The sequence below is a fragment of the Amblyomma maculatum genome, chromosome 2 (genome assembly GCF_055883805.1).
Source record: "Amblyomma maculatum isolate TAMU_Amacu chromosome 2, ASM5588380v1, whole genome shotgun sequence".
NCBI lineage: Eukaryota > Metazoa > Arthropoda > Arachnida > Ixodida > Ixodidae > Amblyomma > Amblyomma maculatum.
Window position 1 is genome coordinate 58583316 of NC_139345.1, and position 60948 is coordinate 58644263.

At 45.4% G+C, this 60948-nt stretch overlaps 2 protein-coding genes across 2 annotated transcripts; both read left to right on the plus strand.

The window, feature by feature from the left end:
* The first annotated feature begins 12976 nt into the window (after positions 1-12976).
* On the plus strand, positions 12977-17406 carry LOC146198746 (uncharacterized). The gene is made up of 2 exons (XM_084591971.1): positions 12977-14683; positions 16996-17406. The coding sequence occupies exons 1-2, from the start codon at positions 12977-12979 to the stop codon at positions 17404-17406; spliced, it is 2118 nt and encodes a 705-aa protein (XP_084448097.1).
* A 7534-nt stretch (positions 17407-24940) lies between these two features.
* On the plus strand, positions 24941-57096 carry LOC146198747 (glucose dehydrogenase [FAD, quinone]-like). Its single transcript, XM_084594248.1, has 12 exons — positions 24941-25263; positions 29523-29614; positions 34947-35057; positions 38137-38323; positions 40229-40360; positions 40777-40901; positions 41330-41497; positions 46792-46939; positions 48516-48676; positions 49948-50125; positions 52493-52715; positions 56675-57096. The coding sequence occupies exons 1-12, from the start codon at positions 25110-25112 to the stop codon at positions 56811-56813; spliced, it is 1818 nt and encodes a 605-aa protein (XP_084450374.1). The 5' UTR covers positions 24941-25109; the 3' UTR covers positions 56814-57096.
* Positions 57097-60948: the final 3852 nt, after the last annotated feature.

The following is a 60948-nucleotide window of genomic DNA, read 5'->3' on the forward strand; positions in this document are numbered from 1 at the left end:
CGTCTACTTCGTGAGTGTGTCTTAACCCTGACCGAAAAGCGTTAACGGCTTCATGGAACACACTTTGTGTTCTGGGATAGAAAAACCTCAGTTCCCACCCCCAATTTTGGCGCTTGTCTTTCTTCTTATTATTTCTTTCTTACGCTTTTACCGGCCTCTCTTCTGTTCACGTTCAGCAGAATTTATTGCGACCACGTGTTGCTATTTTCCCGACTGCGGCCTTTAGTTGCGGCGCTGCCGCTGCACCCAGAAATCTCCCGGTTCCCTCCTTTTGGGATCTTTCTTAGTTAGCTGACCCTCGGTTTGCTGTGTACGATCCCTGCCATCCACCCTCCTTTTCTCCTCCTCCTCCTCCCTTGCTTTCCGCTCTTGCGCCCCCCCCCCCCCCCCCCTCCCCTCCTAAAACGACGACACGCCCGCTTTGGTTCTTTCCAACTCCAGAGGACTCGTTCAGGCATCCGACCGTATCGGCTGTCGCATAGGTTCCCGGCCTGCGCACCCTTCTTTAACTTGCGTTCGGACTTCCCTGTTTTTTTTCAAACGATGTCCATATTAACGAGACAAAAATACATGGGCCGAATAGGCTGTGTGCATTCATCCCCTGTCCATTGTTCAGAGAGCGAGTTTCTATATTAACCAGGCATAAATACATTGAAAAATCTTCGCCCCAGAAAACTGTCCAAAATTCGGGTCCTCCATATTAACGGATGTCATATTAACGGGCAGAGGTGGGCAACCTCATGAGGTTTCGACCTCATGAGGTCGACCTCAACCTCAAAATGACCTCAACCTCACGGAGTGAGGTGAGGTTGAGGTGAGGTCGGCGATAGCTCAAAATATTTTGAGTGAGGTCACGAAATTGGACCTCAACCTCACGCATGAGTTTGAGGTTGAGTGAGGTCGTAATTGTGTGAGGTCGAAATTGTGAGGTCCAGGCTTTTTGCTGTTGCCGCGGGTTACTTCGAAGAGCGCCCCTTTTGACGCGGAGTTCGAGCGTACTGCCGCGGTGTGCCCGTCGACTCTTGGTGTTCGGTTACCCCCCGTTCGGACGACCGGATGCCGTAGCCCCTGCCCAGGCTTCCCTCTGGTCTTGTTGGAAGATTTTTTTTTTTTTTTTTACGACACGAACTCCTCGTGCCCCCCGCCCGGCACCCCCGTTTTCTCTGACTTGTTTGTGCCGATGCTTGCCGCCGGCTCAAACACCCAGGAGCGCGCCAAGCACATAACTCACTCTGACCCGCGATGCTTTTGTCGGATGCCGCAAACAAACAAGCAAACTAAAAAGCGAAGCAAATTGTCTTTTGCGCAGACGGCGCAAAGCAGAACTGTTTGTCGTGTGCATGCCCGTTCCCAGGCGCTGACGTCACGGCTGCTGCTTTACATTCGATGAAGGATCCCGCTGTACATTAGACGGAACCTTAACAGAAAATGGTGCAGCGAAATTGCATGGGATGAAGGTGCTAGCGTTTCTTACATAACCAATATAGCGGTAAGACATGCAGGATGATGAGACGGACGGCACAGCTTATAAGACGCAACTGGTATACAGGAAAAAAGCCTGCGCATGTTAACCATTTGCCTAGGTAGAAGAGGCAAAAAAATTATATGGGGCTTATATACAGTAAAGCCCAATAAAACAAAAATCTTTTTGCTCCGCTAAGGCCCTTTGTTTCTCTCTCAAATTCTCGTGAAACCAAGCAATGCAGGAGGAAGGATGATGGTAAGAGATTCTTAACTCCATAATATCAGGTCTATCTTGAAATCTCTTTAGGCGCAGGAAAAAAAAAAAAAAGAGAAAAGCGTTCTCCTACATGTTTTTATAAGTTAAAAACTATTGAGATGTTGTCTGACTCAACATTTTGGTGTCTAGACAGACGAATTAGTGTGGCAAACTGAGCGTGTCTCGTTTGTGCTGCCGTCTGCTCGAGACGGACAGATCAATCGGATGAAAATTTGTGTTGTCAGATATCGGAGTAATATATTCAGACATTCGTTTTTTCTTTAAACATCCATTGAAATATATGTGAATGAAACCAATTACATGCAAGCACTGAGGAATGCAGTACTAAGTCGATGTCTCAAGCCTTCTGTACCCTCTGGGAAGCGCAGTTATCTTCATTTTTAGTGTGCGAAATTTCGTATACTTTCGTCAGCATAGTATTTCTTTATATATATTTTCTTGTATGAAACTTACGTTCGTGTACTGGCGAACAGAGAACAGGCTTCTTCCCTGCCTGACATTTGGCTCTTTCTTTGGCATCTTTCCAGAGGCCCATAGCACAACCCTCCTTTCCACTTACCGGAGCGGTCATTTGGTTTCTCTTTTTATTTTTTTGCAAGTATTGCAAAGCGCGATGTAGTCTCTGAAAACGAAGCTGACACATTCGCTGCTGCCTTTGGTGTGTATTGGTTACAGTTCGGCATTCACTGCATGAGCAAACCTAGAGCTTAGAGACGGACGGCGAAGGGAGGAACGCGTGCACAGCAGGGAGCGCGGTCCCTCCAGGCTGCTTGATCGCCTCCTTTCTGTTCTTGTCTTTATTTTACGTTTATGTGCTGTAACTACACGACACTAACGGGGAAACGGTTTCTCTGGATGCACGTGTAGTGCATGCGACGAAGCAGCTTCGAAGACACCACCGTGTAATCTATTAGTTCAGTCTTTAAAGGAAAACAAGTGAATAGCAGAAAGAAGCTCGTCTCAGACTTGTTGGAGAAATGGTATCCAGTATTCTGTTCGGATGTACAAGTATTTGTATCGTTTTTTTCTTTTTTTTTTTTTTTTGGGGGGGGGGGGGAGTTGGACATTTTGGTCCGGTGAAATTTGACTGCAAAGTGGTTCACGTTTAACCCTCTTTCCTAGCAGTTCCGAACCCTGTAATTTTTTAATGTAAGCATGGTGTTTGAAGAAGCAATTTCGCCAATTCTTGCAATACGCCACGGGATCACAGAATTATAGACAAGCACCTAGGAGTGACCGGTTGGGACCTCGTAACATCCACAGCGTTCCTCTGAAATTTTCTGAAGGTACATTTGTTTACTCGGCGTTGGCCGAGTTTTGTGATTATTTGGTGTGTTGCTGTCTTTCCTCTTTTGTTTGTTTTGTTGGGGATTTAGTCATCACGACAGACCGTTTCATGAGTAGCTTTTATAGAAAATCCGTGCCCCGTTAATATGGACGACCCGAATTATGAACAGTTTTTCTGGGGACGAAATGTTTTCAATGTATTTAGGCCTCGTTAATGTAAAAACTCGCTGTTTGAACAATGGACAGGGGAAGAATGCATAGAGCCCACTTGGGCCCATGTATTTTTGTCTCGTTAATATGGACATCGTTTGAAAAAAGCAGGGGAGTCCGAACGCAAGTTAAAGAAGGGCGCGCAGGCCGGGAACCTATGCGACAGCCGATGCGGCCGGATGCCTGAACGAGTCCTGTGGAGTTGGAAAGAACAAAAGCGGGCGTGTGGTCGTTCTACGAAGGGGAGGGACGCATAAGCGGAAAGGAACGTACACAGAAAACCGAGGGTCAGCTAAGTAAGAAAGACCCTGAATGAAGGGAACCGGGAGATTTCTGGGTGCAGCGGCAGCGCCGCAACGAGAGGCCGCAGTCGGGAAAACAGCAACATGTGGTCGCAATAAATTCTGCTGAACGTGAACAGAGAGGCCGGTAAAAGCGTAGGAAGGAAATAATAGGAAGAAAGACAAGCGCCAAAAAGTGGGGGTGGGAACTGAAGTTTTTCTTTCCCAAAACACCAAGTGTGTTCCATGAAGCCGTTAACGCTTTTCGGTCAGAGTTAAAACACACTCACGAAGTAGAGCGACAAAAGAAAGGCGGCGAGCACGCAACCAGGACCGGCCGTCCCGTCCTGGACGCCCTTCCTTGTCATGCTCCTGGTTTTCGTCACTGTTGGGGTACCGAACTGCCACATTTCGCGCCCCGGGCGGTCCGCATGTCGGTTTCGCCTTGAGTCAACGATGCGGCCTTGACAAGGTCCGAGCTCTTCGTAGTCGGCTCGCCGTCGTTCTAAACTGTACTTCAGCTTGCAGTGTTTGTTTCATAGGAACACATACAAACGGCACAGGAAAGGGCTGTTCGATAGCCCTCAGCAGCCTGCCAACTTGACTCCCTCGCTTCCTCACATAAACAGTAGAAGGCAGAAAAAAGAGAATCAGAAGAACGGAAAGGCGGGGAGGTTAACTAGGCAAAAAGAGTGCAAAGAATCAGGAGCCTGTAACCCTCAGCTTTAGTCTGACTTTTGGCGTGGCGGGAGTTGAAAGCAAAAAAAAAAAAAAAAAAAAAAAAAAAAAAAAAAAAAAAAAAAAAAAAAACGTAACTGAACGTAGGCGCGAAGCGGGATATCTGTGAATACAAGCGGCAAATACCCTCTCAGTTAATCCAAGCCGTGAGGGACTGGACCCCAGTTCAACTAGGTCTCAGCCTCGCCAGGTCGACGGTAGCATCGATACTATAGGGCTCTGATAAATGGCTCAACGTCGGCATCGCTCATCGCAGCGTCAGCTACAGTCCGACAGCGCCCAGCACAGTTCGAAGAAATGGAGTCAGCCTTGTTAATGTGGTTCGGAAATGTGTGCGCGAATGGTGCTGTCGTGAGCGACGAAATGCTTCAACAGAAGGCTCGCTGCCTCGGTAACATTATGGGTGCGCACCCTTCCTTCTCCTCCGTCTTGATAGGTTTTACCTGTGATGACTTACGGAATTTTTGTTCAGTAAAACAGGGATGTTTACTGAGAAAAATTATTCTACGTTATGTATAGGCATTACTAACTTCAGCTACTCCTGAGGATAGCTGACAAGATTTAAGAACAGACATGACATTTTTGGGTCGACGGATTCATGGAGAAGGGGGTAACATCGACAGCTTGGCTGTTTTTAATTAGAAATTTAATTTAAAAAGCTGTCATTAATTATACAGTTTTTATAAAAAAAATACTTTTCATTTTTATCATGACTCGTTATTATGGATGACTCGCGTTATGGACAGTTTTGGTCGGAAACCAAAGTGTCCATACTAACGAGGCACGACTGTATTCCTATTTTTTCCCCAATTTGATGTGTACGGTCGCAAGACAATGTACAGTGTATTAAAAAACAATGCTTGGCAATCATCAATTTGTTTTTTTTTTTTTGAATTAAGAAAAAAAGCATATCGTCATTGTTGCCATCGTCACTAGGGTCAACAGCATTTGTCTTTTCAGTATATAGTAAGAACTGGCTTGTTTTATTTCTAATACGGATTTTATTCATGTTGGTCGGATGGGATAAACTCTTTGTATTGCATTATGGGCCTATGCGTAGTAATGTGGTACCCATGTAGGCCTTAGAATAAAACGGACCAAAAAATGGTAGGCGAAGAGGGGGAGAGGATTGCTACTTTAGTGCAGGATTGGACATGGAGTCTCCGGAGTTTTTCGTTTATCCGGGATATTAATTGTTGTATAAAATTAAGAGTAAAATACAGCCTTCATACGACAAAATTCTGGCTTGCCTATATATGCTAGGATTACCGGGAAATGTAATTTTCGTTAAGTTACGGTTTAATTTGATGATTCTTTTTTTTTTTTTTGAGGTCGAGCGGCCGACCTCAACCTCACATTTTGAGTTTGAGGTGAGGTTGAGTGAGGTCGCCAATGGTCACCTGAAAAGTGAGGTGAGGTCGCCTGGGGGACCTCAACCTCAATTTATGAGGTTGAGGTTGAGTGAGGTCGCCAAATATTTTTTGAGTTTGAGGTGAGGTCGAAGTTTTTGAGGTCAAATGCCCACCTTTGTAACGGGGCACAAATTTTCCATAATAGCCCCTCATGAAACGACTTGTGAAGACTAAATCCCCAACAAAACAAACAAAAGAGGAAAAGACAGCAAAACACCAATTAATCATAAAACTCGGCCAACGCCGAATGAACCTTCAGAAAATTTCCAAGAGGAATGCTGTTTATCTTATGAGGTCCCAACCGGCCACTCCTGGACGTTTGTTTATAATTCTGTGATCCCGTGGTGTATTGCAAGAATTGGCGAAATTGCTTCTTCGAACACCACGCTTCATTAAAAAATTACAAGGGTCGGAACTGCTAAGAAAAAGGGTTAAACGTGAACCACTTTGCTGTCGCGAACATCGACTCACCCGTCAAATTTCGGGAGCAAAATGTCCAACTCCCACCCGCCTAAAAAAAAAAAAAAAAACAACAACATCATGATATAAATACTTGTACGGCTGAACTGAATACTGGATGCCATTTCGCCAACAATTCTGAGACGAGCTTCTTTCTAGTATTCACCTGTTTTCCTTTGAAGACTAAACTAATAAATTGCACGGTGGTGTCTCCGAAGCTGCTTCGCCGCATGCACCGTACGTGAATCTAGAGAAACCGTTTCCCCGTTAGTGTCGTATAGTTACAGCACATAAACGTAAAATAAAGACAAGAACAACATAAAGGAGGCGAGCAAGCAGCTCGGAGGGACCGCGCCCCCTGCTGTGCACGCGCTCCTCCCTTCGCCGTCCGTCTCCATGGCATCTGGTTTTGCTCATGCAGTGAATGCCGAACTGTCACCAATACACACCAAAGGCAGTGGGGTATGTGTGTCAGCTCCGCTTCCAGAGACTGCATCACGCTTTTCAATACTTGCAAAAAGAGAAAATCTAAATGACCGCGCCGGTAAGTGGAAAGGAGGGTTGTGCTATGGGCCTCTGAAAAGATGCCAAAGAAAGAGCCTAATGTGAGGGAAGAAGCCTGTTCTCTTTTCGGCAGTGTACGAACTTAATTGACATACAAGAAAATATATATGACGAAATACCATGTTGACGAAAGTAATAACAAATGTCGCACACTAAAAACAGAAGAGAACTGCGCTTCCCAGAGCGTATAGAAGGTTTGAGACATCGACTTAGTACTGCATTCCTCAGTGCTAGCATGTAATTGGCTTCATTCACGTATATCTAAATTGATTTTTAAAGAAAAAGACAAATGTCTGAAAAAATTATTCCGACATCTGGCCACAAAAATTTTCACCCGATTGATTTGTCCGTCTGGAGCAGACGGGAGCACAAAAGAGACACGCTCAGTTCGCTACACCAATTCGTCCGTCTAGACACCAAAATGTCGAGCCGGAAACCATCTCAGTACTTTCTAGCTCATAAAAACCTGTAGGAGAACGCTTTTCTTTTTTTTTTTTCTGCGCCTGAATAAGAGATTTCAAGAGAAACCTGATATTATGAAGTTAAGAATCCCTTACTCTCCTCCTTTCTCCCGCATTGCTTGATTTCACTAGAATTTGAGAGAGAAACAAGGGGCCTTAGCGGAGCGAAATCATTCTTTTATTGGGCTTCACTGTATGCAAGCCCCATATATTTTTTTTTGTCTCTTCTATCTCGGCAAATAGTTAACATGTGCAGGCTTCTTTCCTGTATACCACTGCGTCTTATAAACTGTGCCGTCCGTTTCATCCTCTTGCATGTTTTACCGCTATATTGGTTATATACGGAACGCTAGCACCTTCATCCCATTGCAGTTGTTCGGGGCCACCTGTGAATCTGTTAGAAGGAACAAGCAGCACAAGACCAAAGAGAGGTTGTTTTGGAGAATACAAGAATATAAATTTACAGGACCGGAATACAGAACGATGACGTACAATTCGAACTTCGATAAAATGCTCAGATGGTATTGTGCCGGTTTTCCTGGTTTGTTCATGTTTTCCTTTTTTTTTATCTGTCAGTATCACGTCCTCTAACAGTTTCGCTGCACCATTTTCTGTTAAGTTTCCGTGTAATGTACAGCGGGGTCCTTTTTCGAATGCAAGGCAGCAGCCGTGACGTTAGCGCCTGGAAACGGGCATGCACAAGACACAGTTCTGCTCCGCGCCGTGTGCGCAGACAATTTGCTTCGCTTTTTAGTTTCTTTGCGGCATCCGACAAAAGCACCGCAGGTCAACGTGAGTTATATGCTTTGCGAGCTCCTGGGTGTTTGAGCCTGCGGCAAGCACCGGCACAAACAAGTCAGAGGAAACGGGGGGGGGGGGGGGGGGGGGGCGGGGGGCATGAGGAGTTCGTGAAGTAAAAAAAAAAATATATCTCCTTCCAAGAAGACCAGAGGGAAGCGTCCTCGGGCTGCGGACATTACGGTGGAATGTCGAAAGCTGGGCGGGGGTTGCGGCATCCGGTCGTCCGAACGGGGGGTAACCAAACACCGAGAGCCGGCGGGCACACCGCGGCAGTACGCTCGAGCTCCGCGTCAAAAGGGGCGCTCTTCGAAGAAACCCGCGGCAACAGCAAAAAGCCTGGACCTCACAATTTCGACCTCACACAATGACGACCTCACTCAACCTCAAACTCACGCGTGAGGTTGAGGTCCAATTTCGTGACCTCACTCAAAAAATTTTGAGCTGTCACCGACCTCACCTCAACCTCACCTCACTCCGTGAGTTTGAGGTCATTTTGAGGTTGAGGTCGACCTCATGAGGTCGAAACCTCACGAGGTTGCCCACCTCTGCTTCCCGCTGCCCGCACACGACAGCAAGCATTGCGATGTGAGCACCTCGTTTCGGCACATATCTTATTAATGCAGCAAAGCACCTAGTTTTGTAGCTTGTCGTGAAGCGGCGCTTCCAACTTTTGGCCTCCCCCACACAAACTGGGTACATTAGATTTTCCAGCCTCGGACTACTTGCTGACAGACCTTGGCTTCCGCTCTGAGAGGAAGCAGCGTGATGGTCACGTGACCTTGTAAGCTCCTTCCGACGTTTGCTTTCAGCGGACGATCATGTCACCTGGACTCAGTTCTTTCGCAGTAACGCCGCACGCACGTTTATCTTTTGGCGTGTATGTAACACTAAAAATAGATAACAGAGGCGCCAGTCAATCGGTGATTTTTGCAAACGAAGTGTGACATGCCTGAATGCGAAGCGTTTTACAGAAATCTGTGCAGGGTTGGCTTGTCGTTGCTATTAGCGAAGTTCCTCCAAGGACCCATCTCACTGTATTCGAAAGCTAACGAAAGCGTTTTAAAAGACATTTACAATAAGCGTTAGCTGCTTTAATACACAGCGGTTGCATTGCGACGCTTTCAGACCTGCGCGTTGAAAAGATTGCGAAACAGCTGTGAGGAACTTGACAGCACGAACAAAAATTAGTGTTAGGGGCTCTGGACGCTTCCAGCTGTAAAGAACATAAGACACGGAAGTTAAGATGCAAAGCTGGAGCTTGTGTCATTATTTAGCGCATGATATCGTCTGCAGGAACACGAAAAGTACTCAGAATGCGCTCGGAGTCTAACACAATAAGGCAGCGGGCTCAGGAGCTTTACTTGTGGGCGGGGATTCTGGGCTGCCCGAGGAAAAGCGAACGCCGGACAGCTGTCAGCAAGTAATCCCAAACAATCAGGGACTGATAATCGAAAATACCCACTAAGTCTGCTTTAGGTATGTACAGTGAAGGCGATCCGACAGAGCCATGAGGCGCAGCCATTTAGTGTAGCATTTACGAATCGTGACCGCCAGAGGCAGCACCATTCCTAGAGGCATTTTTTTGTCGCTTTTTTCGCAGCCGTTTCTAGGGTGCTCCTCGCACACGCATTTTATTTCGATGCGTACATGATGCTCGCGTGCTTGAAAATATTATTTTTGGCTGGAGGAGCATTCCTTTATAGACCTGCGCTTCGAAGCTCGTATTTAGGAGCGCCGTATAGTGATACCTTCTCCCTCCAAGGCGCTTATCCATGGATGCAGCAATGCAGAAACATTTCTAGTCAGCGTATAGTTATTCTCTTTTTGTCATGCCCAAATTCATTAAATATTCAATACAACCTATTTAGACACTAGTATGGAGGTAAAGTAGGAATGAATGCGGAAGTTGTTCCCTGCACATCGCCATTCTTCAGTTAGCTGAGCTGTCGATCCTACAACCAGGAATCGGTGTTGGCGACAAGAAGTTATTGAACGGCGCATTGTCAAACGAGGCTACCTACCACAGGATGCCTCTGCGTTTCCGTTTCCGTAGCTGCTCGAGCATGCAACGCGTGTCTCTGCGTTCAAAAATTAGGCGATTTGGGCAGTAAGTGACATGAAAGTTTCTAACTGCGTCTCGATAGGCATTTAAATAAATATACAACAGGCATACCTGTATGTTGCATAGTTTTGTTGCTGACAGAGGCCGCGAAATCTCATGCCGTGTGCGACTGCTCTATAGGAACGACAGCAGAATTGGCTGGAAGCATAGCGCACTAAAAATGTGCTGCCACTAGCGGCGCACACTTGTGGCCGTTATCTCATCGCAGCGCGGGCGCGCTGACGGAGAACACTTTCTCTTCACCGCTACCTTGAACCGCAGCGACGGTCGGCATCCTTTGACCTCGGCGTTCGTGACCGGGCATTAATAATATAGGAGGCTATGCCCTGTATTGTAGAGTTCACCAACACATCGTTGTATATATTATGTAGCTTGTTACTGTGCGTAGGAAGTGTATTTCATGATTTCATGTTACTAAGCCCGCTTTCCATGCATACGCGAAGCGGTTAACTGGTACAACTTCGCAAAATATGCAAATTCGTTCCAAGTGAGCTACTCATAGAACTTAAGCACGTAGCATGCTTTAAGATCTAGTCATGGACATTATAGAGGAACGTAAAGGGAGAGGCTGCCTCCCTGCCACAAGGAATTCTGAAAACCTTTTTCTTATCCGCTAGCAAAAAGCTATGCACTCAAATTTGCGCGCTCTCAAGTGCTGCATAATCGTACAAAACTTCCTTCAGGACTGCGAGCTAATTTTGCACACGTTACACACATGGCTATATTCTTGGCGCTCATTTCAGGAGCGTGAAGGAAAGACTGGCTGAGCAAGGCTTTGAAGATAGAGAACGGTTCACGATTAACTCTTAGTGTCAAGGTTTGAAGTTAACTTTTTCTGAATTCAAAGAGAGCTATGCACTTATATCGCGAAAATTTGAGTTCTGGCATAAACTACTCGCTAAATTTAGCAGAAAATCTTGACTGATACACATAGTAGAGAGTGTAACACCTTCCCGTGGCATTACATCTCCTTTGTAGATCGTCCTTACCACCCCCCTTCCTCTTCAATGACTGACCAAATTTCGACCACATCGTGCCCCAAATCCGCCCCTAAAAATCTTGTGTTGCATTGAGAGTTAGAGAGAGGCTAGTAGTATTCTTATTATGCGAGCCATTTCAATAGGTTTAAGATAACACTGCATAGTTGCTTTTTTCTCAGAAAATGAAGTCTAAAGCAAATTTCGTGCGCGGATGCCTGTCTCAGTAGCGTAGGTAATTAAAACGCCTTTTTATTAGTGAAACAGTTTTATGCTTAACATTGTGTGCCTTGCTTCGTTTCTTGTTTGAGAACGAGTGTCAAGAGCTTCAGACCAACGCAAACAACCAGGTAGCCGCAACATCACCCACATGGTTGCGGAGCTTCTGTACTGCTTGCTACCGTACCCCCTTCCCCATTCCCCGCTAAAAGTTCTGCTGATACCCTTGCGCCTAGCTGGCGTCCTCTTCCAATACACGTGTGTCAGTATGGACACGGGGATTGCAGTTTGGGTGGGTTATCTTGTTGTCTGCATAGGATGGTCCTGTTGTACGCCTTGTATCCTGTTGACTATATGGGTGCAGCTTAGGTGCCTATAATCAAGTGATCAACTGCATGGAGTTAGTGGGAGGCTGTTTGTAAGGAACTGATGGGATACTCTCGCCCTGCCGATTGTGACAGCACTGACGGTAGTAACACAAAAAAACTGCCTCAACACAAGCGTCAGTATCTTGCGTGCAAGCGTCGAGTGATTTGGAGGTACTAGTACATACACATTATCGTCGGGCTTTTGTGAATGGAGCAAGTCAGGTATCATGGTTGTGACAAGTGTTGGGGACACCACGGAGGGCACAAGACGATTGAATTTACGCAGTTGGTCTGAAAACTAGGCGGATGTCTTACAGACATCTCTGCAGGATTGGCGTAGACGTGTTTATAATGCCGTTTTAGGACTGGAAACGCTCAAGCAAGCGAGAAACAAGTAAATACCACGGAACAGCAGACAATTCTAACCAAATGAGCGAAAAGTACCAGCGGGAAGCAACTAGGTATGATTTACACTGCTAGTTTTTTATTGTTCTTTGGTGCGCTACAGGAAAATAGGCAGACACTGCTTGGACCCATAGCCAGCGGCTAGTAAAGGGTCCAACGGAAAAAGTACACAAGTTGCAGGCACCCATTCGTCAAATTTCCTAAGGATTTGTAATAATGGCATCCACCCAAGCGCAGCCGTACGACTACTAAATATGCTCTATAGCTTTCTGAGAAACTTTGTAGTTGAAGTAAAACTTCGTCCTGGTTGGGGTTCGAACCCAGGACCACCATATTGCGGCGAAACCTTCAAAACTGTATTTGTTGTTTTTTAACAGCCGCCGCCATACGGCCTCATCACGCTGATTCTGGATCGCGTATCAGTTCTGTATTCTTTGTTCGACGACCGACGAGCACGTTTGTTGCTATCGCCGCCGCCGAGTTGCTTAGTTCTTTTGCGGGCGCAAGTCAGCCCCAATAGTTATTTCAGTACCATCACGCCTGTGTCTTCTTTTGGCGCGTACGGCCTTGTCACCACTACGTGACAATATATATACTGGAAGTGGCTGTACAAACTGGGATAACCAGGGCGACTAGCAGATTAGATGGTAGTTAGTGGTAGGGCGATTGCAAATCGGTTAACTTGAATTGGGATCAGTGTTGGCCCCAGTATAGTGGAACTCACCAAGGTTGAGTGGATCTGCATTAAGAGAGCATTTAATGACCGAGCTTCTGTTTCTGGGACAACTGTGTAGCATTTCCCTTCTAGGCGTATGGCTGCGCCTGAGTATATTCTAACGAGAAATTGCCGTCTTATTGCTCGCTTATTGAATTCTAAAGAAGGGAAATAACTCACTATAACATGCTCGGCGCTCGTATCAACGCCTTGAAAATGGCGTCGCCCGCGTGTGCAGTCGGCGGCACCACCATCCGCGAAATCTCTCATCTGACCGCGTCCCTCATAGAGCACCACTGGCAGCTGATGGCGCTGTACGTGCTCGCGTTTCTGTGCGTGCTCATCTCTGCCGGAAGCGTGCTGCTCTTCTTGGTGCTGCGGCCTGGCTCCGCGCCTTACCTGGCCGCTTGTTCCACGCTGAGCTGCAGGCGCGCACTGCGGGACCTGGAGCGTCTCATCGACGTGTCCATCGACCCGTGCCACGACTTCTACGGTCACGTATGCCGCCGCTGGCTGAGACGCTCCGATGCCGGGTTCCTAGAAACAGCCGCATGGGACCTATTGCAGGACCTCAACAGCAGCCTGAATGATGTGGACGAGCCCCACCGTGTGTCGCCCCGCTTGTTCAGTCTGGCACGGTTCTATCAATTGTGCCACCGGTTTCTCGGCTCGCGTGGTTTACAGTTCTCCGACATGCTGAGACCGTTTAGTCAATATCAGGACCTGCTGGCCCTCCCTACTTTTCCAGAAGTCATTAAACGCGTGGTCAACCTATCGCTGGCACGAGGCGTACACACGCTGCTCAACATACAACTTGTGCGCATCTCCAACACTACCACCAGGCTTCGCATTGAGCGCGGCCGCTCGCTAGCGTACAAATGCTGCGAGAACTCGACGTCCGAGCTGCTCATCTACCTGAGGAGTCTGCTGAGCGGCGTCTCTGCGACGCTGCTGGAAGAGCACGGCGACCAAAAACTCGCTCTCAGCGCGACCGACATCGCGGAGAAAGACCGCTTCGTCCATAAACTGCTGACAGAGCCGATGAGCCAGCAGAACTACAACACCTCGATTTTTGATTCGTTGAGCAAGCATGTCAGTAGGGAGCAGTGGCTGGAGGCCCTTAATGCCGCTCTTCCATCCGGCACCAATCTGAAGAGGCATTCTAGGGTACTCGTAGACAACGCGGTCGTTATCGCACAGCTACTGGAGTTCTTTGGAAGTAGCGAGGACTACGGCGTGGCCTACATTTACGTCCAGGTGCTAATGGAGGCGATGCGCTTCGATTACCTACGTCGCCGCAGATCCACCGGTCCAGATGGGCCTGTGAGGACGTGCCTGCGTGCTACCTGGAGCGCACTAAGTGGTGCCAGAGACCTGATGATGTCCACGTTTATGGGTGCGCACGAGAAAGTGGCAAGAACAATATTCGAACGCGTGCTGTCTTCCGTGCTGCTGGATGCTGAGGGCTCTGCCTGGATGGGCGACCTTTTCAGGCGAAACGCCAAGGTCATGCTCGGGAGCATATCCTTTCAGAGCTTCGCTGCCGCCTCTTTCAACGCGAGCGCGGCCGACGATGGTGGCGTGTCGAACCTGAGTACGTCGTCAGCATTAAGCCTTTTCCCGGGACTATTCATGGAACTGAGAGAGGCGCGCCAGAGAGGCCTTCTGGAGGACCCACCTCGCCAGTTTTCCGGCACTGAGGGACAGCACAGCGAAGAGTTCTTCTTCGGGAGCAACGTGATGTACGACGTTTCCTCCAATTCGTTAAAGGTACCAGGGGCCGTACGACATGAGCCTGTCCTGTATGAGGAGGGTGTACCTCTCGAATTCGCCCTGGGAACCTTGGGCATGCTTATGGCACGAGAGCTGCTCCGTGCTGTGGTTCCCAGCAACATGCCGACACTGTGGACGAGTCAAGAACAGGTGAGTTTTGTCCCTAAGGCATGGTATTGTGCTTGGTCCACTCGAGGAATTACAGCGTTGTAGGAGCCAATAAAATTTGTTATTATTGTTAGTGCATGTGAATAATACTCTTAGAAATAGCATATATGTTGTTAAATTGCTACAAGAAATAGTAGCTTATAAAGGAAGTGGTACTACAAAAATAGCTTATTCAAGGAGCGGGAACACATTTTTGCATACGCTTATTTTCCTCTTTACAGCGACGCATAACACAGTATAACAGTTCAGTTGCAACGTAGAATTCACCTGCTGTTAGGAGAATAATAATATTATAATTGGCTCACAGGAAGGGAAAGACGCAGTATCTGTCACACTTGCTCTGTGGGAACCTGAACCGCGCCGTAAGGGAAGGAAAGAAGGTGGGAGTGAAAGTAGAAAGAGAGAAAGGGGAGCCGGTAGTGGAGAGCTACGGAGTAATTTGACCACCTGGGGATCTTTACCGGGCGCTGACATCGCAAAGCACACGGATGCCACTTCGTTTCGATGGACGCGAAACGGTGTCCGTGTGCTGTGCCTAATTGAATCTATTAGTGCCATTTAGGTTTTGGTTTGAACAACCTGGTTAGTATATAATAGACGATTTTAAGCTGCAGGAGGCATGCAAAACCGCGATATATAAAGTTGTGTAGGTTTGCGTAAGAATTACTGCGAATTAAAACAAGGAAATACGCGACCATATTTTATGACTTATGTGACCGTATTGTAGTTTTGCGTCTCACGTTACCGTAAATCAGAGGCATCAGGGGCATCATACGGCTTTTAAAACGGAAATAGAGACAGCGTGAAAAAAAATTATGGGCAACTTAAGCCCCACATTTAAGGATATGATGCGATTACATAGTCTACCCAGACTTTTCCCAGGACGTATGTACTTTCCTGCTTGACCTATAGGCGTAGCGTACCTGACTCGGTATCCAAAATTATTTTTCTACCTTGCTACCTTATAAAAGCAATCCGAGTTGGCAGCTTCTAAAAACTCCCTGATATCATGTGGCATCGTTGAGTCGCATAAACCATCGAAGAATCATTTCTCGGTCATGTCAGCTTCCAGCTACGACGTGCCACCGCAGTGCCCGTGATTTTTCACTCACAACACCGCCGCTGCCGGTACCGACACCAGATTATCTGCGTAACGTGCCCTTTAACGCAATTTGCAAACTACCCGTCGCTTGTTGGCACAAAATCTACTGTTCACCCGCCGCGGTGGTGTAATGGATAGGGACCTTGAATGTTGTTCCCAAAAATAAGGGATCGAACCCCGGTCACGGCGGCCGGTTTTTGATGGAGGCGAAAAGAAAAGCGCCCGTGTGCTGAGCCACGCCAGTGCACGTTAAACAACCCCAGCCGTTCAACATTTTTGAACCCCTCCACTACGGCTCATAGCCAGAGTTTCTTTGGGACGTTAAGCCCTATAAGTATACCAAACCAAACGGAAACAAAACCATTTTGGCAGTTCACACTTTTTTTAAAATCTGGCATGCGTTATTCTGAATCAAGAACACGCTACAAATATCTGACGTGTCTACCGTTGTATATTTCTTACGGTCATATGTGGTAAGTATTTTTCTGTTAAACAAATCAATTGGGAAGTTCTAGCCACTCGTCTGCGTGGTATTTTGCGATGCACTCGTTCTGAAACACAAGAAAACAGATATGCGTGCGTGAAACAGCAGGCGTAGAATTTGAGCAATTTGTGCGTAAGAATGTATACGATGTCAGGAATACTAGGCTCTTTCGGAAGACAGCAGCTCAGCTCACATTCAAAGATTTAAGGATTTATGCCAGATGCATTTGGGTGAGTGCTAAGTACGCAAGAGTAGTGCTAAGTAAGAGTAAGAGGATTGCTAGGTACATGCGCTAGACTTTCAGTTTCAGGGTGTGCATACCAATTATCATACACTGGTAATCTACCGCAATATGGGGAATATCACTCAGCTACAGCTTGGTTAAAGCCCTGCTATAACCAAACCGAACGGACATGCCAGCATGGCCAAAGAGCTAACATGTCTTTGTTTGGATCTAAGGGTCACGGTGGGTAAGATTCCTACATCGAGATTGCTGCTCAGTTTCACAGTTTCTGCCAAACCAGTGTTCTCGCGACTTCACAAAAACCACCGACCAATTAGTTCCTGGCCATTTCACCTGCCAGCGATACCTGCTAGAGGCACGTTTGTTTGGAGGGTCGACCAGACAGGCAGACATCTGCATTATTTTGAAGCGGGGGTTTCAGTGCTATAGATCAATATAATCTGCGCGGTCCCTGCATGGCGCAGGTGGCTTTTCTCCGGTACGACCAGTGTGTGGACTCCCTTGCGCGGCGAGCGATGAACGTAAGCCTGGACCGACCACCCGACAACCAAGCGCCCGAGTACTTCTTCTGGCTGCAGGGAGCGCGCACCGCGTACGACGTCCTGAGCGCTTCGTACGGGGATGTGGATCGCAGATCGTCTAACTGGGACAGCTACTGGCGGGAGGCGCAGCGCACTTTCTTTCGGCGCCTGTGCCTGCTTTCTTGCCGACCGCACCAAGACCTGTCCTCCGCGCCGGTCGACCAGTCTGACACAGTCAGAAAGCAGTCGGTCGTGCCCGCGCGGGTCTCCTGCTTGCTGCCCCTGCTTAACATGCCCGAGTTTGCCGCGGCATTCGAGTGCGCTCACAAGCCGCCAGTGTGCACGCTTGCGTGACCCCTGGCGAATGCCCGTCTCGGTCTCTGCGGGTACGAGACAGCACCTCGCAGCGCTTGGAAGCCGTTCGCCGTTAGACAAGGACGTATGGCTCGCGTGCAAGGGGCGGATCGAGAGTCGACCCTATTGCTTCGCTGAGATCGACGGTGACCTGGTGTCGATATTTCAGGCATGATCGAGCGGCACACGTTGAGCTACTGGCGGCACTATCTGGTCTTTTGCGAAGAACATGTAGTTTTGGACGTCGCTCGCGAATAGTCCACGTTCGTCCCAAGCGTGCGCTGCATGAACTTTGCCCTGCGCACTCGCAGAGACCGAGATTTTATAGTAAGTTATGTTTTTTAGTCACTGAACTGATGCGTGTCGGTGAACATTCATAATTTGTTGTTATGATTTGTGCAAATGACAGCTGAACATAGCGTGTTCGTGCGTGTTGTACTCCTCAACACTGCATAATCTTTTCTGTCCACAAATTAATCTAGTCGCTCGTCTGTGACGCAGATTTGTGCCGTAGATTTTATGCAGGTTCATAGTGAACGCGTTTGTCTTGTTTTCGTTTTTTGTTTCGATCGTGTGACGCTTTACTGGCCTTATGTTTAGTGCAGATAGACGGAAGCGTGTTTTTCACTTTGCATAGCAAGCGCATAGTCTGAGGCGTTGAGTTGTTGATTATGTTGCTGTCGAACTGCGATGGCAGCGCTTGATAATGTGTGACATTTAACTGCGCTAGTTCTTAATATGCTACCTTTCTCTAGTAAGCCATACGGGCAGATACAGAAACCAAAATGTGCCCACAGCGTTTTGTGATTGAATTATCAACTTTCCTACCATCTGGTTTAACATTTTTTTTATCAAGTTTCCGGAACAATCATTACAATATTATGGTGGCTTGTCAATGATAGTTTCACGATCATTTCTACGCGCTTTAAGCCATTCTTTGTGCTTTTCCTTGGCCGTCTTTCAGCTTTGGTTATACTCAAGACAATGCAAAATATTTACGTGGTCATTCACCTTCCTGTGTTAGTCATTCCCCAGACAACCAGGATTGCAAACACGAAAACCTAATTCTCACCCTATAGGCACCATGCAACCTATGGGTTAGCGCCGAGCTAACCCATTTGAGTGAGCTGCATATAGGCCGCAAAGCAGAACGCCTTCAATTTGAGTGATGTGTCAATAAAATCAGGAGCATTCGCTTTAAGAGCAGATGTGATGGAGCCTTTAGCACAGCCTTTTCACGAAGAGATTTTCTTCAATTTTTAGTTTTACGTAATTTAAGAGCTTAAAATACATCAGGACACTTCCAAGCACGTTAGCAAGTCCTACGGGTCACAAAGCCTATGCTCTAGATGCCTGGCTTGGTGCAAGGCTTGGTAATTTCGACGGTTCGTGACCTATGCGTTTCGTGCCCTCCTCTCATGCAGAGGGCCTGCGTTCGAACACCGATAAGGACGTTTGTGTCACTGAATTATATTATTTTTGCTAAACTGTTCTTAATTTTTGAGTACGGCGGTCAGCGCAAGAAGCACACAGTACGCTACGCGTTATATGTTGCACTGAGTCTAGACTTGTACACGTTACAAAAAGTAAGTAACCAATTGCAATTACACCATTTGAAATCTAACTATTTTGCAGCGGTGAATTACATTGTTAGAAATATAACTATTATTAAAAAACAGCATAATATTAAAAGTGCGTCACTTTATTTTGATTTATTGCCATAGCACAAACTTGACACATGAAGCTACATCGCCAGAAATCTTTGCACTGGCACTACGTGAATCCTTGGCTTTTCTACCTGACGAATTACGCATTGATTCTTCACGTTTTAGAGCTCGTTTACTGTCCCCGTCACGAGAATCGGAATCTTTCTCTGCATACTGCGATAACGCATCTTCCATCAGATGGTATGCTGTTGATACCGGAGAAGAGCTGTTCGTATTTTATCCTATAGTCGTTTGCTGCGGCAGTGTCGATGAAACAGAGAATGCAGATGCCAAACTATCAATACAAAGCGATGAGAGCGAAAGTTCGGCTGCCACGTCCATTTAGTGAGGGCTCTGTTCATTCGATTTAGGTTTCATCGTTTGAAGTGTGTTAACTACGGCGTCGTTTGGTCCTCACAAGTCCTGTGCCTTTTCTACGTATTGTTTCATGCCAGAGAACGAGTTGCTGAAAGGAATGAAGCTACATAGTCACAAACGTATTCATATATTTGAAGTCGACACATGAAGCTACATCGCCAGAAATCTCTATTTTGGTACTAAGTGAACGCTATATATTTTTGGCTTCTTACCTGAGGAATTATGCATTGATTGTTCATGTTTTCGAGCTAGTTTACTTTACTCGTCACGAGAATCGGAATCCTTCTCTGCATAGTGCGATAACATGCGATAACTGATCTTCAATCAGATGGTTTGCTGTTGGTACCGGAGACGAGCTCGTATTTTATCGTGGGGTCCTTGCTGCGGCAGTGTCGATGAAACAGAGAATGTATAGATCCCAAACTGGAAAATCAAATGAGATGAGACCAAACTTTCGACGACCACGCACTCCATTTCGTGAGAGTTCTTTTCATTCAGTTTGGGTTTTCATCATTTGAAGTGTGTCAAAGGCGACGTAGTTTGGTCCTCACAAGTCCTGTGCCTTTGCTAGGTATCGTGGCATGCCAGAGAACGAGTTGCTGAAAGGAATCCCTCTACATAGGCACAAACGTACTCATATATTTCAAGTCGACACATGAAGCTACATCGCCAGAAATCTTTGGACTGGCACTACGTGAACGCAGCAGATCCTTGGCTTTTCTACCCAACCAACTATGCATTGATTCTTCACGTTTTAGAGCTCGTTTACTTCCTTCGTCACGCGAATCGGAATTCTTCTCTGCATACTGCGATAACATGCGATAACGCATCTTCAGTCGGATGGTATGCTGTTGATACTGGAGAACAGCTCTTCGTATTTTATCCGGGTGTCCTATGCTGCAGCAGTGTCGATGAAACGGAGAATGCAAAGATCCCAAACGGGAAATTCAAGGAGATGAGACCAAACGTTCGACGACCACTCCATTTCGTGAGGGTTGTTTTGATTCGGATTGTGTTTTCAACATTTGAAGTGTGTCAACGGCGGCGTCGTTTGGTCCTCACAAGTCCTGTGTATTTTTCTACGTATCGTTTTACGCCAGTGAACGAGTTGCGGGAAGGAATGCCGCTAGATAGTCATAAACGTATTCATACATTTCAAGTCTCCACATGAAGCTACATTATCAGACATCTTTGGACTCGCACTACGGGAACGCAGCAGATCTTTGGCTTTTCTACGTGACGAATTATGCATTGATTGTTCATGTTTTCGAACTTCTTTACTTTACTCGTCATGAAAATCGGAATCCTTCTCTGCATATACCGCGATAACATGCGATAACGCTTCTTCAATCAGATGGTATGCTGTTGATACCGGGGAAGAGCTCTTCGTATTTTAGCCTGGAGTCCTATGCTGCGGCAGTGTCGATGAAACGGAGAATGCAAAGATCCCAAACTGAAATTCAAGGCGATGATATCAGACGTTCGACGACCACGTACTCCATTTCTTGAGAGTTCTTTTCATTCGTTTTGTGTTTTCAACATTTGAAGTCTGTTAACGGCGGCGTCGTTTGGTCCTCACAAGTCCTGTGCCTTTTCTACGTATCGTTTCATGCCAGAGAACAAGTTGCTGAAAGGATATGCCGCTATATAGTCACAAACGTATTCATATATTCCAAGTCGACATATGAAGCTACATCACCAGAAATCTTTGGACTCGCACTACGAGAACGCAGCAAATCTTCGGCTTTTCTACCTGACAAATTATGCATTGATTCTTCATGTTTTCGAGCTCTTTTACTTTACTCGTCATGAGAATCGGAATCCTTCTCTGCATACCGCGATAACATGCGATAACGCTTCTTCGATTAGATGGTATGCTGTTCATACCGGGGAAGAGCTCTTCGTATATATGCATCTATATATCGTGAACTTTGAAGCTACTGAGCCTGTGTTTTTCAAGAAAAATGTAAAAACTTGTTATGAGTAGTCAAAGTCCGAAAGTCCTCAGGGAGACTTCGTGTTACTTTTTATGTCAGATGTCTCAAAATAAAGCGATTCATGATCTGATATGCCAGGCAAAAGCAATGGGGAGATTTTATTTGAAGATCATAGTGACATGTGTTGTTATTTCAACTATATATATATCTCTGAGAATAAAAGAAAAATCGATATCGAGTAGTAGCTCACAGTGCCAACAGGAGCGTAGAGCGCAAAGTTCGTCCCAGTTTTTCATGGGTAGGTTAAAGTCGCCTTAAAAAATCAGTGATCCCATTGGGTGACGCTTTTTGCGCTCACGAAAAAAAATCAGCAGTGGTTCCAGAATCGAAAAGGCAGCATTCGGTGGCCTGCATTCTACCCAGATAAAGTTGCGCTGGTATAATGGCTCGTGAATCCAACAATATGGATATGTGGGTTGTGAGGATTTAATGTGTAGTTAACGCCTTTCCAGACCATGGTCGCAACGCCACCAGCCCTTGAACCATCATCCTGTAGAATAATGTTGGGTGAGCTAGGTATAACGTCAGTAATAGGGAGGGTGTCACGTTTCCAATAGAAGGGTAACTTCAGGGCAAGAACCAAGAAGGCTTTCAAGGTCATCAGTATTGCTAACGACGCTCCCATAGCATTGTCATTGAGTGCAGATAGCGGGGTTCTTTCAGATGAGGTCCCGTTGACTGGAAGAATTATTTTTGCGAGATGTATGGGAAGTGCGTCCTTGCGATTTGATTTATGCGAAGTGTCTCACCTGAATTAAGAGTAATAATAAGTTCCTTCAGGCGCACGTTTCCAAGGCCCCCACCGTGTCCATTGGTCGATTGCCGTTGTGGCTTTGACTTTATACAGCCCGTGAACAGTGACGTAGCGGATGAAGGCGTCTGGTGCCCGTCAAAGTACACCGTCTAAGTTCGCATGCCTGATGTGTTGCCAGGCAGGACTTTCCGTCGCAGCGTTTACGTGGTGCCTGTTCAAAGCTGTCAGTGCTACCGCACCGCATTTTGTACCTGAAACTGCACCTTTCGCACCGGCGAAAAACACGGCCAGGACTAAGAACATGAGGTTCTTTAGGTGCATACTTCCTATAGGCTGTCGCCGTGCCCCTGTGATCGTGGGCTTGCTTGTGTTCTTCAACATTTGTACAAAAGCACATCTGATTTACGTAAAAACTTCAAGCTCAATTTATATCAGCAACCCGATTGCGCATGAAATGGCTTAGAAGTGTGTTGCACTATGAAATTTGTTATTTGTACTCCTATCCAGTGATACGGGTCATCAAGTTTGATTGGCTCTTAAACTTTGCAAACCCCGCCGCGGTGACACAGTGACTAGGGCACTCTACGGCTGCACCCAAGGATGCGGGATCGAATCCCGGCGCGGTGGCCTATTTTCGATGGAGACGAAAATCAATGCGCCGGTGTGCTGTGCGATGTCAGTGCACGTTAAAAAAACCCAGGTGGTCGAAAGTTCCGGAGCCCTCCACTACGGCGTTTCTCATAACCTGAGTCACATTGGGACGTTGAGCTCCGTAGACAAAAACAACCTAGCATGTTTGCTTTGTGTTGTGTTGGTTGGGTTTAATGACGCATGGCTGTCATGCGCCAAAATACGATGGTAAATAAAATTTTTCCCACATACTTGATTGTATGACGTGCTCGCTGTAAGTTATTTTTCTGCTTGCTTAATTACGTCTTATTTTACATTGTTATATCACTGAGTGATAACTCTAAGTAGACCCGTGGAGAGATGGATTCGGCTTTCCGTATTCCTCGCTGCAATCTCTTAAGCTGCGTGTATGGCATTTGCCAGTCGCATGAGCTGTGCTTTGGAAATCACCGGCTTCGAAAACTTTCGTCCATATTGTGCACATTCCCCACACGTCTCGCACTGTAATTTGAAAATCGTCATTCTTGATCAAGCTTCATACGTATGCGATACAGTCCGAACGCAACAGCAAGCAGCCACTTGCACTCGTGAGCCGTTGTTCGATTGCTTGTCTGATACGAAGCTTAAGCCAGATACCACTTTACTGGACACCCAACTCGACATGATCCTTTCAACAAATTGGAAGATATAATATAAAAAATAGATATCATCACCAGCAGTCTACTTGCTGACGCATTCCCTTCAACATATCAATATAAACCGCCTCTTAATATTTAATTTCTCTCCGATTGCGGACAATTCCTGGCGAACGTCATACCTTGTCCGCGTTCGTGATGATCAAGTGAAAATCGCTCTTGACTTCTCACAGCGACGTTTTAAAGGATTTTGAAGCCGCAAGAATATGTACTCTGTTGTCAATATACGCTTCATTCTTTCTCTTCATATCTTTCTTTTCATTTTGCAGCATTGATTTGCTGGCAGTTTTGGTTTATGATTAAATCTATATGAGCGGTGAAGTGTGACTTTGTTTATCCCGCATACTGTTCGCTCCAGAAGTCCTATATAAGCTTGGGCAGGACCATTCGTGTTTTTTGGTTTGGTTTGGTTCATGGCGTTTGACGTCCCAAAGCGGTTGAGGTTATGACAGACGCCGTAGTGATGGGCTCCGTAAATTTCGACTAATTAAAGATCTTTATGTGCACTGGAATTACACAGTAATTCACGTGCTTTGTGACTACATAAATATATTAGTACTGCACAGTACCGTACCGTACCATGCCATGCCATACATAGTCCAGTGTTTGATGGAATACTGTCTGGCGAGGGGCGAACATTGCACAAACAAAAACACAGCCATACAGTACAATTTGCGTACCATGCAGAACCACCCCGCACCATACTCCACCATACCCTGCCTTAGAAAATCATATCGTACAATAGCATAGCATAGCATAGCATAGCATAGCATAGCATAGCATAACATAGCATAGCATAGCATAGCATAGCATAGCATAGCATAGCATAGCATAGCATGCCACACTATACCACAGCATAGCAGAGCATAGCAGATCACAACAGATCATAGCGTATCAGGCGAAGCTTAGCGCAGAAAACAATTCTTGCTTCTGTGGCACGTTCGCGGCCACATCTTAAAGCGCATTTTCAATAGTTGATAAGATTCCTTTGCGTTGAAATTCAATTCGATCACTTTTAATTAGCCTAAGTAATCTAAAACCGAGAAATGTGAACTTTTGCTTCCTATTCTCGACATTAATACTGCGCTTTTATTTTTTCACTGACAGTGGCACGCGTGTAGTTAGTATCGTGTTTTGTGGTTTTATTTTCATTCGGAAGGAAGCTCTTTAAAATTGTCTGCAAAAATAAAACTAACTTACATAGTTTTAAGGCTATACGTACCAGTCGTGTGCTATTTATGTTCGTTTTCATTTTATTTTTCTTGTTGCCTCATTGCCTTAGAGACACCAGCGCGCACTTCGCCACGTCATGGTGTTGGTTAGCGCGTAAAGCTGTGCGGTGTCTTTTGCAGTAGCCCATCGATACATCTTGAACCCGCTAGGCGAGTTCTTGCACTCTATCTGGCTTTTCATCTCCCAATACCCTCTCCACTACTGCTCCTTCACTTACCGGCACAAACCTAAGAGAGGCGGAAGCAGCAAGGTGGGCGCGCTTCCAGCGGCAGGCAAGCAGGCAGATACGAGTGAAGACTTCTTCGACGCCATGGACATCGCGAGTCGGGCAGTGTCCCCGCAAAGCGCCTTGTTCCTTCTCTTCGCCCTGATCAACTTGGTTGTGCACGTGCCGTTCACTGATCTGCCTGTCCTGGAGGACTACGTGCTCGGGGCGCTTCAAGAGCAATACGACTACATTATTGGTGAGGCACGGGATGCTACCTTTGTAACGCCGTGAAGTTTCAGCAGAGCTGACCCGTATATTTTCGGATCATGGGTATCGAGCGCACTTATTTCGCGAACGACTTCGCTTGTTCTCTATGCCTCATTAGATTTCAGTTATTGTAAATAAAGGACGGCATAAAAAAGAGGCCAGGGTGTGAATGTCATGCGTATCCACATAGCTTCGTAAGCACTCTCGAACTATTGCATAAACATTATACGAAGCAAATCCTTCTCTGAACTACGGCGAAATTCGGGGGTGAATTAGCTCCAAGATGGAACATTTTGTTAAGCCTTTTCGGTCATCTTCGCAAATAATGAATTTCATGTAGCATGGGATCGTGTTCTTCGTTAAGTAGAAAATAACTTTGTAGTGCTGGAATTTCCTGCTGGCAATCGTCCTGCCACAGAACACTCCTACAGAGCAGCGGATTATTACCACTTCAGTATACGTCACAGTGGTTTCGGCGAACCAGAGCTCGAAGTAAATTCTATAGAAAACCTGCAATGAAGTTTGCTGCATCGATTGCCGCGCCGTACCACATAGCCTAGCGAGAAGAGCAAATACTTTATAGGCCTCCCGTAGGGCGTATTCACGCCATCTGCATGCGTTTACAGGGATCATATTGCACGCTCTGCCGAACCCTTGCATGCATGGTATTGAAGATAACTTAAATGGTATGGGGCGTTCCTCAGATAACTGAGCTACGTCGCGAGCGTCTGGACAAGAACGTTATATGCCACACGCGTATCTGTAATGCTGACGAATATGGTCGGTCGTTTATCGCGAACCAAGCGTATAACAGCAGCAGTTCTTAGGCGCACTGTGGAACAATTGCAGCACCGCCTAGGCAGTGCACGTTCCCTATATGTAAGTAATGGATGGCAGGCGCGAATGGTGGCGCTTCATACGCGGTGACATGACAACCGACACTGAAGCCATCAATACCTTGTTGGCTGCCGTTGTCTTTACTGAAATAGCCTGTCTACCATCAGACAGCGGTTTGTTGTTCTGCGGCATAGCGAGAAACAGCACTATGTCATAAGGCTGCCGTCCGGTGAGGTGTTACGCTCTCAGAAAAGAGCACCTAAAAAACCGCGCTCGCCTTAGCGGAGGTGATTGCGGTGCGTGCGTGATAGCACCCCTCGGCTATATATGGCTCCTGGCCACATATCTAAAACACCTTAGTGAGGAACGATAACAGACGAGCTGTGATCGAGCCAGAAGGCTTTTCGCCAGTGCACTTGGCGGCCACATCAGGCGGCGGTTGTGCCCACCGCAGATAGCTTAGTCTACGCCGCAAGGTGATGTATCATGTAGCAACATTGGAGCGCCTTAGGAAAGAAAGTAAAATTGAATAATTATGCCAGTAAACTCCTTTCCAGAAGTAAAGTGTCACAGCTTTACCGATTCTTCGATGACAACTACACTGGAAAGTGCGCACAGCTTCTTCTCCACCGATTAGCTTAATAAATGAACTTGATCGTAATTGCATTTCCGATCGGACTAGTGTAGTGTAAGCTAAATATTTGGTGGCAGTGCAAGCTGAGTGCAAGTCAGGTCTGCTAATGCAAATTGCTTAAGATGAACCAGAATCATGATGAAAGGGAAGAAAGAATAAAGCAAGGGTTTCAAGGAGAAAACCTTATGAGCGATGATTCAGTGATGAAGTAAAAATTATTGAGATTATATTTTGAGATTATAATGAGATAATAATCTCCCATCTGTCCCTTCCGAGTGCTACTAGCTTGACCGCTTTGTTGATTTACTTTCACATACTGTACCATTTCGAAAGTCTGTTACAGGAAGAGATAAAGAATTGCTGCACTGAAACAATGTAACAATCAGCAGCACATAATTGCTAGGAAAGCACATAGAAACGGAAAAAACAAGCAGCCTGAAACCAGAGGATCTCAATAGTTATATCAAATGCAGAAATTGAGTGTGGCGAAACATAGTATGAATTTTATATATTGTGCTAAAAAACTCTCTCAGCAAGTCATTACAGCAATAAGTGTTGAACTGTATAGGTCGTGACAGCTTGTAAATTGTGATAGCTTATACTTATTTAATTATATCGTCTTTAAGCGGCTAAGTATATATAATGTGGTCAAATACCATTTCAAATATTCACTAGGACAACGTGAGAAAAGTATAGTGAGCCACAGATGAGACAAACAAGAACAAAAAATCTCTACCCTGTGAAAAACAAACGAACGGGCAGGCTTTATTTAATTAATTCTGATTTGCTAAATTACAGACGCTTATGAAGTCTGGAGATTTGAAACAAGGCAACTGTATATGGTCATCCTCTCGAGCAGACTTTTGTGTGCAAGTGGGTATTTAGTGGAGCAACTCACTAAGTCAGGCACAAGTATTTTAGCATTCGGGGAGCTTTATTTCAAATGCGATTGATGTATTCAGACTATTAGGTTCATATTCTGCGTCAATGTGAACTCGAGGTATTTGCATACAAGGACAATTAGAGTGAAAGCTCTGCTCTCCGGGCTGCAACTCCCAAGTGAACGCCAGAGCTCACCGTTTGTCGATGAATCTTCTTCAAGGCCTGACAAAGTCAAGTTAAATTTTAGTAATTTTGGTGGTGATTTAGCTAGCCCATGTGCAGTGCTTTCACTATAAAACAAAAGAAAACATAGGAGCGGGTTGCAACCGGCCGGATTAAAACTCTTGTACTCGGGTTCAATAGCCGAGTGTCTTATCCACTGAAAAACCGCGGTGAGTCCCTTCAATCGTTATATATACAAGTTTAGGCTAAACCTCTGACATTCCATTAGGGGAGTTGCTCCGAAGGAATATGTGAAAATGCAATCAGATGTGCACCTGTAAACGACACAAAATATATTTGGGGGAAATTAATGTTTATTTCAGCAGCATGGCACAGCACCCAGAGAATGTTCAGAACAATTTGTTAAGAATTACTGAATGGGTGAAAAATGATTGTAATGGTATATTTGTTTATACATGTTTCGGCGGATAATTGATGTATAAAGCGAAAAAAGAAGACAGAGCACAATCGTGTGTGGCTGCTGATGACATTTCATTGACGGATGATATTTTCCGATTGAAATATATTCATTGCAATCTTGGGGAAGAAAACTAGCCATATACTTAACGATAGTTTGGTTTATCGATACAGACGTAATAATTTGCAATAACGCCATAGAAAAGCGAACACTTACCAAAATAGTAAAAAAAAAAAAAAAGAACCGTTAGTGTTTTGCCGAGTCTTCGTCTTTCTACTATGTTGACACCCGGCCAGATGTATTTCCGTCAAACACTCGACTAAGCCGTTAACGTATATCAAGCGAATGGAAGCTATCCTCAGAAATTAGCAAACTGTCTGAAGATGCTGAATTTATGATAAACGCTATCCGTGAGTTTAATCTTTGTTAGAATCAAGGAAAACCGTTACATGCTTTGAAATGATGCGTTCCAGCCATTACCATGAATACACGATTAGAGGTATATGACTATAGCTAAACAAAATCTTCGTTGCACTGTGCTTCTGCAGGGGAAGGAAATTTGATTTCTTGCACGATGAAGACACTGTGGCGGTTCAGAGACGTTTAGGAACAAATACAACGAGGAATCCCCTAATCGAAACAGCTTAACGAACGAGCAACATATTCGATATTTTTCTGAGCCCTAGAGACCTTCTTAACGTCTAAACCTGGGATGAGATTAAGAACACCTTATTTAGAAAAGAGAGCGTAACAAATTGAAGGATTTAAACGAGAAAAAAGCAAGAAGTCTGGAAGCTGTCCGTGTTAAACAATGATTGAAAGTAGATGTCGTGTGTAGATGTCTCCCCCTTCTACCTGCTCCAGAAACCATGAAAAGCGACAGAAAATAATCAGCATTCATTGTCACCCTTTTGCCACATCGTCCTGCCGGCCGACGCATGCGCCATGCACTTCTACCTACTTCGTGCCATGACCACCGTGCTCGATATTTTTGCTGCAAGAGCTGAGGCGTGCGACCCGGAAACAGGCCTGGGTAGTAATGAAAGGAATATAGTTTTTTATGTTTCTTTCCCCGGTGTCTTACTATCGCTACTGCTATTGCTGTGGCACTGAATGTGAGCTGAGACTGCCTTTGCCTCGAAAATTAGAAATAGAGTTAAGAACGTGATTGGAGGTATTTCTAAAAAAAAAAAAAAGGAAAAAAGGAGAGACTATGCTGTTTCTTCCCCGATGTTTGACGCGTCTTTCTATGCAGTGGGCGGTGGTTCAGCAGGCTGTGTGATCGCCAACCGACTGTCTGCTGACCCGAACGTCTCGGTGCTGTTGCTGGAAGCTGGCGGCCTTGTCGTGACGCTGGGGCTATGGCGACCCGGCCTTCACTTGGTAGCGTGCAGAGACTCCGGGTTGAAGAAGGACTGAATCTTCGAAGTTGGTAAAATATGTACAAGCAGGTTTACTGGCACTTTGAGAAAACGTATTTACAAGAATATTTACATGAAGAAGAAGGGTACATCAGCAAAATGGCAAGCGTTAAGAGTTCATAGCGAGAAGCGACTGGATGAGCCGTTTACCCAGGGCCCAGAGCGACATTTCGTGCTCTGCAGCGTCCTTAAAACCCCCCTATGTCCAGCCCCTCTCTGAAGATGTTGACCAACCAAATCCAGGGCACGCCCCTCAGGTATCGGCATCCAATCGAACACATCACTGCACTGATGGTCTGAAGCACTGACTGGTCCGGCATTCATTCGTTGGGCGTGATCACTTGTTGGCGGGAAAAGCTTGGGAACGGCGAGGAGAGGAGGTACATTTCTATTCTTCAGCAAAGAAACCACAGGCTGGTTCTGACAAGGGGTTTTACTTCTCAGAAACCCGAGTGCACGTGGCGCCGCATAGGGCTCCCAACATGGTCCCTTTTCGACAATTGCAAATCTTTCCTGCATTCCCGGGAAATCACTTAATGGCCGTATGAGTCATGCTCCTTTCTTGTCCTGCACGTCAGCGGACATGTCACTCTGTCGTCTCCTTTGGATAGGAGGCATTCATCACTGGAGGATAGCACTTCTCGACTGGAAGGGTGAACAAAAGAAAGAAAGCACTTCCTGCTATTTCCCGCAGGGGGACGTTTCTTTGTGTTTTTCCAGACGTTCTCTTGACAGGGTCAATTTGGCATTTGCAGGTTGTCCACAAAGCAAAACATGCTTACAAAACAGGATTCCTGGAAACAGGCTCACTTAGAGCCATTGGACCATCACCACATATTCACAAAACTTATCCATGCCCACAGGCGAACAATAGAGCGCGCAATTGCGGATGCTTGGTCGTAACAGCCTCCTCCCCCGCCAGAAGAGTCTCGGAGGGCAGCAGTCCCAGCTGCTGCATGAAGAGACGACTTAATGGCCTGCACGTGAACGCTTGAAGCTCGCTGTTGCTTGTCGCGTTGTCTTGATTGTTGTAGGCCAAATTGCTCGAGCTGTCTGAAACTCAACCACATGTCGAAGCAAGCACTCGGCTCCCGTCTGAAGAGACCAGGTCAAAAGAAAACTGCCATTGTTGTTCGAGAAAAGCCCACACTCAAGACGTTAGGACCTACGTATTCCTAGAAAACCAAACGTGCTGCTTTACATAGTCACACATATACAAGCGCACGAAAAAAAAAAAAAACCTGATTATCAATTTGGATACATGGTGAGGAACATCTCGGACCGCTTAGAAAGAGCGGCTAAGCGCGTCCGCATTCCCATTTAACTTCCCCTTTTTGTATCTTATTTCAAAATTGTACTGCTGTAAAATCAAGCTCCACCTAAGAAGGCGACTGTTCTTCGATGTCGCAGTTTGCAGCCAAGCTAGGGGACAATGGTCCGTCTCTACGGTGAATTTGGCCCCTCCAAGATAGCACTGCAATTTTTGAATGGCCCATACAATGCAAGCGCACTCTTTCTCTGACGCGCAATAAGCCCTCTCTCTAGAACTCAGTTTTCTGCTCAAGTAGAGCACGGGGTGCTCATTACCGTCGTCATCTCTCTGGCAGAGAACAGCACCTAGCCCTCGATCACTGGCATCACACTGGACCGTGAATTCTCGGTCATAGTCTGGAGCTCGCAATACCGGACGGCTAATCAGCACAGCCTTCAGGTTTACGAAGGAGGCTTCCTTTTGTTCGTCCCAGACTACATTTGTCGGTTCTGTCTTGCGGAGAGCGTCGGTCAGAGGGCTAGCCAAAGATGAATAGTTAGGGATGTAGTGATTGTAGTATCCCGTCAGACCCAGGAATGCTCGAATTTCCGTCTTCGTGCTCGGCCGCGGGTAGTCTGCTACCGCAGAAATCTTAATCTCGCTGGGTTTCCTGAAACCTTGACCTACATTGTGACCCAAGTAGTCCACGGTCGCCCTTGCCAGGCAACATTTCTCGGCCTTTACGGTTAGTCCAGCTTGACGCAAAAGGCTCAGTACAGCTCTTAGATGTACCATATGGTCCGCCCATGAGTCGGAAAAAACCGCAATGTCGTCTAAATAAGGCACCGCGAATGTTTCACACCCCTTTAAAACCCTATCCATGAGTCGGGAAAAACAAAATGGAGCATTTTTGAGCCCGAAACTCATCATTGTTGGCTGGTAGCTGCCCGTCGGAGTGACGAAAGCCGCGTATCTGCTGGCGCGTTCAGTGAGCGGTACTTGCCAGTATCCTCGAGTAAGGTCCAGCGTAGTCACATATGCCGCTCTACTGACCTGTTCTACTCTCTCCTCAATATTCGGAATAGGATACACTTGATCCCTGGTGAGAGAATTTAGCTTTCGGTAGTCTACCACAGGCCTAGGGTCTTTACCTGGAGCTTCTACTAAGATCATAGGCGAAGCATAATCGCTTTCCGAAGGTTTTATTACTCCCAATTCCAGCATGCGAGTTACTTCCCTATCCAGAATTTCTCTTTGCCTTGGAGAAAATCGGTAGCACCTTGATCGCACTGGCACGTCTGAAGTCAGCTCAATATCGTGCTCAGTCAAATCAGTTCTGCCTGGCCTGTCCACGAAGCAGGCCTCAAACTCTGTTATTATCTCGCCCAGATCGGACAGCTGGGATTTCTTTAGTTCTCCTCTCTGCTCCGTCTTTTTGAGAAGCTCCTGAGCGTTGCTTCCTTTTCCGCTGAGGCAAATCAAGTTGTCCCCCATCTCCTCGGGAAGGTTTAACGTTAGATTTACCACGGCTTCCCTCTGCACATAAGGCTTCATAAGATTGCAATGATAAATGCGCACTTCTTTACGCCTACCGGGGATTTTCACTGCGTAGTTAGTGTCAGAAAGCTCTGCAACGACTTTAGCAGGTCCTTCCCACTGTACTTCGAGTTTATTCTTGGGATCATTGGCTTGCTCCATAGCTAAGTCCTCTCGGGTTCCACTTAAAAGTCTCGTGAGATTACTAGACACTGGCGGCAAGAGGTTACTTTCAAGAACGTCCTCATTCCGTGTCTTATCAAGCTCACTTTCATGTTGACTTATCTGAGATGCCTCGCTCTCAAAGTTTTCTGGCCCGCTATTTTCCGCATTTACCACTGTTTTAACTGCCGTTTCCTCCGCTGTTGATTTTTCTGAAATGAGCAGTGTAGCTAGTTCTCGCGCCTTTGAACGTGTTAAGGCCTGCACATCTCTGTCTCCGAAAATCAGAAGGCAAGCTTTGACCTTCTCGTAGTTGTCCGCGTCCTCCTTGTTTAGCCGCGCGACAACCTCCGCTGCCTCGCAGGGCAGAACCGTCAATAATCTCTGAGACCACGTGTCTCGCTGGAAGGACAGTTCTTCGCAAGTTCGCTCAAAGTTACCCAGATACAGACCGATATCCCCTGATATCACATATGGCTGCATGTACTTTGACATCTTGAAATCTGCCTCCTTGTTGAGAAGAGGTACCGCTAGCTGGGGACAATTGCCCGACCTCTTGCTCAACTCTACTTCTAATTTCCGGAGCTCAATTTCTAGCTCCCGCTTTTTTGCTTCTCTCTCAAGCTTCTCACGTTCGTGCTCCCTTTCCTCTTTTTCCCTCTCAAGTTCACGCTCCCTTTCCTCTTTTTCCCTCTGACGTTCGCGCTCTCTTTCCTCTTTTTCCCTCTGACGTTCGCGCTCCCTTTCCTCTTTTTCCCTCTTTTCCTCTTTTTCCCGCTCTTTCTGCTGTCTGAGCTGTTCCTCCTTTTTTTGGGCGATGAGGTTCCATGCTTCACTGAGCTCCTCATCATCGGCTCCCAAATCTGTGATTGCCTTTATAATCAAAGGTTTTCGTGCCAAACCACTTGTATCAATTCCCAATTCCTCACACAATAGCAACAGGTCCGGTTTCTGCAGCTTTTGTAGGTCCATGATCGCTCCGAGTGTCGGCTACTTCCAAAACAACTGTGCAAACTACCAACCTAAAGGCGTTTCCACACTCTCTTTACCAGTTCTAAAATCTAACCCTGTTCTAGAACCTGGTCCACATCAGAAGAAAAGCCAAGCACTCACCCACACATGCGATCGATGTTCCGAGCTGCCCTCTTGTTGGCCGATTGTTGCTCCTGCTTGTTGCTTGAGATGCCACCTCCGATTACAAGGTGTTGTGGCTTGTAGCTTCAGATCCACCTCCAATCACCAGATGTTGTGGCTTGTAGATTCAGATCCCAACGCTGGGCACCAGTGTTGGGGCTTTATCCCACCGCTGCCACCAGTTGTCGTGACGCTGGGGCTATGGCGACCCGGCCTTCACTTGGTAGCGTGCAGAGACTCCGGGTTGAAGAAGGACTGAATCTTCGAAGTTGGTAAAATATGTACAAGCAGGTTTACTGGCACTTTGAGAAAACGTATTTACAAGAATATTTACATGAAGAAGAAGGGTACATCAGCAAAATGGCAAGCGTTAAGAGTTCATAGCGAGAAGCGACTGGATGAGCCGTTTACCCAGGGCCCAGAGCGACATTTCGTGCTCTGCAGCGTCCTTAAAACCCCCCTATGTCCAGCCCCTCTCTGAAGATGTTGACCAACCAAATCCAGGGCACGCCCCTCAGGTATCGGCATCCAATCGAACACATCACTGCACTGATGGTCTGAAGCACTGACTGGTCCGGCATTCATTCGTTGGGCGTGATCACTTGTTGGCGGGAAAAGCTTGGGAACGGCGAGGAGAGGAGGTACATTTCTATTCTTCAGCAAAGAAACCACAGGCTGGTTCTGACAAGGGGTTTTACTTCTCAGAAACCCGAGTGCACGTGGCGCCGCATAGGGCTCCCAACATGGTCCCTTTTCGACAATTGCAAATCTTTCCTGCATTCCCGGGAAATCACTTAATGGCCGTATGAGTCATGCTCCTTTCTTGTCCTGCACGTCAGCGGACATGTCACTCTGTCGTCTCCTTTGGATAGGAGGCATTCATCACTGGAGGATAGCACTTCTCGACTGGAAGGGTGAACAAAAGAAAGAAAGCACTTCCTGCTATTTCCCGCAGGGGGACGTTTCTTTGTGTTTTTCCAGACGTTCTCTTGACAGGGTCAATTTGGCATTTGCAGGTTGTCCACAAAGCAAAACATGCTTACAAAACAGGATTCCTGGAAACAGGCTCACTTAGAGCCATTGGACCATCACCACATATTCACAAAACTTATCCATGCCCACAGGCGAACAATAGAGCGCGCAATTGCGGATGCTTGGTCGTAACAGCCTGGAGACAGCCTCCCGTCAGATCCCCTTAACCGCACCGTTCAACCTAGGAGGTCACGACGACTGGGCCTACGAGACTCTACCTCAAGAGAACGCGTGCCTATCGTTCCGAGAACAAGTAGGTTGAACTGAGATAATTTATTTGAGCAACAATATTAGGAGAAAAGTTTTCGCGCGACGGTGACCTTGAAACTATATACAGTCGTGCCTCGTTTATATGGACACTGGTTTTCGTACAAAATTGTCCATAAAACGAGTAGTCCGTAATAACGAATCGCAATTTGTTAAAAAGAAACAGCAAAAAATAATGAACAAAAGCACAAAAAATAAAAAAAAAAAGCCTAGCAAGGATAAGGTCTGCATTAGAGCATAATGTAGTCCAGCGAAGTTGGCATTACGAGCTACAAGAACATAATCCGAGTCACCGTTATGCTCCAAATTCGATGTATTTGAAAGTATACCAATGCAGTTGCATATTGTTCTAGATGGCGTTTCGTTAATAAATTACTTGACTTCTGTTTTTCATCTCCTACGGACCCCTGCTACGTATCAGCATTCAGTCGGCTGAAAGTCGCTGAATACAAACTTTCTACAAGGCTCAAGCTGCTGCCAGAGTATTGTTAAAATGAATTCATTCAATACAAAAAATCGTAACGTGCATTGACTGCGCAACTTCGCAGCGTAAAATATGAAACCACAAGCGAAAAGGGCAATCAGTCAGCCATTGGCACTACGGTTCATATTGTGCCTGTCAACAAAACCTAGAAGTGAAATTATCTTTGAAGCAGTCTAACGATTTGGTTTCCATGACTGTCCATATTTACGCGACAAAAATACATGTATTACCTTTGTCCATTGTCCGGACAGCCAGTTTCCATATTAACGAGACGTAAATGCATCGAAAACGTTTGGTCCCCAGAGGCACGACTGTAACCACATGAGGTCATTAAGATGCGTCGTGCAACAAAGACGCCATCTCCTGTCCCTATCACTGGCACAGCTGTAGTAGGCGATGAAACTCTGCCGTATGGCGGTATGTTTTGAGTGTTGCTAGATTTTGGCCGCGTCAACGTCCTACCACATCTCGTTATTAAACGCGCCGAACGGAGCTTTTAAGGCTCAATGCAGAATTCAACGCAACAAAAGCACTGACGAAAATATAGCGCTCCATTCACTGAGGACTAGTAAGCGCTGATAATGACTGCCCTTCGCCTTCAGAAATTTGACGCATAGGGCACGAACACAATTACCGCATTCCATAATAAAGACGGAAGATTAGCGTTGGGGAACCAGTTGGAGAGAAAAATGTGGCATAAAGCAAGTGATATCTAACGAATTTTCGTCAGACTAGTATCCGATCACGATATGAATTACTAATATTTAAGGGTGGCATCACTGATATTACAACTAACCTAACATTTGTTTTGAAAAGAATAAGGGCGAATGAATTTGACAGTATTTTATCTGGCTACAATAGAGCCGCCATCTCGCAGACAGATAGCTGAAAAACACAAGGAAGAGAGAAACAATGCGTAGGTTCACAAGATGCTGCTTTCGCATGTGTGCATCATGCATTTCCAAGTTCCAAAGCACCCATTACGTGTCTGATTTCCTTTTTGCTGCCAGAGGAGCTATTGCTTGGATTCTCCGGTCGAGCGCACCGTAGTTCAAGATGGAACTGGGTGTCCTGTTTCTGGAGGCTTCAGCAGCACATTTATTCGATTCTCTCGCGTTATAGGTAGCGCAATGCGGAATGCATTATTGCATGGTTTGAATAGAAGCCAGCTCCGCACTTTTATTGTCTTGAGTTGCGAGTGCCACTGTGCAGGTTGCTCCTGGCAGCCAACATCGTTCCTTGATAAGTTGAAAGTCTTCACAGTTAGACAAGAGTGTCTGATAAGTCTTGCTTCAAGCAATATACAGCCCACAAGGACTGTCCGTGATGGCTGGCATCATGACATCATTGTCGCCGGCTACTGCGACAATGCATCGCACAGGCACCGACCTATCTCATACATACAGCACACGTGAAATCAGCTTTATGAATTTGATAGGACAATGTCAATAGTGCCTCAGTTGTTTGTGGATGTTTACACTTCGTGCGTGCCTGTGATCTAGATGTCTAGCTAGCTAGTGATAGAAGGAAATGCAGGAACTAGGAAAAATCTCACGTAGTCTTTTCTGCGAAAGACGTATCAGATGTAGGCATTAAAAATGTACTGTGGGTTTCATATGTAAGCACGCAACTATGTAAGAGGGCGTGCGCTTGAGAGAGAGGAACTTTATAATCGGTCGGCTAAATACAAGTTCTAGAAATCACCGGGTTTCTCCTCCTTGACGGCGTGAGGTGCACAAGAGACCACTTTCGGTAACCTCCAAAGCTCGAGGCAACGATTCGTAATTGTAACGCGGGGTCCGAGCTACACCCCTCAGGCTCCCAATCCAAAGTGTTGCTTAGGTGGAGTTCCGCTCTACGGTTTAAGTCGGTGAAGTCGTTCAGTATGTGTGTAAGATCGCATTTTTCAGCGCAAGTTTTGCATTGTGATGAACCATTTTACAGATTGGCGAAAGAGTCAGTTTGCAGGGGATTTCAGGTAACCTGGTGCTTTTTACTCAGTGACGTATGCGAAGGGGGATAACTTCGCCTACTATCGTGGTAATGCGTCGTTATTTCGTAAAGTGTCACCATGCGATCTCTCGCTAAGACCTTGTTGATCTAGCCACCACCCGAGTGATGAAGCCTCGGGCAGAGGTGTAGGGAGCCTCATGACCTGGTTTTGACGAGTGCGCTACGAACCACATAATTTGAATCTGACCTTGTGGCGAACGTTTGTGTAATATTTTAGGAGCCAGTCTGTGAATTTTTCTACTAGCAAAGTTTTTAATAGCTGTTTTGGAATAGCCAAATATGATCCTTGCGACGTATCACTAATAGCTAAAGCTATCGCGGCCTTTGCAGCATTCTCTGCATGTTTGCACATAATAGTTGCCTAGGAGTGACCTCGATATCTGTTATCTAGTATGCCAATTGAAAAGGCATCCCTCGAGCAGTGCTTGCGTGGTTGCTCTTGCCAATCGCTCTTCTTGAGTCTTTGCAGTTCTTTGGGCCCATGCTTGTGGGGAGTGGTTCATGAATATTGTTTTTTCGTCCTTGCGCTGATTCTTTGCTTAAGCGGTTGTTTTTATTTACAACGCAGCGATGCCCTGAGCCGCGAGGCAAAGTTCTTGGAGGCAGCAGCGTGCTCAACTTTATTACGTACGCTCGTGGCAACAAAGAGGACTTCGACCGCTGGTCCCGTGACTACGGTGCTACGGGGTGGTCGTACGACGACGTACTGCCACACTTCAAGGATATTGAGGACTATCGTGCAGGACCGTCAGACTGTGAGTTGTACCCAGCGATAAATTACCGGTCTCTCCAAACAAGTGACATTGGTGTTTGTAGCGGAAGTCTCACTCATGTTGAATTATTTTTAATACCTTTGTGTGGCTGAGTTCTTACCCATTAAGGAACGTTATATTTGGCTTCAGCCAAATGTGTACAGTAAACCGTGCTGTCAAGGCGCGAGCCTTGTAATGGCCCCCTCTGACCCTACCTCGCCTCGCCCTCCCCTTATTTTACTTCCAAAAGTATGAACACGCCGCCCGGATCCAAAGACAAGTCGCCGTCTATAGGTGGATAGGTTGACACTTATCTTGTGTCTGTTGGAGGCTGAAGTTTTACCACCACCAACAAGTGCAAACAAAACAGCGTTAAGGCTCCTGTTTAGCAGGCCTGGCGGGGGGAGCGGAACATCAGGATCGGTCGAACATTTTGACGTCACGCGTGAAATAGAAGAACTGAAAGTAAATTAATCGCGCTGAAAAGAAATTTTGTGAAAGGTGAGTAAGTGATGCACAGCGCGAGGCTTTCCACGGTGTTATATCGTTGAACCTATAGTGCTTGTTTGCTATTTCTGCCTTATAGCTGGGCTTCGCTTGTCGCAGCCGACGCTTGAGAAACTTTTTTGTCGTTTTCGCTCTAGCACGAGCTAGATAAGACGAGAAGAACGCAAAAACGTGTAACTATAGTGCTGCAATATCCAGTATACAAAACCAACTAGCCAAGCAACTTTGAAAGCAAAACACTTCAAAACACAGACACAGAAAGGGAAAAACATCCCTTTCTGTGTCTGTGTTTTGAAGTGCGCTGGTTTGCTTTCAAAGATGATCTACCAACTAGCCTGTTCCTTCACCCTTGCTAGCCAAGCAATATGTTTTAAACAAAACACAACTGTATCCATGTACTGTTATCAGTAAAAACGATATTTCGTTTTCCTGGCTGTGCCAACGTTCGTTCCGCGGAAATAGATCCATCCATCGCCAAAAAGACACTGTACGAAAATTAACCCTTACACCCCCCCCCCCCCCCCCTCCCATGTAAACTAGATACGTGCACAAATCACAAGTTGTCATCGTTTGAAAGGAACTATTTGCATACCGTATGCAGTGGGTTCGGCGCCCAGCAGTCGGTGTCAACATATTCATTTAAACGGCACATTTGCCGCCTGAGGTGAGATATGTATTTCACTTATCGGCCTCTTTTAACTTATAAAATTCACATTTTAGTTAGTGGTTTGTATGGAAATAAGACGCTGTATTTCTTGCAGATATACTGGTCACACTGCTCTTTGTCCTCTTTGCCATTTTAAAGGTACCCCGAAAGCTGTGTATGCTAAGGTTTACCTTAAAGATCACATACTAGCAGTTTGTAGAGAGCGACTATGCGATGCCCTTCTGAAAATGCAAGGCAACAAGGGCCTGGACAAATGCCCACACTGCGAAGAACCGGCTTGCGACACCACTGTACGGCATCTAATATGGACATGCCCAGGAACTTCGCATATGCGCAACACCATACTACAAAAAGCTGGACTTTCACCAAGTAATGACTCTCATTTCCACTTATGGACAACAAACAACATTTATGCACGCAGTTTGTGTGACTTCTTGCACATGGCTGCGCTCCACACATTCCTGTGACGCTATACCACCATCTTTTATGCCGTGTGGCAAACTCAGCGCAATAAATAAATAAATAAATAAATAAATAAATAAATAAATAAATAAATAAATAAATAAATAAATAAATAAATAAATAAATAAATAAATAAATAAATAAATAAATAAATAAGGGCCTGGAAGCATGACATCGCTTAGACGAACCCAGCCGGTTGTTGAAGATGGTGTTGAGTATAGGGCTGCGCTCTGGAGCAGACAAGCTTGTTCTTAGCGTGTTTGTTTCGGCAGACTACCACGGTGTTGGTGGCGAGGTACCAGTGGACTATGCCAACAGCAGCACTCCTCTGAGCCAGATATTCTTGGACGCGTGCAAGGAATCCGGATATCTTCTCGTCGACTACAACGGCGCGTCTCAATCAGGTGACTATAAATACATTATGCTCGTCCACCCTCACAAACGCAGAAGCCGGTATTTTTCTGTTAAGGAAACATAAAGACCTTTTTTTAAAAAAATTTTTACTGGCTGCACCTCTTCTTCTACGAACGTCCTTGCTTAAAGGCAATGATGCTCAAACTGTACTTAGTTTTTGTGCGCTCCAACATGAAAATTTAATCATCATAATTATGATGCGCTAGATCTTCCTTTGATGTTTTCAAGTCTACTTTCTACTACACTTCACATATATAATGTTGATAGTGCATTAAACCTAATAGAAGACTGAATGAATTTGAACTTGGAAGTGTCATCGTTACAGGCAATTTCAGAACCTCCTCACTTCAGCTAGGTTGTTTTCCAGATCTGCATCATGAAACAATATATAATTCGTGTCCTGCAGGGTGCTCTCGTCTGCAGACGAACCTGAGGGATGGCGAGCGTGTCAGTGCCAGTAAGGCTTTCATCCAACCCATCGTGCAGACTCGCAAAAACCTCCACGTGGCTCTCTTCAGCCGTGTCTCTAAGGTATGCAAGGGAACGATGATGGGAGGCAGCCGTTTTAGTTCCTCGGGTGTGCTAGGCGTTTACTCATGGCAGCGCTGAGAAAATGTTGTTCGAATACAACCATGGATTGAAGAGCTGGGCTGTTGTTGTTATTATCTTGTGCAAAGGGTGAATGGAAAACAGCACCAACATAATACTAGCATTGAGCTAAGTTTGGAACGAATTGCTCGAAACCATCTGGCAGCAGTCAGTATTAAGAAAGAAGTCTCATCATACTCAAGGAACCTTTTGCCCCGCAGGTGCACTTCTAATAAAGCGCCTGGTGCACTAGCTCCACTACAGTTTTGTATAACCTCTTGCTTATCTCTTATGGCTTAGTATGTATAGCTCTTAATGCGCCCACATAAAGAGGGCACCTAGTTTCAAAATATTACTCCGCCTTGACGCAGGTGAACTTCGAAGGAAGTCGAGCTGTCGGCGTGACATTCACGATGTATGGAGAAACTAGAAATGTGTCAGCTGGAAGGGAGGTAGTCCTGTCCGCGGGGACAATGGGATCGGCCCAGATTTTGATGCTTTCGGGTGTGGGGCCGAAAGAAGACCTCGAACGATTACAGGTATTCGCGACAGAAATAATTGAATTTCTTTAAGTACTGTTTTTTCCTCCGTAAGTATGTGCACTAATATCTTTTGCTTTTACTCCAACGACTGATTTCAGTATTCTTGTGTTTAATCTATAAAGAGATAAATAATGTAAACGCAATAGGGTATCATAATTGCATGCTTGGACCCCTGTCTTGCTGAAGCGAACAGCAGGATTTCTAATCCGCATCTCATGCTGGGTAAGTCTGTCGGCTGTCAGGTTAGTCAGTTCGATGTGACGGCCGCAGGTCAAAACGATATTTTTGGGCCTTATCTTGCAGAATTATTTCAGTTAAATTTAACATGTCGAAGTTCATGTTCTGTAGCAGCAATCCTGTTGCTGTAACCGGCATGTTAAGAGCAACATGAATTTCAAGTTTTCAGAGGGGGCCTCTTGACGCTCTCCGTATAGGTATGATCTCCCCGCATCCCGAGTTTGTACTAACTACAATATGTACTCCAAGGATCTCTGTCAGGGCCTTCGGAGGGATCTCGCGTATCGACACCAGTATGTTCACTCGTGTAAACAGGTATTAGCATGGGCGTCTCAGAATGTGGTCTTCGGGAGGGGGATACTGCGTTACATATTGTGGGTTAGGGGGGGGGGGGGGGGGCGATGTTCAAGCGCCATATATATATGCACGCCTTATGTTACTGTTATGGCTGTAGAGTTATTGGCTTAGCAACATTTTATTATTTGGAGGGTCTGGTCTGTGGCATGCAGTGAGGCCGTCTGTCAGTTAGAACAGGTAGTGGAGCTAATTATCTTCTTGAAGTCAGTAGATGGTGCCGTGCTTAGCGTCTCCTGTTAAGCAAAAATTTATAGTTTCGTTTTTAGCTGTATGTCCAATTTCCTGTCATTTTCTTCTTTTTAACACTTGCGTTCCTGAAGATTATCATGAAAGCATCTCCTGCCCTTACATTTAGAGAGTCATCTACTATTGGCTAGAAAGAATGACTACTGCTTTCTAATAATTAAGCGTCTTGGTAAAAAGTGATTACAGCGCTTATTTCTAGGCGATCAATGCAATAAATTATTTGGTTTGGTTTATGGAACTTGACGTCCAAAATGCGACTCAGGTTATGAGAGACGCCCACAAATTATTAAAGAAAACAAAAACCGTGTCTTATGCGTCCCTTCCTTACAGTGGCTGTTGGCCTTCATACCTGGCTGGCATATCGTTTCAAAAGGGAGAACCTAGTGAATCTTCGAAGGTCGGACACAAGCATGGGAGGTTTCCAGACGATAAGCTGAGCATTATTTTTTGCCGATTTTAGAAGCATGCTTTTCTTGTTCTCATGCAATTATACACATGGAAAGTACAAATGCCAGAGGGTTGGCCACAAATCGTCTGTCATCATCACCGAAATCAGAAAAGGCCAGTCTTATTCTCGGCCTCTCGCAGTGAGCAGTCACATCCCCCTCTGTGTCTGCAATTTCTTTATTTCAATATTATATTTTATTCTTAGCCTCAATCACGGGAAAAGATATAGAGATGGGGACGCAACATGAACGATGTTATAGCGCAAACATCCAGATAATGACCAGCCAAGCTCTCCCACAGCTAACCGCAGATAGCAGCTTCAGCATCGGCCAAGCGGCGACCTTCAACAGAAGCAAAAAACAAACATACGTGAACGTTGTGTGATAGCAACCATCTCATATCGCACTGCTGTAACGGGAGCATTTCGCATGGTCTGAGCCGTCTTGAAAGCTTTGTCGCCAGCAGCATTGTCGCAGAACTTTGAAGAAGCTGGGGGTGACTTTATGCCGGCAGCACGGTGATTAGTGGCAAGCTACAGAATCAAAGCGTTCTGCTGAACAATAGAAAAGCACCTACGCATACTATGCGATTCTAGTGTCTGCGAGTACAAGCGAAAATACTGTAAACGGCGTTAAACGGATTTCTGGCGTATGTAGGAAAGCGAAGACCTGCGGAAAGCGGAAGCGTACATAGCAGTGATGCGCAAAAATATATTATGGATGAGATGTGCACAGCAAACAAAACTTCATAAACCAGTACCTTTATTACGTTTCAATGCATTTTGTGGCCAATCACGAAGCATGAAAGCACCCGCTCGATCAGGGCAAAAGTGAAGATTTGAATATTATATTCTCGTTAAGGCTGCTTCGTTTTTTTTCCTCACAAAGCATCGAAAAGAATATTATGTAAAACTTGATATTGCAGTATGGTGGATTGAGGAGCACATCACTCGACCATAAAATCAGTTACTTATGCCGGCGCCTTGGAAACCAATTTTTCTCACTTTCTACTTATGGTAAAAATTGAGACAAGCAAAGTCCTTAAGGTATGTTTCATGACATGCGCTTTTTCGAGTGAGCGAGAGACGGAGAAAAATAAAATTAACGAGCCAAGAACTTACAAATCAGCAAGCGAATGAGAACGAGAATAAAATTAGCGAATGCCCAGATATTCCCCAGCCTGGTTTGCGATAGTCCAAGCAACTCGTCGAGACGTTGTGGGAATCCGTCCGGTCGGTGGCACTTCCGACCATAGTATTCCTTTTGGTGTTATCACCTCCAGTTTGGCTACGTTTCACTCGCTCAGGCATGACGAGTCGCTGCTTGACGCTTGTCATGACTACGCATCACGAGTCATAATTAGCATGTGTATCTCATAATACACATACACATACACAAATACTTATTACACAACACAACGGATTTCATACGCACCCATCACCTGTAATTAATTAGTCATGATCACTTCTGCAGTGACACGATTATAAACGAACATGCATCACGTGCTATGCGTAATCTTAGACCTTAATGCAACCACATATACCTTGAGTGCTGCTACGAACACTCAACACAACAAGTACTAACCATGCAGGGCAGCGAAGCAACACTGCGTATGCCTTTTTGTGGCATATACGGCTATAGAACCCATGCGAACGAGATTACAAACAAGCGCTCTTTACAAAAGCATAAACAATTACTGGAAAGATTTGCAAAATAATTTTATGAGTGAACAGGTGAACAAAGGATTGGTGGCTTTGTGGACGAACGAGGAAGGCGGCAAACTAATATACAAACCACAGAGCGAATGGTCAAGAGAAGAAACAAAACAAGCGACGGTCTCTGCTTGGCTATCAGTGCTCTGGTACTTACTAGTAATTAATAACGAGCCAAAATGTGTTACATTATAAGTCTTGAACTAAGCTTGAACGAAGCTACTGCTTCATAAAACTGAAAAATTTAACGAAATTGTACCTAAATATTGCACCAAAAGTATTGTTTCCCTTCACTGCCAACACTTCCTGAAAAATGCTGGCCCTTAAAAAGCTCATATGATCCATGACAGCTCGAAGAGCGGAGCCGCCTCTTGGCGCTTAAGGGAATAAAGGGACTCATGATGAGTGCGGTGCAGGTCGATGTGTCCACACCTATGTATGATCGGCTATTGTCTAAATATCTTGCCACTCTCAACTTGTATTGCGTTTCCCCACAGGAGGCATCTGTCAAAGCAGGTGTTTGGTGTGCTGTGTGACACCATGGAAGTTAAGCACAGACGCTTAGTCTGTGTATTATCGCCGTGTCCAAAGAATAAGGAGTTCTGGTGGTCGAGCCGATATCAAGTGTTAGATCTTTTAGGACCCCTCGGCTTCCCGAAGACGGCACCTGAGGGCTGACCTGACTGGGTAAAAACTGCCCCAGCCGCCTTTTCCTGTTCTGTTTTCCATGTTTCACTTCCTTGTCTTCTTTCTCATAAGTGGCGTTCTTTCCTTCGATTTTTCCTTCTTCCAGGCGGTGAGGGTTAACCTTGAGTGGCTAACCACACTTGGTTGCACTATATTTGGTTACAGCTGAGGTGTGCAGCTGGTGCGGGCAGGGTTGCTGGCAAGTTCCTGCCCCGTCCTTTCGTTGGGATCCGTGGTGGGTGCCTGGCACATTGCCGGAAAACATACTTTCATGATGGGTGCCTCATTGATTTCGACTGATGCTACTCTGGAGAAAGTGCAGACTGTTGTAACTCGCCGCTTTCAAAAGAAGAAACATTCGCAAAATATTATGTTGTTCAAAGTAAAGCTAGAAAGAAACCTACCAGTATAATTACATTGCTTGTGTCAAAATTCTTCCCAGATCCTTGGGGCTCTCGTTATATGGTAACAAAACTTGCCAGTGGTAACCTCGTGCTTGAAGTTTAAGGGTCAAATACCCAATCTCACGAATACTGAGTCGCTTGGGGAAATAGCTGCTTCCGCACCGATCTCTCAATACAGCATGATGAGCAATTTCTGAAAATAATCTTCATCTAACAGAACTACAAGAAGGACTCAAATAACAAAATGGTTGCATTGTAAACAAAATCAAGTTAAGTAAAGACGTCACAGAAGCTCATAGGAAAGATCTTGCCCCTACTTTTGCCTCCTTCACAATCTCCTATTCGTCTACACTGAACTACAGTGCGATCGAACTTAGTGAATTCCGCCAATGCTTGAAATGTAAAAAAAAGAAAGGTTTTGGCACGCGTTGCACAGTTGTTGCGGACGCCAAATATGTGCGAAATGTGTTTCAAATGGCGACTCTCCCGAAACATATGAGGGCGCAACACACTGTGCAAACTGTGGGGGTGACCACACCAACAAGCCACCGTATTGAACGCTTTCTCTGTCTAAGCAGGTTTAAGTAGGGTATAAACATAATCTATTAGACGAGGTGTCTCCCAGATAGTGCCCAAACCCGTTTCCTCCGCGATCACGCACCCCGTTGCACCGGTGCTGATCTCGGAGGCCATGGTTAAGCCTTCGCCATTTGAAGCGGCGCGGCTATCGAATGGCGCCAAATATGCAGCCGAAACTGCAACTACTCGTGCTTTCGCTCTATAATCGGTTGAAAAGAGATAACCCATGTCATTTGTTTTTCGGTAAAGAAGCCAAAAATCAAATTTATATTCTAAAGACTATTGTTCAAGTGGTTCGCGAAAATAGCCTCGCTATTTATTCGAGCAAGTTGCTTTGTTTAGAGCCTAATAGTTTCACCGCAAAAACTAGAGGCATTAAAGGTAACCGTAATTCTCGCCTTTGAAGAGATATAGAGAATTAGGCTAGCCACAGGGCCCCTAATAAACTGTCAAGAGAAGATGCATACGGCTCGGAGAATTTTGTGAATGTCTGTACGTTCGTAAGCCGCTTCCACGATTGTAAGATTTATTAAGCACATCCGCATTGGCCTGCATTTTTTGTTGTGAGTGCTAAATTCGACTTCTGTTAATGACAGGCATGTGAATGCACTTTTCTCTAACAGATTCATGTGGTAGCCGACCTCCCTGTTGGCCGAAACCTTCAAGAACACGCCATATTAGTAACGGCAGTGCCAGTCAGCACAGCTGAGTATGTCGGTATTCTGCCATCTACGTTGTACGACATTGGCCAGTACGCAAGAAATAGAACAGGTAAGCGTGGTGATAACGCTGTAGGGGCTTCAATTTGAGCGGTTTGCTTGTAGTAATTATTAAACACTTTGCTTTGTGTGTGCCGCATACCTAATTGTCCCCTTGCTTTTTAATCGCATCTAGCACACAGAACTCACTGACAAGGATCTAATCCGCATGACACACGAGTAGTCATAAAAGTTGATAAAACATTGATCCCATAAACAATTCCCAGTTTTACAGGAATGGAATTTGACTAGCAAATCGCAGTATCTTTTTTTAAGTTGTCCATGAAGCAGTCTTTCGGAAGTTTTCGCTTCCATCGTGCAAGAACCTAGCTTTTATTGCCAACATATAGAAAGAATGGCAAAACACAAAATGAATGGTTACACGTGAGGAGTTTTGGCACACTAACAAAAGTGCGAATGAAGGGCAGTACACACTTTATAACTATTCCGCAACGTCTACATCTCAGTGTTTTGCAGTAAAATTTTGGCATGAGTAAAAATTGTCCGAAGTTGAGGTTTCAAGGTTGTTTAGAGTATTGAAACGACGGAGGCTGGTTAAGCATGCGTGATTCTAAGAACGCGAGCTCTTGGTAGCACGGGTTGCATATATTGAAGATGCCGTTACATTCGGGTATTCATGTTAGTATAAAGCCAGCTTTCAAGGCCTTTGTCATACAGCGCACGCGCATGTCCATTGGCCCGGGCATCGACTTAATCAGGAATAATAGCAGGAATGCAGTCCGAAACAATTGACCAGAAGCGAAACGACTGATTCTCGCAAAATACTGCAATATGGGTCAAGAATTATAAATTCGTGTTTACTGCTAAAATGTTTTTCCGCACTGAATAATACAGCGCAGGTAACGGCACGCTAAACATGCGAAAGTTAGACCTTAGCTTGATAAATGTATTTTGTACATGCCATTTACTCTCCCCGTATTTGTTTTTGTTTTGTGTCTCGGAACAGCAGGGCCGGCTTGCACGATAAAGTCCGAGCTAAGTCCAGACTTAAATGGTGTCTTTAGAAAGACCAAGCTTATTTAAGACGGCTCGTGTTTCGAACGTCGAACGCTTCGGGTTCATGTTCACCAGAGTGGCTTCCCAGAACGGCCTCAGCAACCACTTGGGGCATTTTTCCTCGTAACGCAATCTTAAGCCGCAAAAAGCAATGGCACGGATTTTACACAACGCAAAATTGACGGAATATGTACATCTTACAGCAGGGACAGTTCCAGCGCATCCCTGTATTTCCCTAATTTCTCTACTTAGACACCTGGCGTCCTTGTGTCTCAACCAAGACAGCACTAGAGTCGTAATCATACAAGCGACTTATACAAGTCAGGACTAAAGCCCAGTCTTGAGTCCAGTCTTAAGCGTCCATGCTAGTGGCCTATTCTTTAGACTCCAGTTAATTCTGGACTTAGCTAAGACAGTCTTAAGATTTTTTTGTGCAAGCGGGCCCAGGTGTCCTTCTAAACGTTTACGATATATTGAATCCAACTGTGCCATTTTTATTATTTTATTTTCTAGCCTTACTGCCTAGCCCGAATTACTACCTTAATCAGTTCTATTTTCTATTTATGCTTCAGGGTCTGTAGCGATACCATCAGGCATGGAAGCTCTCCACTTCATGAGCACTGACTACGCTCCTGATCCAGACATTCCGGACGTTGAAATTATTCTGGTTTCATCGCCGCCCGCCAGCGAGTTGGCCAGGACACAGTTGTTGAGCTCAGGGCTTCTGCCAGAGGTATGACAAGCTACACTGTGTGCTCATTTATAAAACGAACGGGCAAATAAGGGATATGTGTTCGTACTCGTAGTCATGACGGCAGTTTAGCAGTCAGAAGACACCGAAAGGCTGCTTAAGAACAGATTATTCGCTTCATTTGCACCTTAGAAAGAACTGAACAAAGTGGTGGCGGTGAGAGCAGCGAACGTGCTTCTTGGTCGTCTAAGCATATAGTCACTCCAACTCTTGTCAGTGTAATGATGACGAAGAACTTTAAAGATAAGGCGCCGAAGTAGCATACGACTATCTCGAACAAAATATAACCGGTTCCGCTAGGTTACAAAGTTTTCAAATGAATGAGCTAACACCTCTCGTCAGTGAGAAAGTGATAAAGCAGCTTCTGGAGTCTTTAAGTATGGAATAACAAATAGTACAGTCACAAAAATGATGAGCGTGAACATGGCAAAGCGTGCCGCACTGTACAATCAAGGCAGCCTACAGTGTGCGCCGGCAGTAACTTCATAGAGAAACATACTTACGTAGTATGTTTCTTTATGGTAACTTCGTGCACGAAATACGCGCGGCTCTTCTTCGCCCGTCTTCTACACTCTTTCGCTCGGTGGCAGAGGAAAGCCGACGGCGAAGTGGCTCTACCGACGAACGGGCGCATAAGAGCTTCACTCTAAATCAAAATACGGAAGCTTCAGAGTTGAACATCATATCAGACCTCTTATTTCTACACACTTAGCGCGTAGCATTCGGATGCGTTTGCCTTGAGCTGTTATCGCCACGTGTAGATAGCTGACGCAGCAGACGGCCCTGCTTGACGAGGCAATGGACAGCATCGATGGAAGGGAGTGTACATCCGGGCGTCTAACAGCCTTAGCCGCACGTATCTCGCTCGCTATCTCTCTGCCTGCAGTCGCTAGGCTGTGCTGATTGTGCAGCGCGGCATGTTTGACCCGGTTCACACTCATAAATTTTATGACTCTATCGAGTTTTGAGGAAATGATTTAGGATTAATGCATGGACGAAGAGGACGCTGCATGCAATGAAGGTAACGCGATAATCTTCGAAGGTTTAGTAATCTCCTACTAAATGTGCAGAAAACACGCGTTGCTTACGGATACAATTACACGCTCTGCTAAATTCGGGGTTTGTTATTTATTTCTGTATAGAGGCGTTATTCCATGAGAGAATGTAATGCACATATGTAAACACGGCAGCATCTGGAATTTGACGTTGATGGGCTGTCGTTTCGTAATTTCTAAAAAGATCGTTGTTTGCAGGCATACGACGCCTATCTTGGGCCCGGCACAGACCGACCAGGCTTCCGAGTGGAAGCTATTCACAATCGGCCGAAGTCCAGGGGCTCCCTAAAACTGCGAACTGGAAACGTGAATGACTATCCAAATATAGATCCACGTCTCCTCGAGCACCCTGACGATGTCAAGGCACTCGCTCAGGGTATGGCCCTTGTGTGAAAGGTTGGCATACTGCCCATACATACAAAGCTTATGTAGAATTAACAAATGTAAGCGCAACAGAAATAAAAAAAAAAACCCTGTTTACATAAATAGGCACATAACGCTAAGAAACGATATATTAATGGCGTGATATCGTTTGAAGGCTACAGGTAAAGATCAAAATTCGAAATTCCTGGTGCATTGTTTGAATTGATGGAATTTGGCACTAATAACTACCGCATTTGAGGGCCCTGTAGGCGTATAGAGTTGTGAGCAATGGACACAAAATTGAGCAACACACATCACGTGTACGGCAACAAAATTTTACCAAAGCAAACAACAAATACAAGCATGCGCTACACACTCACTGCAGTCAGCGCAAGGGCCTAGCTTTTATCTCCAAAGACTCCCGCTCGCGGCTGGGCTTGAGCATCATCGATCGCGTGCATGCACTTTGAGGAAAGTGGAAAGTTGGCCGAGTTGGTATGGAAATATTTAGTCACAGCGCACGCAAATGGGACAAAAGACAAAGGTTGCACGCAAACAAGAGCTGCTTTGTGTGCTATCTTTGTCTTTTGTCTCGTTTGCGTGCGCTGCGACCAAATTATGCATGCATTGTGCCGCATGTTTATTCGCTATTTTCCTTTTGAGCCTGTATTGCATCAGAAATACTTTTTAGCATACAGATGTAAACAACCAATTCATGCAAGACCACCCGACATAGATGAAAAGCCCCTTTTCTGCTATGCCGTACGAACGTTGCTGCGTGGCCCAGGGAGCATGTCTGACTGAGAATGCAAGGGCCGTGGAGGGTTCGATTACTCTCGGCCTCCTGTCTGACCCTACAAGCTCGATTTGGAAGCTCCTGCTAGGCCTGGCAAAAACCTTTGCGTAGTGAGCACGCTCATGCACGCTCATGCACGCTCACGCACGCTCACGCACGCAAAATCACGCGTACAGGCTCTTGCGCACGAGCACGCACACACGCACAGAAAAAAACAAATGCTGAAGACAAATAAGAGGCCGATGAAGAGATGGCAGTCGTCGAAATATCTCACATGCTCTGAGCAAAAATACAAGGCGTGCTACTGCACGCCTTGTATTTGTGTTCGGAGCATTCGGACCGGACGCCTTCATTTGTTTGAAGGCATCCCGCGCGTCCTGAGTGTTTGTTCAGTTTAAAACGATATCTGCACGAGGAAGCACCAACTCGTCACCGTGTTTGCCTTATTAGGGCTAGCGGTTTCAAACCTCAGCAATTCAAATCTAGTATCCATGAGCTTCCTTACAGCTAGACACGATCTTCCAACCTCGCACCCAAAAGCAACATATTCAGCAATCATAACACTCTGCTTCCTCGCCAAAATATATCCCCTGCCTGATAAATATCTCTCCAACTCGGAGGAATATATATGAAGAATTCACCAAATAAGCACAATAACCATCTCCTTCCAAACTGCATCCCCCCTGCTCACACTGCAGGGGATAGCGAACTTGTATTACATTATGTAGGCTCGCCAACAGATGTGCAATGTTTATCCCATTGGAAACCTTAATTCTCTCGAGCAGTGGGAGGCCAGCCTGCTCAGCGATGGCCCTGACCGACAAAAATGGCTTGTCGATCGGGACAATGCGGCGGCGTCGGCAAATGGGTGTCAGGACTGGAGTTCCATCAGTTTTTGCTGATTACGATATAAACAAATAGAATTTGGTCCTTATTTTTTGTCCTCGTGTGGCCGGAAAAGTTTAAGATTTTTGCGAAGAATTAGAAAAGTTGGAAGCTTACTGTCAAGATCCATCTAACTGTTATTTAATTCAGAGAAAGAGGTTGCGTAGTGGTTCGACTGCATACCATAGTCTAACAAGTTAAAAAGGACTTCGGTAACCTACTGGCAGGGTCCACCTCACTGACAAATTTTGATAACATGGGTGCCCCCTGGTGTCGGTACGGGTCACATACCTCGGCGAGACCAGGCGCCGCTACGTGACTGCGCATTGTAGTCTACTAAAACCGACTATTTTCTGAACAAATGTGTCTACAATGTCAGCACCAATAATTTTTCCTGTGTATGCTATGTGCCTTGATTAAAATTTGTCCTTGTAGTCATTTTCTTCTGCTGCACATGCTCTTGCTGATGAGGGTTTTGTACTCTATACCTAGCAATTGCTAGCGTTGATCTTGTGCTAATCCCTGGTTCGCGTTTTATTTTTATTGTGCTTAAGTATACCTTCTTCGCTCAACATCCATCTAGCATCATTATACTTCACGAGAACCTAGCATCGGGAAAAATTGCGCCATTTTTATTTTTCATCTTTTTATGGTGTCCGTAAATTGGCATAGGATTCAGACCAATGCGCATAATCGCAGGCATAAAGATATTCATCGACAGGATCTTGGATACTGACGCCATGAAGAACATCGGTGCCAAACCATGGAACGTGACATTTCCCCCATGCGCTCGAGCAGGACCCCGGTGGAGTCTGGAGTACATCGAGTGCATGGTTCGGCACTTGTCGCAACCTTCCTACCATCCGTGCTGCACAGCTCCTATGGGCTCTTATCCGGGAGCGGTAGTGGACGAGCGTCTCAGGTTTGTAAGACAAAACTCTTTCAACAAAGCTACAAAGCAAATGTACACCGGGTATCCGTTCAGTTCAGTCGTTCAGTCGTGTCCGACTCTTCGTGACCCTATAGACCATATCACGCCACGCTTTCCGGTCTCTAACTATCTTCCTAACATTACATAACTTCATCTGCAGCGCCTCGAGGATGCCATCTAACCATCGCGTTCGCTGCCTACCCCTTCTCCGGTGACTCTCAACCTTTCCCAACATCAAATCTTTCTCCAGCGACTCCTCTCTTCTCATCAGATGGCCAAAGTAGCTGAGCTTTAACTTTAGAATTTGACCCTCCAATGAGCAGTCAAGGTTTATGGTAGACAATACCGACTGATTTGATCTTCTGGCAGTCCAAGGAACTCTCAAGAGTCTCCGCCAGCACCACAATTCAAACGCCTCAATTCTTCGGCGGTCAGCCTTCTTCACAGTCCAACTCTCGCATACATACATCACAACTGGAAAGACCATAGCACGTGTTATACAGATCTTGGTTGGCAGACTAATGTCTCTGCTCTCTACTAGGCGGTCAAGGCTAGCCATGGCTCTCTTTCCCAGAAGCAGGCGCCTCCTAATTTCATGGCTGTAGTCTCCTTCCGAGGTAATCTTGGATCCCAAGAAGAGAAAATCTGTCACACCTTCCACTTCTTGTCCATTGATGCTCCAGGACTTGCTAGGGCAAGACGCCATGATCTTTGTCTTTTTAATGTTCAGTTTAAGCCCAAACTTCTCACTCTTTTCTACTACGAGCATCAGAAGTCTCTTGAGTTCCACTTCACTTTCTGCCATTAAAGTGGTATCATCCGCATATCTAAGGTTGTTGATACGTTTTCCAGCAATCTTCACTCCAGCTGAAGACTCGTCCAGACCGGCCTTCCTCATGATGCACTCAGCATATAGGTTAAATAGGCAGGGCGACAGTATGCAGCCTTGTCTCACTCCTCTCTCAATCGGAAACCAATCAGTAAGACCATGCCCAGTTCTGACTGTGGCCTCTTGCCCTTCGTACAGGTTCCTGAGGAGACAGATGAGGTGAATTGGAACTCCCAACTCTTGGAGAGCTTGCCACAATCTGCTGTGATCTACGCAGTCAAACGCTTTCTCATAATCAATAAAGCAGAAGTAGATGGGTTTCTGGAACTCTCTTGTCTTTTCTATGATCCAGCGAAGGTTGGCAATCTGGTCTCTAGTTCATCTGCCCTTCCGAAACCCAGCTTGCACGTCCGGAAGCTCCAGATCCAGATACTGCTGCAGCCTACCTTGGAGGATTTTCAACATCACCTTGCTAGCATGCGAAATAAGCGCGATCGTGCGGTAGTTGGAACAATCTTTGGCACTGCCTTTCTTTGTAATGGAGATGTAAACTGACCTCCTCCAATCCTGTGGCCACTGCGGGGTTGTACAAGTTTTCTGACATAATGTATGCAGAACGTTAACAGCGTCGTCATGGTCGAGGTTTTGAAGTAACTCAGCTGGAATGCCATCAATTGCGCTAGCTTTGTTCTTAACAAGGCTGCCTAAGGCCCATTCAACTTCACTCTTCAAGATGCTCGGCTCGAGGTCAGTAATCACAACCGTCTTATGTTGGGTATAACTTCATCCAACATTTGTAAATAGCAAACAATGACTGCATTGAGATCTTTCGGTATGCTTATTATTGCCCATAAGCAATAAACGCACATACTGCATGAAAATTTGCGTGTACTAAATTTCTTGAAACTTTATTCAAACCTTTGCCGTCTACAGCATAAGTGACTCCGTGATCAACGTTGAATTGATGTGTAGCCTAACGTCTAAAGACCTTAAAGCCTCTGAAATAGGTTACGCTCTACATTTTGAATGCGAACAAGCCAGAGATGGCGACACAGGTATTTAATTTTTTTTTCTTGCTTACTAATGTCTTGACAGTTTATTGTTCGTTTCCTCTTTCGTGAAGTGCAGCGAGGCTGCCTGTTTGAAACAATGCTTACAAGCGCTTAAAGCTAACCAGAAATATTTTAGAGAACTTACACATTCATCAGTTAAACGACATCAATCTTCTTTGCGCTACCGATTACACTTGGCTCCAGAATGACAAGCCGTCTTTCTAGTAGCTGTAGCGCGCGTCTTGCAATCCTTGAACCATAAACAGTGCTACGCGATTTGGCGAAGACTAAACATTGTGCGCCTTGAGCACTGCCATATTTCAAGGCATCTCTGTTTTCAAAAGCGAGATTTTTCACAACAGAACTATTCCTCTCAACCTAAGCACCAGTAAACTAATAGAACCGTGATGCATATGCGAAGAACATGCTGCTTTGCGATCAATTGATGGCTTGCTGAACCAACAAGTTCACTCGTAATTGATTTGCGCGGCTATGGGGAGAGCCTCGCAATAGAGATTGTTGGTAGACACCATTTTTTTTGGATCGCGAGTGAACATCGCAGAGCAGGGCACAAACGAATGCAGACGGTCATCATGTAGGGCCCACTGCTCGCTGCCTGTGAGCGATGTGAGGCGTCGTTATCTTTTTGCGACATTTTAAGCAACGCCATTGCAGGAATGCTTTTAACGACTACATTTTCACCTCTTTTTGCCCATCCTCGAGTGCAAGCCACGAGGAAAGAACTATTTCAACTGTCCGTATAAATTCAGGAATAGATACAAATATACCCGTCACCAAAGAAAAACAGTTTAGTGGATGGCAATGGAATCCATGAGCTTCGAATTTCGAGAAGAGCATGCTGTTCATAGGCCACCAAGGCTCGTTGGTTCAAGCCGAATAAAGATAGACCTAGTGAATGCGCGCTGACACTGGAGAGACCCGATAGCCCAATGGCCTTCACCTCTAAAAGCACAACTTTCATATATAAGGCACCACACGAGAGGTACATTTCGTCATTTTAGGAATGAACAATATTCTCGCAAGATGTTGAAAAAAAAGAGACGCATTGATAACATTCTTATCATTTAGTAACGAGCAAGGTGTGCTTATATGTTTTCTGGTGCGTTCGCATTCGCAGCCTCTTTTGCGCTTGTTTTGGTTCACGCTCGCACGTACTTGCTGTGTTCGCGTTCAACTTATTGGTGTGGCATGTTTTTTGTGCGTCTGGTTGACTTACCATGTGCATAAAATGCCTGTCCTTCAAGGTTCTGCCTGATCTATTATGCCCTCGTTGCTCGTATTCGTGATTCTATATTTCGTCTCACAAGCTGTTTGCTGCACTGCGAAAGGCTGGGGCGACCTGGTCCAATCAGGATCATGCGCTCTACAATAGGCAATTCCCGTCCTACGCGCCTCTCGGCCCACGAATCGGTGGCAGGGACGGTAGGAGCAAAATTATCTATTGTAGTGTTCAGGGACGAGAGGCACTTAGAAGCCAAATTTCCTATTACAGTGCGCATGCCTATTACAGTGCTGCAAATATCTTGTGAGACGAGGCACAATACCTTAACTGGAAAACGTGGCAAGCTGGATAACAAGATAAATAAATAAGCTAATGCTTGAGCCGAGCGACCGATAGTAGGCAAAGATTCTGTGTCGTACACGCTACGTCGTTGCGGCAGCTCCGAAGGAGCTAGCAAGTGGCGTAATAAAACAAATGTACAAAGTTTTGTTCACAGCGAGCATTCTTTGTGCTGTTCATTTGCGTATGCATAAACATTAGAAACTTGAACAGTATTTATGTACGAGCGGCATGGTTTACCTCAAATGCTTTTGTAATAATGACGCGTGGCTGATACTGTGACCTCTGACATGCCACCTCTGACACCGATAATCTCTGTGCAAAGAATTTCGTGTTAGCTACGAGACCAGAACAGGATTATATACTTAGAATTTCTAAGTTCACAGCATGTGCAAAGCTCTTAAGGGTTTAGGTTAACTCATCTGTGACAATCTTTGGACAAAGCTTTTGTAGTATCACATCTCTTCCCTACCATCTGTACCTGCAGGGTTCGAGGCAACGTGACAGGACTACGAGTGGCTGACGTCTCCGTGATGCCTGACATAGTCAGCGGCCACACACATGCTCCGGCCATGATGATCGGCAGCAAGGCGGCGACTATGATTATAGAGGACAATCGGCATTAGGTCATGTGCCCCTGGCGTGGATTATACAGCTCTCTATCCGATGCTGAACGAATAGCCAGTGTATTTCGAGTTCTGCGACCAACGTATTTAGGTTTCGGTCATCGGCACACTGCGTCCACCTTAGTCTTGAAATGGCTTCTTGACACGGGCGCAATTGGACGGAGATATTGAAGGCAGACTAGATGAAGGTATTAGATGTATTATTGGAAGTGCTGATGGGAGGTCTGCTACGATATCCCCAGAATGGCATTAGGTCTGAGAATAAAAGGTGCTGGTATTTTGCCTCTCTGTGAAATCATATTTATTTTCCGTTTCCCTGATCCTCTAAACCTCCGATCTCTGCTCCTCTGACGTGCTGCCGCATACGTAGATAAAACAGAAGGCACGCGTGCTCTACGTTCTGCAGCATACGTATGCGGTAGAACGTGGGGTACGCGTTCCTTGTGTTTTATATACGTCGACAAGGCGTCTAAATCAAAAGAAGCTGTTACTGTTTTATCAGGAAAGCTAACGGTTGCGGGGAGAAGTTATTACAACGTGCCATTACAGTATTTAAATAATCTATGCTCTCTCCAAGCCTAAGTGACTCACGCCCTTCAGCATTTACGTTTACGTCATTGGTACCACAAGAGACATACTTTTTTTTTCGACCAACATAAACGTTTGAGCATTAGGAAGAGCCCAGGACCAAATTTCAGAAACCTCTGCACAAAACGAAATATTTCGTGGACGCACAACTGCGATTATTGCGCATATGCTCGAGGGGAATTAATTTTGCTCGAAGCCTCTGATATACAGTAGTAAATGGATCATTGTCATACCTCACCGCTATTTGGCATGTGAAACGCACAGAACAGAAGTTTACCGTGTGTGGCACAACAGGTGTCACCAATTCCTTAATGCTGCAGTTGATTGGGCGAGGAAAAAGCATCGCGGGAAATGTTTCCACATCCAGTTAGCACGAGTTTATCAAACTATTTCTGAAATTTCAGCTTTTCTTTTCTAAGTTATTTGAAACAGCGGCCACTTTCATATGCTTTATGAAATCACGACGTTCACTTGGATACTTTCTATATTCTGGGTCATTCGGTACACCTACCTTCTTTATTATCTCTAACATACAATCCGGATGCTTGTCGCTCGCATGTCGCATGTCTGTGTCATATTCTTCGCTTCAACGGCGGTATTTTATATGACGTTTCGTTCTAACCTTTGCTGAAAAGATCTGTTCTGTGTTATGACATACTTTTTCCTTTAGATTATTATGCTGTATACTTCGCTCATTAGTTTTCTGGCTTTTTCGCGCAAAAAACCCGACACAGAAGGAACGAGGTAGACAGGACAAGCGCTTACTCGAAAGTTATTTCGCTAATTAGCTTTAAGTACACCTGCATTTGGGTAAGGAGGACCCGAAGAAAAATTCCTACTCTTGGAGATGGAAAACGGTCCTGCCTAATGAGAACTGTGCCAATACTAATGCATAGTTTTTTTCTCTTCGAAGGGAAATGGGAGCTGGGTTCCTTAATCTTTTTCCTTATTTGATTTTACTACACGTGTAATTTTAGCGCTTAACACAACTAAACTGGTTCACAAGCTAAAATGGATGTTGAAGCAGTCGATTCTGAAATAATGTAATCACTTTGTGTCCTCTGGTGGACGCTGAAACCTCAGACACTCATGCGTTCCTGTATTCGGTTCCGAAAGCCGACTTGAACACTTAACTTTGAAATCAAAAGCTGAAGGCCAAACCTATTTAACTACTATGCCGGATCCTTGACAAATATAGAGTAAGTTAGAACTCAATGAAATATTTGCGCGTGCCTTGGTTATCATGTAAAACTTTCTGACGAGCTAGTTAGTACAGGATACCATGATGCTTAAGAAGTGATGTGCGCTTAAAAGGCAATCACAGGAAAGATTGAGACAGAAGCGCAACTTCTAACTTTATTAACAGAAAATGAGTTGATACTATATCCGTAGATTCCGTGTGGAAGGCTGCACGTCGGTGCGGGAACCAATAAAAAAAATCTACAGAAACAAAAGAAGACATATCAACACTAATAAATACTTTCTTCTGGGCGATTTCATGATAGCAAAAGCAATAAACTTGCGCAATAGGTAGAAGAAGAAACTTGCTCAATAGGTACCTCACGCCTCTTTCTCCTTCTACCTATTGCGAAAGTTTATTCCTTTTGCTAACATATCAACAAGTGTTGAATTTCGATAAAGGCATATTCACATCGGTTGAAAATTATGAATAACATGATAAATATGGAAACAACATTAACAAAGCTACGTAAACCAACATGAAAAAAGAAGTATGACAGCTGAGAATGAATTTAAAACCATGCAGAGGGTGGCAACAAACATAAATACAGACTAAAACTAAGAGCAGTGAAAACAACGTAATAATCACGTGAAAATGATAAATGCGTTCTCAAACAAAAGGCACTTGCATTGACAAGAGGCTAGATGTAACCGCATAAAAGGCCTTTAAAAGGCGGAGCGGCCTCGCAGCTGCAGCCAATGAGAGAGTGGCGCATATCACAGTTACGGCCGTCACCGGACAATGCTGTACAAGCGCGTGTTACACCGGACTGAGCAGCTACGTGCCGCTCACACACCCTCGAATTCGGATTCTCTTCCCTAGGGTCAGTCATATTCCTCGGCCTTCACAGACAGCACACAGGCACGCGCGATACTCCGCCGACCTCGGCTCTGAGCCACACACCGGGCCGCTCGGTGATAAGAGCCTCTGCAGACGGGGCGAAAAAAGCTCAGGGCGCACTTTTTATTGACGTCAGTATGGACAAATGTAGGTCTTCTGTCACTGCAATCATATCAAAGTGTAAAAATGCTTATGAAAGTATAGAAGGAGTAATCCGTTCTGCGCACTTACTTCGAATTTGATTAACTATGCAAAGCGGCTCCAATTTCCTGCCACATTACTTACTTTCAATTACGCTGTACAGCACCGAAAATGGGACTTTAAATCTGCCATCTACTGTGCTGTGCTCAAGTATAGGTTCTTTTATTCTGCCGCGCGAACTTTTCTAACTTATTCAGGAAAACTTCAGCCACTAAACGCTGCGTGTCGTTTAACATCACGACGACATACATGAAGTATAAGCGACGTCGTATATGCGGAACATGGATTAATTTAGAGATCGTGTGAGTGAGTTATTCTGCCATCGGACGCATGCGGCAAAGAATTTTTCGCCTTACCTCTGCGTGAAAGTTCGGCCACGGCAAGCCATGATTTCATCCCGCCTTATCTTGAACAGCAGAGTTTCCGGATCCAAAAGCCTTTGTCAGGATCGTGTATATACACCATGGTGATTGATTCATGCTCTTTTCTTTCACCAACCTCTATCCTTTTTCCAGATAAGAACTAATTTGAAAACCTATGCCCATTTGACATCTGCAACAAAATTTGATTGTATCCCTATTTCCGTTTTAGTAGCTTATGTGAAGCGAATATATTCGTGAAAACGAATAGTTGCAGGTAGGAGATGCCCGAAGAAATGGCACCCACTATTTAACTAGCGTGCACTTCAGTGCAACAACCTTGATGTGTTTTAACTGAATTATCTTTCACTGACTGAGAACTCAAATGGTCACTGACCTCTTTTCGACACCTGAAGACACTGCTGATATGTTTTATGCTTTTTCGATTGACGTGGAGGGTATGAGGAGGGCTTGACGGCGGTTGACGCACTGAATCCGAGGGTCCAGCCGCCTTTCACAATGTATTGTGAATTCTTGGAAGTAATTAGCTCTCAGATTAGATTCGCCGAATTTGAAAATGTCTGCTTGACGCAAAAACAACATTTGCATTAGTACTTGAACTGTATTGGTTTTAAGTGGGCTGCTTTCAAAACCATGTTGAAAGCAGGCCAAACGCGAAGAAATTTGTTTACGAATACGTGTTACATGTATTGGCAAATACATTTCTTCACGCTTTGACAAGACCTTTCATTTCTAAGTCCTGTAAATATATTGACAATTGCTTGGTTTGGTTTGTAGAGTTTACTTCTCAAAAGCACTCGGGCTATGATAGACGCCGTTGTGGAGGGCTTCGAAAATTAGGATCACCTGGGGATCTTTGACGGGCATCGACATTGCACAGTACACG

Bases quoted from the DNA above. Each gene is read 5' to 3' on its own strand.
- LOC146198746 (XM_084591971.1), top strand. From the start codon at position 12,977: ATGGCGTCGCCCGCGTGTGCAGTCGGCGGCACCACCATCCGCGAAATC. The intron at 14,684-16,995 runs GTGAGTTTTGTC...TGCATGGCGCAG, and splicing joins TGTGGACGAGTCAAGAACAG to GTGGCTTTTCTCCGGTACGA.
- LOC146198747 (XM_084594248.1), top strand. From the start codon at position 25,110: ATGGACATCGCGAGTCGGGCAGTGTCCCCGCAAAGCGCCTTGTTCCTT. The intron at 40,902-41,329 runs GTATGCAAGGGA...GCCTTGACGCAG, and splicing joins TCTTCAGCCGTGTCTCTAAG to GTGAACTTCGAAGGAAGTCG. The intron at 41,498-46,791 runs GTATTCGCGACA...TTTCTCTAACAG, and splicing joins AAGACCTCGAACGATTACAG to ATTCATGTGGTAGCCGACCT.